Source organism: Salmo salar, chromosome 23, assembly GCF_965601325.2.
Source record: "Salmo salar chromosome 23, fSalSal1, whole genome shotgun sequence".
NCBI lineage: Eukaryota > Metazoa > Chordata > Actinopteri > Salmoniformes > Salmonidae > Salmo > Salmo salar.
Window position 1 is genome coordinate 33,741,757 of NC_138313.1, and position 71,456 is coordinate 33,813,212.

Consider the following 71,456-nt stretch of genomic DNA (forward strand, 5'->3'; position numbering starts at 1 on the left):
CTGACCTTTCCCTCTCACCCACTGAGTCTGGATCAATTTGGGGGGAGGGAGGGGGGGTATATTTCCTCCTCCTCAGCTCCCCGACTCACAGCCATCTTGTTCAGCACCACCACTGTAAGGACAGTTCCCAAGAGTGACGTCACGGTAGTGAGGACGGGATGGACCAATGCTTCTCGGCTGTCGGAACACTCTACGTCAACGTTACATGGCACCATTGGCGAAAATCTGATATCAACTTTGAAGGGGACAATTACATTACATTTTCTCAAGAGCAATTCCTGAGGGGGACACCAAAAGTAGTGCTGTAAAACATAGCCTACATTGTAATATGGTAAATGTATATTGAGGAACCAAAGAAATAAGGTGTTTGCCGTACTCCTAACTACCGGTACCCAAAACTATACAACTAATCACAACAGCAATACCATTGCCTTTAACAAATCTTAGTTCAGTCACCAGTTTAAGTTGAGAGTGGGGGTATCCATGGCATTTTCCAATTATGTTCCTATTTTACAAGTCAAAAAAATTGAGAACCTTTCATAATGTTGCCAAACAAAGACTCAACAAACTTACCTGAGACTCCCTGTCTCTGCCAGTCTGTCCCTGCATATCTGTCCCCAACTCTGCTGTCTGTGTGCCATCTGTTCCCTGCTCTGCCTAATGACATCATTGTGAAACATTTCCATTAGAATTTCATTTCTTTCTTATGAACATTTTATCAACTAGTCTTTGAGATATTAGGCTACTAGGGTTCTTACTATGCGTTTTGGTGTATTGAAAAATACTCTGATGTCCGTCTTTTATTTTTTTGCCATTTTTCTACCTGGCTGGCTGGCTGGCTACACACACAGTGTGTAGGTTATTTACAGTAGGAGATGGGCTTCTATCATCTATCATTCTATTTGGGCTTCGATCTAAAAGGTAGCTAGCAAATGTGAAACGGATTAAAATGACAAGAGTTGACAGCTGTATGAGTTCACCATTTACACAACATATGCTGCAACCTTTTGTAATTTTAATAGTTTGTTTCATATTGGCTGGCTTCCAACAATAGCTGAATTTGCAAAGCAAGCGAGCACCAATTCAGTTTCAGTGGTGTTTGCTATCATCTTTGCTACCCGGGTTAAATAAAGGTGAAATAAAATAAATAAATAAAAGTTCACTTGCGACAATTTAGCTTTTGCAACGAGACCATTAAATATATTTAAGACAATGGTAGAAGAGAGTGTAGTTCTGTTCAGTTTGGATTTCAGTTTATCGCTAACCTCATCACAGGGACTTTGAAGCACTAATTTACATCATCTGCATGCTGATTCCATCTTTGACGACGCCACATAAATGGAATAGGTACTAGCTAGCTTAATAGTTAATATTTGCGTGCTAGCTCTGCATATTCAGCTAGTGTGTGTGCGCGATTGACTGGATTAACCTCACGTCAGTTACGTGCATTGAGTGCCTTTCAGACAATAGACACGACCTCTGTTACCTAGCAAGCTAAGGAACTGGCAGTGGATCAAACCATTGTGAGGCAAAGGGTGGGGGGGTTGCAATCTTTTTAAACTTAAAAACGTGCTATTAAGTGTCTATAATCAGCACAATTGCTTTCATTGCGTATTATTAATATTATTTAAATTACATAGTTATGTTTCAGTGATATATTGGGGGGGGACAAATCATATTTTTCCCAGGATGGGGGGGGTCGTGTCCCCCCCGTCCCCCCCGGGATTTCCGCCCCTGCATGGCACCTGAAAATCTCAAATGTAGACTACATCTAATCTCAGTTAACTGGACTTAAAATAGGATTATAAAAGGTCTTCAAGTCCACTACATGCAAGTAGACTTACCCTAGTGCGTATTTTGTGTAAAAAAAGGAAGGAATACATTAAAGTAGAGAAGTAACCTATTGAATATCTTACATGCCATCTTTACCTTGACAGAATTATATTCTGTGCCTAGAATTAGCCTCTCCTTGTTCAAATCCAAGCTTTTAGAAACATATATTACAGGGCATACTTTGAGAAAATTGGAATGCATTTGTTTTGTCCTTAAAGGGGCAATCAGCTGTTGCTATATACTGTACATTTTTTCACTTCAAAATTAATCATATGCACCCATTTATTCTTGAAGAACAGTTTAGTTCAACTGTCTCACCTCATCAGAACCCAAAATATAAGCTTGTTTTACTCCAATATCTGTAAAGAAACACTATATAGCCTTAAAACATCATTAAAACGATACATTTTGATATCATGGCTGTTCAGTCCTTGCATCCATAGATAGCTCTGTCTATGAATTTGAGTGGTTACATTTCTCAAGCCCCATCACTCAGCTTTTAAACGAAACAGGGACAACACTTTGTTATCGTTTATACTGCCGATTGCTTCTTTAATGAAGTGTTTTCTATAGTAAAAACACATTGGGAAAGGCCTACAGTGAATCAAGAAGATCTAAACCAATTAAACCTGTCAATACTGAGAGTGGATTGAAAAGTCAATGCATGAACAGAAAATTATGAAATTAACTCAAATTTAAAGAAACTGTGTACAATCCAATCAAGCTAACTGACGTTTCTAAATGGAGCTATACCACCCTCTGGTGGGGATCTAGAAACTAAGATCAGACAAGTCTGTCCAAAATCAGTTTTTCCATTGTAAAGTGGAGCCAGCATGTGCGATCTGCGGCTATTGAGTCATCAGGTCATTTCAGACATCCTCCATGCGTCACTATAGGCTCTATGTGTGTCACACTCATCCTTAATGACATCCGAAAAATTACACACATTTACTTTTATTGCAAATTGATAAAACTACAAAAGGAGACAAACATCCAATTTGAATTAACGCAAATAAACCATGACAAAAAAAAAAATCCCTTCATCCAAAACTGCCCACCACAAAACTAATATCAATTACCATACAAAAAGTATTCTGAAAACATTGCTATAATCTTTTCCAGTTAATTTTGTCTCATTGGACACCAGTACACTTCTGCAACCTCCTCATTTCCAAGTGACTTCACTTGAAAAACTCTTAATTTACTCCAAATGCCATAAAAGGCATGTCAACTGTTTCTTCCATTTAACAAACCAAATTAACTACAGATGGAACCAGTTAAGGCAGTTGACATAATGACTGTTCACACCAAGCCTCAAAGGCTTATATTCGCCACCAAAACTGTACCAGACTGTACACACATGCAGATGTACCACAGAGAGTAATGGTATATGGACTGAATCTTGTGTTTTATCTGTTACATCAGATAGACATCCCACGACTACACTGCGATGGGCACTGATTGGACCAGTTGTTGCACCACCTGGGATCCACATCAAGTGGGAATGGGTGTGGAGGTCATCTCATAGTTTCTCACTGAAAATAAGGTGAGGGAGGAGACTGTTAGAACAGTGTGACCATCCAGAAACAACAAGGTAAGTCATTGTACTGTATGCATGCAGATCTAGCAAGTGTTTAAATTTGACACAATGTTATATATTAATGGTAATGCACAAGACTGTAGGTCATGCATGTTCCCTGACATAACTCAGTACATCAAGGTATTAGATCTTCTCACAGGTGTGTTACCTGTCAAGGTGAGAAAGGACATCGTGAAGCTGAGCCAGCAAGGCACGGTGCTCATGAGGATTGCTCTCCAGAGTACCACTCAGGCGACTCAGGTAAGAGTCCAGGGTACCAAGAGAGGGGGTCTCACCTGTGCCTGGAGAGAAAGTGTAGTGAAACTAACGATTCAATTTCTATATGGACAGGATTGGGGGTTGATGGAAGAAATACAAAAATACTGTAGTTTAAAATATTTGGAAAACATTAGAACCAAATCTGTATGTTTCAAAATGTCTTGCTAAGGACAAGTCATCAATGTTGATTTTGGCCTATTCATCAACAAACACTTTATGTTTTTACATTTACAAACTACTTTCAAGGTAAGGAAACGTCAACATAAGTAAAAGCAGCCAAATCATACAGGGAGACTGTGCTATCAGGGTCCGAGATGGATGAGAGGGCCCAGTGACATGGTTCTGACCTGGCAGGGCCACAGTGGACAGGCTGCTGACGAGGGTGTGTTTGATGGCCAGCAGGTGCCTGTGCAGAGCCTGCGTCCGGAGCTCATCCTGCCCCAGTTCAGCTTCCAGTCTCTCTTTAGCGCTGTACATGTCTGAAATGTGCTTCTGCAACACTGCATTCTGCTCCTCAAACTCCACATTTGCTTTGCGTAAACGGCGCAGCTCCGCTTCCCGGGCTGGGAGCAAAGAAACAACCATTAGTAAGGAAATAGGTACATTCTTCACTGAAACAGTATTTGTCCCAGAGACGCTCCTCTGTTTGTCTCATACCCTTGTTCTGGTCCAGGAATTCCTCTGTAAATATTGGAACATCAAATCTGTTGGACAGATGATCTGAACCCTAGAGGACATAATTCAAAACAAAATCTATTCGTTAACACATGGCACGAAATCAGAAGTCAGCCTACTCAAAATCTCTATTCAGAAACACAACACATTATGTAAGGCTAACTGTACCTTCAGAGCAGCTGATCCAGAACTGTTAGCATTGATAATAACAGATGGAGACTCTTCTGAAAAAGAACATTATTTAAATGCTCAAAGAAGAAAAATGAACAAAAGACATAAAAACTGAAAGGAACAGTTTTAACCACCCTGTCAAACTAACGAAATAGAAGGTAGACGTGTAACATATCTCATCTAATAAGTTAGATGCGTCACAACTCTGACCTCTCTTGACCTTCTTGTCCTGGATCTTGGCACTGGTGATCTGATAGGCCTCACTCTGTTGGTATTCTCTCAGCTCCCGGGCATACTGCAGCTTCTCTCGCTCTGCCTCATCCAGGAAACGCTGTCAGGTCAGCACACAAGCAAACTTCAGTCCACTCCAGACACACACAGAAGAGATCTCAATACACTGGTAGCTTGCATTCCCAGGCTTCTCCTCAACATGATGGCCTGTAGTTGTGAAGGCCTACCTGGGCTTATCAAACAGATCTGACTAGCCTATAAATATTCATATAAATATAACTACGCATCAAATGATGCATAATGCTACTGAATGCACTGCCACTAAATACAAAGCTGGGGCAAAAAAGTGTGTAATTGTTCCTACATTCTACAACTACATTTCTCTATCCGACCCATAAAGCCTGATGGTACCTGTTTGTCATGAGGTGCTAAGCGGCTCCACTCTGCGCCCAGCCTCTTGGTGATTTCTGGAAAGGGCAGGTCGGGGTGCTTGGCACGGATCTGCTCCCGCCGTTCATTCAGGAAACGCACATATCCTGTCACTGGTGCCTTGGGACCATTGGGCAACACCTTCTTTCTCTTCTTACCCTTGGGCCAACCTCTCTTCTTCACAGGCTGTATGGAAAGAGAACAGACATGAGATCCAGGATGAAATTATAAAATGCTAGCAATGTGAAAGTGTGTATCAAGAATCAGGAAACATAGCAAGACATCATCATAATGTTTATGGTCTTCTCCAATTTAAAGTTGCTGGTTGAAAACACAATCTACACAGGACCTTCTAATCAGCAGGTTTTGCATTGGTGGAGTTTTGGCTTGCCTAGTTACATCGCCATGCGGTATAAGTTAATACAGACCAATAAGTAAGAGAGTTCCAAACCGCTCGTTTTTAAGATTACATATCAGAAAAGTCTAAGTGGGATCCTTGGTATGTCCAACTCTGACATCACCCCATTGAAGTTGAAATGTAAAATGGTTAAGGTTTATGGTTGGCATGTCCCAAGGAGCCCGGATTGCACTAACCATTACATATCCCTCCCCACTCAGACCACTCCAGACAGTCCTAGCTAAATTTTTGCTTGGGAAATAGTTTTGGTGAAAAGCTATTTATGTTTCTTTTTGACCAATTTAATGGGAAATTATTACAGTAAGAGACATAAATTGTTACACAGAAAGTATTTGATATTAGGATAAAAATGGTTGCATTGGGCCTTTAAGCTAGATCAGTTCATAGAATGGTAACAACACATAGGAAACAATGAGAACCATACAGTGGGTAGTCTGTGTATACACAGAGTAGAGACAGTACTGTTATTCATGTCAGTATGGGACCATTTCCCCTTCTCTTGCCTCTTCTTGTACTGCATCAGAGGACTGCGTGCCTCTTGGTGGAGGTCCATCATTTTGCTCCTGCTTCACACCTCCCATGATATCGTTATCCCAGTGATTGATCTGCAAGTGGGATATATTACATATGATTCGAAAACAGGTCTAGGGAGGTATTAGTACTTTATACTCACTCATTGAGTTTGTCAGAGGAATATGGTTATATGAAGGACGGGACTATATCAGATCTGTAGTTTGTTATTCTAAATATAACCTAGCTCTTGATCACGACTCTCAGTTCCATTACATTACACATTAGAGTCATTGGACGAAGGCGTCTTCTGTATGGGGGAGTTTTGTTAAGAGCGCCGGTGCTCGGGTTGAACATTAACACGCATCACTTGAGTTACGTTTTTGGAAGCATAAAGACCTTATCTTTCATATCAGCGAGAAATAATTTTCAATAAACAAAAGGTTAAATTGATAAACATCTTTATAGGGTTAGGGTTCCCAGACGGCCATATTTCCATGCTAAAGCTCCTGTTTACGGAAAAAAAGACAGAAGACAGAGTGGACTACCTGCGCTAACTAGCTATCTGCGTCTTCGAACACCGGTGTAACGGAAGATAGATGCCACAAAAATGTTGTCACTGAAATTACAGCCGGCTGCTACTGTGTTAAAACCGGTTAAACAGTGTACAGTAAGTGGGTGTTTTGCATTTGTGAAATTATTTTGATTTGATATGAAAGTATGGGGATTTATGTTTCTAGAACCGTACCGCAATTTGAGATTCGATTCACGTTTAAAGTAATTGGCTGTTTTGGCTTCCACAGCCAATTTGCCTTTACACAGAATATAAATGTAAGCTAGCTAGCTACAAGAGTGGTGTTAACTCCTGTCGGATAAAAGGCATGCAAAAGCGAAAACTATCTTCTTTTTACAGCTATTGACGCATGGTGATCGGCTTCTGATAAAGTAGCTAGTCCTCGCTCTGACTACGGACGTCAAACGTTCAGCCTGTTGCACAGACCCTATGGACACTAGCCTAGAGCGCCAAGTTAAATTGTACTTAGGAGCATTTTTAAGCTCTCTCCACGGTTACAGTAGAAATAAAAATCTCAACAATTTCACTAAATCTATTTCTTAAAAGGTGCACTATGTAGGAATCGCTCAGTCATTTATGGTTGCTAAACTTCGAGTTCGCCTAATTTCAGTTTATGTGACAAAACAAGCAAGTATAGTGTAGAGAATCATTGTACCATTTAAACCGCCGTGAAATATATTTTCCATAACCAAAAATATTGTATTTTCAGCTGTTTGAAGCTGGTGTATAAAACCAAAAGTAAAAGACACAAAACCAAAAATTATGAACGGAATCATAGAGAGAGCACATAACAGATCTGCTGCTTCTTAGACTTGCTTTCAATGAGAATGAGCTCTATAACTCACATTTCTATGTGAATTTGGTCAGGTCGCTTTGTCGTTTCCTGGTTGCTGAAATTCTACACTGTTCGCTCAATTTCTATTTATGTGAGAAAACAATTACTGAATATTATAGGAAATCATTGTACAATTTAAATCGCTGTGAAATAAATATTCAATAACAAAAAAGCTGGTGGTCCAAAACAGTTGTTTGAAGCTGGTGGACCGAAAGTAACTTTTGGTTTTGGTCCACCAGTTTCAAACAGATGTAAAAAACGTTGTTTTTTTCGTTATTGAAAAGATATTTCACAGCGATTTAAAACTGAAATTGCGCGAACAGAGTAGAATTTGTGCAACCAGGAAGTGACAGCAGTTTCCACTAGATAAGACAGCCACAAAGTCAGAAAAGCTTTCGCATTTTGACTACAGATGCCACTCCTGTGGGAGAAAACAATAGGCAAATATCACAAAACTGTTGGGTAAGTAATGCAATGAAACACTATCATTCCATTAGCGCCAGATATTATGGTCATTTTCTGAAAGTACAATGCAAAAAATTAACAAAAATCCTATGTAGCACCTTTTAAAACATATCCATATATTTGGTTTAATACAAGTGTTTTTGTGGTATGCGCCAGTACGTAATGGGACTGAACGCAGCTGTAACGTTACTTTTTAGATCACAGTTCTAGAAGAAGAAAAAAAAATCGGGCGCTCCTCCTATAAACGTCTCCAGCCAGACATGAATTCGTGGATTTGAGGGTTTAGCTATCATTCAAATGAAAGCCAACCCCTGTCGCCATTTACATTTTAGTTATTTAGCAGACGCTCATATCCAGAGCGATTTATAGTAGGGAGTACATACATTTTCGTACTTTTGGAAACCGATGTGAGGGTGGTGATTAGTTGAAATGATCATAAGACAAGTGTTATTTTTCCGTATTAGCCATCTACCGAAATAATTTCCTCACAGATATAAATTGATAAATGGCGACGACAGGTTGTCATCTATTGAATGATATAAGCAGTATACCCACGTTCATTGAGGTCTGTCTGTTAAGAGCGCAAACGGTACATGTCACCAAGGTTATATCAATGTGAGCGATTTAATTTGCGCGCGCTATTGATTAGTAACAAACCTAATCAATTCCAGTTGAGTAACCACTTGGTAAATATTGGTGCGTGTACAGTTTATACGGTACTCATTTAGCGAAATACAAGTAACGTAAATCTGAACACAAGTGTGTAGTAGGGAGTAACTTATGTATTGGTTAACAATATCACAATTTATTTCAGCATATCGATTATGAATTTGTACACTTAAAACCGGTGTTTTGACAACTCAGCCATAAATAGAAAAATACATGACAACAACAGGAAGCGGCAACAGTATCATTTAATGTATGTTTTACGAATATTAATGATACTTTTAAAATTATTTAACATAATTTTACTTAAAATCAGGTCAAAACTACTGAACTACTGAACGAGCCTACTTAAACGATGATTTATTGATTTTGATTATACAAGTTTAATCGTGAAGATATGTTTGGCCAGGCTACTCTGATAACGTTGGCTACTGTAGAGCGAGCTAAATAAATAGCTAGCTAATTTTGGCTAGCAAACATCGATGGAACGGACAATGGGAAACGGTCAGTACACTCCCTGAACAGGAGGTAAACATGCGTCAGAGATGTGATGAAATATGCCAACAAGAACATTTATCTAACAATAATATTCATTTTAATACCTTTTTAATGTAATTATTTAGCAAACCTAGATAATACTTTATTACTCACCCCTTATCATGGGCTCTCAACCTAACGCCAGAGAGGGAAGATGAAGCGAGACATCCCACTCCCTAATTTTTTCTGTTCTAATGGAAGTCGATTAACGAAGTAGAACAGACCCAGCCGCTATTGCATTTATGTACTGTCTATGGGAGAGCCACCCCCTTAAGTAGACCGGAACTGACCATATTTTCCAATAGTAAACGGCCTGAATTAATCTTTATTTATCGACCATCTTTGATCTGACTTCAGGAAGAGCGTATTCTCATTGCCGATTGGCTGACACAATAACACCCACATGATTGGTTAGTTAATTCTGAGCTATATACACAGAGGCATGGGCTGCGTTCAGTACGTTTGTACGTTCTGTAACGTTAAATTGAACGGTTCTGTACTGAACAGCCAGTTGAAAACGGGGAGGTTGTGGTTTGGTGAACGCTGTCAGCATGGCCAATTCCTGACAGATAGAACAATGAAACAGATATTTCACCGGATGTCTAAATGTGAAGCATCCGCTTGGCTTATCCACTCGACTACCAAATATGGTAGTGAGAGGAAGCCCACAGCTGGCAGTGGGCGAAGATGGAACGAGATTGATTTTGGCAGACATTCCGCAAATTGTCATCAACATTTGATGTCAATTACAGTTCTGTTCCCAAAACTAGAATATGTTATGAACAGAGTGGACTACGTTTTGTGGACTTTACCTTTTGCAAACGTTTTTAAAAGTTGTGTTGTTTGAGTGCAAAGGAAAATTGAGTTATTGCACATGCGCACTTCATAAAGTAGGCGTTCCCTAATGGAAATATGCAGATGTATGCTAGAATGCGCCAATTGGATCTCACTAGCTCGCGCTTGGCTCTGCCCACCTCCTTGCTTGTTCTGCCCACTATGACTCAAATATTCCCATTGGAAGCGACAGGCTGTGGTCTATCTTGGTTAAGTTATACAAATATTTGGCTTCCCTTTAAAATAGGTCACTCATTGCTTTAAGCCACACCTCTATGGAGCGAGATACCTGCCAAAAGGTTGAATGTACGTGTCGTTAGGATCGTAATAATATCCATATGTAAAATGCTAGGATTGTAAGAAAAGCCATGTGTGAAACATGAAACGTAAAGGTGACGTTTCATCTGTGAACATACAAACACCATGTTACGATTACAGACTAAATCAAATCTTATTTGTCACATGCGCCAAATACAACCTTACCTTGAAATGCTTACTTACAAGCCCTTAACCAACAATGCAGTTCAAGAAAGAGTTAAAAAAAATATTTACTAAATAAAATAAAAAGTAAAACAATAAAATAACAATGCTATATACATGGGGTACCAGTACCGAGTCAATGTGCCGGGGGTACAGGTTAGTCGAGATAATTTGTGTATGTAGGTATGGGTCAAGTGACTATACACAGAAAATAGATAGCACGTAGCAGCAGTTAAACGGGTGCGGGGGTGTCAATGTAAATAGTCCGTGTGGCCATTTGATGAATTGTTCAGCAGTCTTATGGCTTGGGGGTAGAAGATGTTAAGGAGCCTTTTGGTCCTAGACTTGGAGCTCCGGTACCACTTCCTGCGCGGTAGCAGAGAGAACAGTCTATGACTTGGGCGACTGGAGTCTTTGACAATTTTTGGGGCCTTCCTCAAACATTTTACTCTTGAACAAATCTTGTGTTGCAATTCTGACATTTTGGCAGTGTTATCTCACCAAAACCAGAAAAACTTACACCAAACGGCCTGTGAGGAGTGCTATGAGAACAAGTATAACACAGTATTAAAAAAAAAAACGTAATGGAAACCGGAAAGAGGTATGCTGCACGTTTTTATGTTAGAGTTTACTTCACATTTAGGTAGCTAATGTAATGGATTTGTTTACTAGCGCAAGTCTAGATAGCACTAGCTGTATTATACCTACAACAGTGAAGTTTCAGTCTGCTAGATGTATCTATGTATCCACAGGTACACCTCCAAAACTCAAATGATGTCAATTAGCCTATCAGAAGCTTCTAAAGCCATGACATCATTTTCTGGAATTTTCCAAGCTGTTTAAAGGCACAGTCAACTTAGTGTATGTAAACTACTGACCCACTTGAATTGTGATACAGTGAATTATAAGTGAAATAATGTCTGTAAACAATTGTTGGGAAAAATTACTTGTGTCATGCACAAAGTAGATGTCCTAACCGACTTGCCAAACCATAGTTTGTTAACAAGAAATTTGTGGAGTGGTTGAAAAATGAGTTTTAATGACTGCAACCTAGGTGTATGTAAACTTCAGACTTCAACTGTACGTTCAACCTTTTGGCAGCTATCTGTTTCCATAGGAGCGTGCCAAATTTGGCTGCAGTATGGCGCGAGATTCCCAAAAGCTGTAGCGTCTTTCTCGCCCCCTCCAGTAGCGCTCACTTCACAAGCTCAGGGATGATTAGGATTCATGACGTGATGATTGTCTATCTATCATGGTCAGCAAAGGCATTGTCTGTAGAGTTTAAAATGTATTACGTAGTCATTTTCTCTCTGATAAATTATATAAAACATAGTATCGCATGCCATTGTGACAAAGCTTATACATATTCCACTCTAATAAGACTGCTTTCAAGAATAAGCACACAATCACATATACTACCATCTGACTTTTCTAAAATGGGGTCACAAATGAGAAAATTCATAGTTTGTCACATCCACCACAAATCCATGATTTGCCAGATCCAATGCAATAATTGAAGAGGTAGATTTGTATTTACTTTAAAATAAGCTGATAAGAACAAGCAATTTATGTCAAGCTTTTTCTCTCCATTTTGTAAATTCAAATTACTTCCTGAATTGACCCCAACTCATGTAGGTCTATTAAATTAACAACACGTATAGTCCTCCATACACAAACAGTAATGGTATAAACCAAATTGACCAATAACAGCAAAAGCACTGTTGCATACCTGATAAAGCAACAAGGTTCTGAATAGATCAAATTGAAGGTTGATTCACCAAGCTGAGTCAACCAAGGTTTGAGTCCAACCAAGGTGTGTGTAAATGGCCATTGTCCTATTTCTCTGGTTGAAGGGATATGACACCCCTCCCCTTTCACAGGTAGGCCTGTCAAATGAGCCATTTCTGTCAGAAATGCTATGCAGCAATTGGGAGGTTGGAAGGAGCACAAACTGTATAAAACTGGTGAAAAGTGTATTTAATCCTCATATTGTGCTTGATTAGGACTTTAAATAAGACAGAACTTCTAATAAGACAAAGCCAAGTAATAATCACTTGTATTTTCTCAGAAATTACAATTTGGAGAGATGGGCTATGATCCATGAATCAGTCCAAAACACAAGAGGTGAACCTTTGAATTGATTGCGACCAAGGTGGGTTTGATAAAATTGTTGGAAGGCTATGCATAATTGGGGTGATATAAACGTATAGCAACATAATTTTACTAGGATACTACCTCAAAAATATTTTATTTGTCAGGCCAAGTGATTGACCTGGTGCATTTTTTGTCACATGTCAAGGCTGGACTTGGGCTGATTTAAATGTGTAAAGGTGCACCCATTACAATCACCATTAGGTTAATCTAGGTCATTAACAGGTATGCTAGTCCATCATTGTTTACATTGTCTTTGTTTACATTGCTTCCAGTGTTAAACGCAAACCAACAAAAAAGTGTTAACGTTTGTCTTTACAAATGATATTCAACAAAACAGCAGTGCATTAATGTATTGTTTTGGAATTAATATAACATGCAGGACCTCCACTTCACTGATCCTCAACACTGGGGCCCCAAAAGGGTGCGTGCTCAGCCCACTCCTGTACTCCCTGTTCATCCATGACTGCGTAGCCACACACGCCTCCAACTCAATCAAGTTTGCAGATGACACAACCATAGTTGGCCTGATTAACAACAATGACAAGATAGCCTACAGGGAGGAGGTGAGGGCCCTGGTGGAGTGGTGCCAGGAAAATAACCTCTCCCTCAACGTCAACAAAATGAAGGAGTTGATAGTGGACTTCAGGAAAAAGCAGAGCACGCCCCTATCCACATTGACGGGACCACAGTGGAGAAGGTGGAAAGCTCCAAGTTCCTCAGCATACACATCACTAACGATCTGAAATTATCCACCCACACAGACAGTGGTGAAGTAGGCGCAACAGTGCCTCTTCAACCTCAGGAGGCTGAAGAAATTTGTTTTGGCCCCTAGGACTCTCACAAACTTTTACAGATGCACAATTGAGAGCATCCTGTCGGGCTGTATCACCGCCTGGTACGGCAACTGCACCGCCCAGAAATGTAGGGCTCTACAGAGGGTGGTGCAGTCTGCACAACGCATCACCGGGGGCAAACTATCTGCCCTCCAGGACACCTACAGCACCCGATGTCATAGGAAGGCCAAAAAGATCATCAAGGACATCAACCATCCGAGTCACGGCCTGTTCACCCCGCTATCATCCAGAAGGTGAGGTCAGTGCAGGTGCGTCAAAGCAGGGACCGAGAGACTGAAAAACAGCTTCTATGTCAAGGCCATCAGACTGTTAATTAGCCATCACTAGCCGGCTACCACCTGTTACTCAACCCTGCACCTTAGAGGCTGGTCACTTTAATCATTTTAATAATGTTTACATACTGCTTTACACATTTCATATGTATACAGTGTATTCTCATCCTAATATTTATTTCTTAATTCCATTATTTTACTTTTAGATGTGTGTATTGTTGTGATGTGTTAGATATTACTGCACTGTTGGAGCTAGGAACACAAGCATTTCGCTACACCAGCAATAACATCTGCTAAACACGTGTATGTGACCAATACAATTTGATTTGAAATGCATGTGTCTATAACACAGTCCCCCTCCAAAACGACACATATTTGGTTAGTAGAGACCCTGTTGAGTATGTTCCACCCCACTTCAGCTGAGACAGGTAGAAAAGTTTTCTACAAGCCAATAAGTATCCCATGGCAATGAATGGAGTGGGTGGAGTAAGGACTCACCAGTACTCTGTATTAAACCTGTTGCCCAGAAACATGGTATTTCTATAAATATAGCCTACACAATAGCTTTCAACATACCATTCGTTCTCTTGAGTACGTTCTTGTGAGGATGAGTGCGGAGAATGCATAAAACATTACTTTAGAGAAACACTCGCACTCCCCCTACTGTATTACCTAATGCTACACCTCCCCATTCACTGAACCTTCTTCCAGCCAGGACAATGGCAACAATAGACAAGAGACACACAAAGCAACCATTTTACTTCATAACTATCAGCTAGCTATATTAATCTTAATGTAGCTAACCAGAGTTTCAAATGATCTAAAACTAATATTATGCTAGATATGTCAATTTTTGGTGGGTAGCTAGCGAACAATTCTTTGTTGCTTTCTGGTTAGCTAACAGTAGTAGCTAGCGAGTTAGCCCTTATTGACTTATGGCTTGCGATCTACGGTACGTAGACAGATAAACATGCCAAAATTAACAGAGCATATATTAACGTATCAAGATAAAATATTGGTCAGGCAGCATATGAGATGTGAATAGGCAACATTTTGTATTTTCTCTCGCTTCAGCTCAAATAATGTCCGCTACTGATTAAGAACTTTTGCGTCATTTTTTACACGGTTGTGTCATATTTCTTTGCATACTTTCTGTTGAAGCTTGCATCGATGCATGCTTGTAAATATGTACAAACGGAGTACACATTCGAGAAGTGCCCTCTTGTGCTCCGTTTCGCATAGTCTAATCCTCCCGTGCACCAATTTGCGTGCCTCGAGCGGGAAGTATGCATTTTGAAAAACACCCAGTATCATTTCTTTTAGACAACGGGTTACGAGCATTACAAATGAAGATTTACCAAACCATCAATTTTTATACAATACGTGATGCTTCAGTCACTAACACTGATTGTCAAGTGACATTTTAGGCGTTCTCTGGCCGTTAGTTATATTCATATTGACTGCCATGTACAGCAAAACTACCCAAGCACTGGTTGATCGTTCCAGAAACTTGGTTTCTAGGGACGCTGTCCATGGTTCTGAAAACAGCATGTCTATGCATAGGAAAATAAAAACATTTAAATATAGGACGAGACACCACAACACTACATAAAGAGCCCTAAGACAACACATGGTAGAAGCACCACATGCAAACATGGTACAAATATTGGGCAGACAACAGCACAAAGGCAAGGTAGAGATAATACATCACGCGAAGCAACTGTCATTAAGAGTGTCCATGATTGAGATGTCAAGCTGCATGAGGCAAATGGGCACACCAGATACTGACTTTTCTGATCCATACGCTTACTTTTAAAAAAAAAAAGGCATCTGACCAACAGATGCATATTGGTATTCCCAGTCATGTGAAATCCATAAATTATGGACGAAAGAATTTATTTAAAGTTGACCGATTTCATTATATGAACTATAACGCAGTAATATATTTGTTGTATGTTGCTTTTATATTTTTGTTCAGTGTAGTATACCAAACATGGGAACATCTTCCTAATTGAGTTGTGCACCCCACACCCTCAGAACAGACTCAATGATCAGGGAATGACTACAAGACGTGGAAAGCGGTCCACAGGAATGCTGGCCCATGTGGACTAACACTTCCACAGTTGTGTCAAGTTGGCTGATGTCCTTTAGATTGTGGACCATTCCTGACACACACGGAACTTGTGGAAAAACCCAGCAGCGCTGCAATTGTTGATACAAACCAGTGCACCTGGAACTACCACACTCCATTCAAAGGCAGTTATATATTTTGTCTTATCCATACAATGTCTCAAGGTTTAAAAATCATTCTTTAACCAGTCTCCTCCCCATTTAATGGCAATTTATTTAACCAGGCAAGTCAGTTAAGAACAAATTCTTATTTACAATGGCCTACCCTGGCAAACTGTGCACAGCCCTATGGGACTCCCAATCATGGCCGGTTGTGATACAGCCTGGAATGGAACCAGGGTCTGTAGTGACGCCTCTAGCACTGAGATGCAGTGCCTTGCGCCACTCGGGAGCCCAAATTGAAGTGGATTACTAAGTGACATCAGTAAAGGATCAGTTTTCACCTGGTCAGTTATGGAAAGAGTGGGTGTTCTACATGTTTTGTATACTCAGTGTATGAAATGTACACATTGATCCACCTGTGTTACCGGTGATCGTAAGGGCAGTCCGCACACAAATTTCCATTCCCACCACCCTCTCCAAAGAATGTCAAACCACAGTTTATATTTTGCATTTTTATTTAATTTATGTTTACAATTCTTCCTAATTGTTTCTCTTAATAAGGTCTTTGCTTTCCTTGTGGAAAATGTTTGTGCCCATGGTGATCTGTACAGTTCTGGTCTCAGTGTTGGGGTGGGGGGGGAATGAGAGGGTAGCCTTTTACAATTTGTCCAGGTAGTTATCCAATGCAGGAATTCCCTCCTTGAGCCCCTTGCGTTTACGTGTGTCAGCCACAATCTGGGAGATCTTGGTGGATGTGTCCTGGGGATCTCCCTGGAGGATCTGCCAGTGGTCAAACACACACTGGGGGAAGGCCTGGCCACCGGTGTTGGAACGCAGGTCCGCTGTGAAACCTGGAGAAGGAACACAGGTATTAGCATATCAATTTGTTTTATACATTAGACATTTACTACAACTCAGGGAATTGTCTAGCCCTGATAAGTGCATATCAGATAAGGGAAAAGTGGACTGCATTTGGTGGGTCACTCACCGAAGGACTCGTTGACAGGCAGGTAAGCCTTGACGATGAACATGGGGGTCCCCATGACCTGGGACTCCTCGAACACGTGACCGCGCTTCCTGTTCAGCACACCGTAGATGCCTCCCACCACCTGCTCAGGACACTGCAGGCAGAGGGGGGAACAAGGTTAACGCCATTGAATTCGATGGTTAACCTGTTATGGCTAGGGGGCAGTATTTTCACGGCTGGATAAAAAACGTACCCGATTTAATCTGGTTACTACTCCTGCCCAGTAACTAGAATATGCATATAATTATTGGCTTTGGATAGAAAACACCCTAAAGTTTCTAAAACTGTTTGAATGGTGTCTGAGTATAACAGAACTCATATGGCAGGCCAAAATCTGAGAAGGTTTCATTCAGGAAGTGGCCTGTCTGACAAGGTGTCGTTCTTCTTGTCTCTGTTTATTGAAGAGTGAGGTTCTTAGCTGTCCCGTGACACTTCCTACGGCTGCCATAGGTTCTCAGAAGGCGGCAAAAAGCGGAATCGTGGCTTTGCAGGCCCTGGCTGAAACAAAGTAGCGCGTTTGGGTAGTGGCTGGTTACAGTACTGTGAGACTCAGGCTCATGCCCGCGTCGACCGAAAGCTTTGTTTTCATTCCTCTGTTTAGCTAAATGGACATTCCCGGTCGGAATATTATCGCTTTTTTACGAGAAAAATGGCATAAAAATTGATTTTAAAAGGCGGTTGACATGCTTCGAAGTACGGTAATGGAATATATAGATTTCTTTTGTCACGAATTGCGCCATGCGCACGACCCTTCTTTACCATTCGGATAGTTTCTGGGACGCACGAACAAAACGGCGCTATTCGGATATAACGATGGATTATTTTGGACCAAACCAACATTTGTTATTGAAGTAGCAGTCCTGGGAGTGCATTCTGACGAAGACAAAAGGTAATCAAACTTTTATAATAGTAAATCTGATTTTGGTGAAGGCTAAACCTGCCGGGTGTCTAAATAGCTAGCCCGTGATGGCTGGGCTATGTACTTAAAATATTGCAAAATGTGCTTTCACCAAAAAGCTATTTTAAAATCGGACATATCGAGTGCATAGAGGAGTTCTGTATCTATAATTCTTAAAATAATTGTTATGCTTTTTGTGAACGTTTATCGTGAGTAATTTAGTAAATTGTTAGCAAATTCCTCCGGAAGTTTGCGGGGGGTATGCTAGTTCTGAACGTCACATGCTAATGTAAAAAGCTGTTTTTTGATATAAATATGAACTTGATTGAACAAAACATGCATGTATTGTATAACATAATGTCCTAGGTGTGTCATCTGATGAAGATCATCAAAGGTTAGTGCTGCATTTAGCTGTCTTCTGGGTTTTTGTGACATATGCTAGCTTGAAAAATGGGTGTCTGATTATTTCTGGCTTGGTACTCTGCTGACATAATCTAATGTTTTGCTTTCGCTGTAAAGCCTTTTTGAAATCGGACAGTGTGGTTAGATAAAGGAGAGTCTTGTCTTTAAAATGCTGTGAAATAGTCATATGTTTGAAAAATGGAAGTTTTTGTATTTTTGAGGAATTTGTAATTCGCGCCACGCCCATCATTGGATATTGGAGCAGGTGTTCCGCTAGCGGAACGTCTAGATGTAAGAGGTTAACGCCAACCTGTATAAGAAAGCTATGCTGTTCAAGGTTGTAGCATTTTTCTAGTCAGGTATCGTATTTTATGGATTTAGCCATCACTTGTTCAGTGTGGTACATGATTTCACATCATAGACATAGTCCTTAGTGAAACCAAACATTTAAGGACATTTTAAATGTCAATTGTAGGCATACCTGAATCTCCACCAGGTAGACAGGCTCCATGAGTCTTGGCTGGGCTGTAAGCTGGCATGCGTACAGCACTCTGCGGGCTGTGGGAATGATCTGACCACCACCACGGTGGATAGCATCCGTGTGGAGGGTCACATCGTGGACGTCAAAGCGGACAGCACGCATATTCTCCTCGCACAGGGCACCCTGGACACAAAATAGTAATGTTTAAGGTATTAAATCAAGCACTTCGGTTTGCTTGACAAATCTACATTCTCAGAAAACTACCCTTGGCGTATTCCCCAACACAGAATTGTGCCTCTTTGAAAGATGGTATGCTTGTTTTAAAGTGACCAACAGAGTAGGAAAAATGACATCCATGAGTCTTGCTTACCTCCTTGACAGCCCACTGGAAGCCAGCCACCACGCTGTCCTTGATCTCGTTCAGGTACTGGACTCCCTTGGTCACGTCCATCAGCAGGTTGGGGCCGGTACCGTCGGGGCCGAAGCACCAGATCTTACGGGCCTCAGACACATCCCACTCGTACTTGTCGGCCAGGAAACGGGCACGGACCTTGAGTTCCTGTCTGGCGCTGACATCACCCTTCTCGATGTCCTCAGCCAGGCCGTCGGGGAAGGGACGGGCTTTCATGTACAGACGGTTGTGTTTGTTGGGGGACTTGGACAGGCACATCTGGTCAGACTCCTCAGACACAGTCTCCCTGTAGGAAACCACCGGGTCAGATTTCTGTTTGGGAGAGTGGAGGAGGTGTTTAATTATTAAATACATCAGTAGGACACTGCTTGTAACGTAACACCATTGTAAACTCTGCAAAAAAAGAAAGGTCCTCTCACTGTCAACAGCGTTTATTTTCAGCAAACGTGTAAATATTTGTATGAACCTAATATTCAACAACCGAGACAAACCAAACAAGTTCCACAGACATGTGACTAACAAATGGAATAATCAAGTCAAAATCAAAAGTCAGTCAGTATCTGGTGTGGCCACCAGCTGCATTAACCTGTTGGGGCTAGGGGGCAGTATTTTCACGGCTGGATAAAAAAACGTACCCGATTTAATCTGGTTACTAATCCTACCCAGTAACTAGAATATGCATATACTTATTATATATGGATAGAAAACACCCTAAAGTTTCTAAAACTGTTTGAATGGTGTCTGAGTATAACAGAACTCATTTGGCAGGCAAAACCCTGAGAGATTCTGACAGGAAGTGGATACCTGATGTGTTGTATTACCTTTAAACCCATGCCATTGAAAAACACAGGGGCTCATTAATGTTTTGGCACTTCCTATTGCTTCCACTAGATGTCACCAGCCTTTAAAGTGTTTTGAGTCTTCTACTGTGAGATCTGACCGAACAAGAGCCTTGGAACGGTGATGGCCCATTAGACTCTGGCGCGCGAGTTCATGTTGGGTACCCTCGTTCCAATACGTTTTAAAACAGAATGCATTCGTCCGCCTTGAATATTATTCATGTTCTGGTTAAAAAAGGCACTAATGATTTATGCTATACAACGTTTGACATGTTTGAACGAACGTAAATATATTTTTTCCCCTCGTTCATGAAGTGAAGTCCGGCGGGCTGAGATCATGTGCTAACAACACGGAGCTTTTTGGACATAAATGAGCTTTTTTGAACAAAACTACATTCGTTATGGACCTGGGATTCCTGGAAGTGACATCTGATGAAGAGAATCAAAGGTAATGGATTATTTACATACTATTTTCGATTTTAGATCTCTCCAACATGGCGCCTAGTCTATCGCAAAGCGTATTTTTCTGGGCGCAGTGCTCAGATTGCAAAGTGTGATTTTCCCAGTAAGGTTATTTTTAAACCTGTAAATCTATAATTCTTTAAATGACAATATAATATTTTACCAATGTTTTCTAATTTTAATTATTTAATTTGTGGTGCTGACTTGACTGCCGGTTATTGGAGGGAAACGATTTCCTGAACATCAACGCCATAGTAAAACGCTGTTTTTGGATATAAATATGAACTTGATAGAACTAAAAACGCATGTATTGTCTAACATAATGTCCTAGGAGTGTCATCTGATGGAGATTGTCAAAGGTTAGTGCATAATTTTAGCTGATTTTATGGTTTTGGTGACGCCTGTCTTTGAATTGACAAAACATTACACACAACTATTGTCAATGTACTGTCCTAACATAATCTAACTTTATGCTTTCGCCGTAAAACCTTTTTGAAATCGGACAACGTGGTTAGATTAAGGAGATGTTTATCTTTCAAAGGGTGTAAGATAGTTGTATGTTTGAAAAATTTGAATTTTGACATTTGGATTCAAATTTGCCGCTCTTGAAATGCACCTGCTGTTGATAGGGTGCACCACGGGTGGCACGCTAGCGTCCCACATAGCCCCAAGAGGTTAAGTACTGCACCAGATTTGCTGTGAGATGTTACCCCACTCCTCCACCAAGGCACCTGTAAGTTCCCGGACATTTCTGGGGGGAATGGCCCTAGCCCTCACCCTCCGTTCCAACAGGTCCCAGACGTGCTCAATGGGATTGAGATCCGGGCTCTTCGCTGGCCTTGGCAGAAAACTGACATTTCTGCCTTGCAGGAAATCACACACAGAACAAGCAATATGGCTGGTGGCATTGTCATGCTGGAGGGTCATGTCAGGATGAGCCTGCAGGAAGGGTACCACATGAGAGGATGTCTTCCCTGTAACGCACAGCGTTGAGATTGCCTGCAATGACAACAAGCTCAGTCCGATGATACTGTGACACACCGCCCCAGACCATGACGGACCCTCCACCTCGATCCCGCTCCAGAGTACAGGCCTCGGTGTAACGCTCATTCCTTCGACGATAAACGCGAACCCATCATCACGCCTGGTGAGACAAAACTGCGACTCATCAGTGAAGAGCACTTTTTGCCAGTCCTGTCTGGTCCAGCGACGGTGGGTTTGTGCCCATAGGCGACGTTGTTGCCGGTGATGTCTGGTGAGGACCTGCCTTACAACAGGCCTACAAGCCCTCAGTCCAGCCTCTCTCAGCCTATTGCAGACAGTCTGAGCACTGATGGAGGGATTGTGCGTTCCTGGTGTAACTCAGTTGTTGCCATCTTGTACATGTCCCGCAGGTGTGATGTTCGGATGTACCGATCCTGTGCAAGTGTTACATGTGGTCTGCCACTGCGAGGACGATCAGCTGTCCGTCCTGTCTCCCTGTAGCGCTGTCTTAGGCTCTCACAGTACAGACATGGCAATTTATTGCCCTGGCCACTTCTGCAGTCCTCATGCCTCCTTGCAGCATGCCTAAGGCACGTTCACGCAGATGTGCAGGGACCCTGGGCATCTTTCTTTTGGTGTTTTTTAGAGTCCGTAGAAAGGCCTCTTTAGTGTCCTAAGTCTTCATAACTGTGACCTTAATTGCCTACCGTCTAAGCTGGTAGTGTCTTAACGACCGTTCCACAGTTGAATGTTAATTATTTTTGGTTCATTGAACAAGCATGGGAAAGTGTTTAAACCCTTTACAATGAAGATCTGAAGTTATTTGGATTTTTACGAATTATCTTTTAAAGACAGGGTCCTGAAAAAGGGACATTTCTTTTTTTGCTAAGTTTAGAAGTGATCATGTGAAAGCCCTACATGTAACAAGGCATGGAGGACTAGTGTACCTTCAGTGGAATGCAGGCATGGTCCTCCTCCAGATCCTTGAGGCAGATCTCCAGATGCAGCTCACCGGCTCCAGCGATAATGTGCTCTCCAGACTCCTCGATGATACACTGCACCATGGGGTCAGACTTGGCTAGACGCTTCAGGCCCTCCACCAGCTTAGGCAGGTCAGCAGGGTTCTTAGCCTCCACAGCCACTCTCACCACAGGACTGACACTGAACTTCATCACCCTCATGTTGTGGGCCTGCTCGAAGGTAGTGATGGTCCCGGTCTTCACCAGGTACTGGTCCACTCCAACCAGACCAACAATGTTGCCGCATGGCACGTCCTCGATGGGCTCAATGTAACGTCCCATCATCAGAATGGTCCTAATGAGGAACAGGAGTCAGTCAACTGTTCAATTATGGGCAAGAGCTTATACAGCATTTAAATGTGCTACTCCCATGCATGCGCTTTGTGCTTACTGCATGTTCACAGATTTACATGTTTTTCATGGATTGCGAGAGACAAATTACAAAGTATGGCCATTTGAAGTGTAGCTTTCCAGAGTACCAACCTCTGAATTGGTTTGAGGTAGAGGTCCTCTTTCTTTCCAGGGGTGAAGTTTGGTCCCATAATGCGCACCTTTTGGCCGGAAGACACGCAACCGGAGAAGACACGGCCAAAGGCGTAGAAGCGTCCCTTGTCGGTGGTGGGCACCATCTTGGAGATGTACATCATCAAGGGAGCCTTGGGGTCACAGTTCTTGATACCTTAGAGGAGACAGTTGGGTTAACAGACCAGTATATGGTACTATCCATGTTTCCAGATGAGTGCAGATGAAGGAAAGGAGAGGTTGTAGTCTTACCCATGGCAGCTTCATCGTCACCAGGTCCTTCATAGAGCAGTTCACAACGGTACTTCTGGGCCGTGACAGGGGAGGGCAGGTGGATGGTGATCATCTGGAGCAGGGCCTCTCCGGCTGGCAGCCAGCGACGCATCACAGCCTTCAGCAGTGGCTTGCCCTCCTTCTCCTTGTCCTCATTGTCCAGCTTGATGTCCAGCTTCTCTATCAACTTGGCCGTCTCCTCCTTCTTGAAGTTCATGATGGCGTCAAACACCTATAGCAGAAACAGCAGTTAAACGTAAAATGGGTGGACCATACAATAAAATACAGATGGCTCATATGGGGAGAGGTAACTATAGAATTGCCTTTGCCATGCGTCAGACTGCAGTTTATCATCACTGGACAATCAGGTCAAAGTGAAGAATGTATTAAGTCATCATTTATAGGCATAAAGCTCTAAAAGGCAAAACACGAAATGCACTTTCCTGGTCAGACCTACACGGCTGGTATCTATCCCCTTTCACCTGGCCTAATGCTAAACATGGTTAAAGTCATGTCTCCACTCACCTTGAAGATGGGGTCTAGGACGAGCTGAGAGAAGGTACGGGGGAGCTTCTTTCCATCAGGTCCGTTGGCAGACTTGCTGAACTTGCCAGTGGCTGGGTCGAAAAACCTGAAGGGGGAAAAATATCACCATTTAACTACAGTGCAAACTGACAAGGCTTGACATGTACCAGGCAATCTGGCAGGAGCTAGTTCAGGAAAATGTGGCAGATGATTACAAGGTTGAAAGTGACTGGTCCCTCACCTTTCACCCCACAGCTTCTTCATCATGTCCTCCACCTTCTTGCAGCGCTCTGCAGGTCCTAGTTGTGCATCACCCTTGGCAGCAAACTTCATCACGTACATTTCAGCAAACTGCTTCAAGGTGAAGGCCCATCCGTGGAGTCCCGACCCAAAGCCAACAGTTCCAATGACTGGGTCAATCTGTAAGAGAATAGTTGTTACTACTAGGGCAGGGTTGATACAAAGCCAAGAAACTAGAATTCTATTTCCAGAGAAACACTTTCAATATTCATGTAAATAGCAGTTTTGTCATTAGGTGCAAAACAGAACTGGAACAATGCCACAATTTCACAGGTGAATTGTCAACAATTTCTGACAAGGCATTGTACAGCCAACATAAGTTGCTTACCATGATAGCGCCCATAGGACCACTCTCATCTTCTCCGTAAGTGGCAATGATGACGTTGACATTCTCCACGATGCGCTGGAAGGTCTGGAACAAATCCTCTGGCTCCAGCTGCAGCTCCAGCAGGGCACGGTCCATCTTGTTCATCATCAGCACGGGCTTGATACGCTCAGCAATGGCCTGCCTGAGCACGGTCTCCGTCTGCACACACACACCTGGGCAGGGACGGACAAAGGCAGATGGTGAGCTAGGAAAATGTTGAGAACAAATGGATTGGTTTGTTGACTGACTCCTACTCCTTTTTATAATATACCTCGTAATCATGGAACCTAGCATCAATATGACATCCTGTATGACAGATGTCTGAAAATAAAGAAATACTTGTTCACAAAAAGTATAGAACATGCCATCATTTTTTACAGAAATGAAAGCATGATCGTGTCTGACATAACTAGGGTGCAAGTCGTCCTTACCTGACACGCAGTCCACAACAACCAGGGCTCCATCAGTGACACGGAGAGCGGCTGTGACCTCAGAGGAGAAGTCAACGTGGCCTGGAGAGTCAATCAGGTTGATGAGAAACCCAACGCCATCTTTGCACTGCTTGATGAAGGCCATATCGTTCTCCGAGAGTTCGTAGTACATGGAGATGGCACTGCAGTGGAAGAAAGTGTTAGTCCACTCAGAGGCCAGCCAAAACCTCTCCTTACTTCTGCCCAGTCAGAAGAAATGTTAATGTGCCATCGGCCAGGGGACACTCACGTAGACTTGATGGTAATGCAGCGCTCCTGCTCGTCCTTTCGTGTGTCGGTGAAACGGGTCTCTCCGGCGCGGGATCCCGCGATGATACCAGCCTTCGACACCAGCGAGTCTGTCAGGGTGGACTTACCATGGTCGACGTGCGCAATCACAGACATGTTACGGATGTTGGACTTCTTGTCCATGATGGCACGGATTTGGTCTACGGTAAAGTTCACCTACGGGGGGGGGGGGGGGGGTGTATTATTAATGTAGAGCTGGGATGATACCGAAAATTAGACGCCATCCATATCGATCACTTACCACAGGCATTTTGCTAACGTCGCACATTGCGACAAGTAGCCTATACTAGGGAAATGTGAAGTTTGAAATTAAACAAGTTTGCTAATACAATTGATGGCTACAACCTAGGGCCAGGCAATATAAAATTAATTCAAATGTATGTTTTACACGATGGTCCAAATGCCTGTATCACAAGAGTCAAAGGTTTATTTCTCTCTCCGTTTTTATGAGTTTGTCTTTTTGGTCTCGTCCCCTTTGCTCCTTCCCCAAACAGCAACAAAGACGAAAGGGCAACTTTTCCCTTTAACAAGCAGTTTCAACACGCTATTTACATTTGAAGTTTGATGCAACATAAAAATGTGTCATATGGACACCAACATTATTTTACTGTAATAGAGAAATTAACCTTTGTAACAATACCCCTTTAATGTCTCAACCCAACATTTTTTGAAGAGAGCAAACCCTATTAAGACAGGAGTATCAATGGACAGGAATGTGGAAAATGTATGCTCAGTTTCTGCTGCGTGCGGCAGGCCTACCGCAATGGGCCTGGTAGTAGAGTAGTGCGCACTGTGTTGTAATGGGTACTGTGTTGTGAAGAGTTATGAAATTGTAATGTCATGTAATTGAATATAACTGCCTTAACCCACTAAGGCCGATGTCCACGCCCCAGCGGAATCTAATTAGCATAATGAAGAATGCCTATAAAAAGCCGTCCATTTAAGCAAGAGTTCTCTTCATTGGATGCATCTCAAGTCACCGACACTTCCGCATCTAAGGTGAAAGAGCTAGAGCGGTGTTTGTTACACCATGAGACATCCCGAAAATTGATCTTCAAACAAAATCGTCTGTAGCGTCCGAACAGTTTGGCCCACAAAACTATTATAGTTTGGCCTACAAAAAAAATAGTATGACCCCTCTATTACGACCCCCACAAGCGTATTGGGAAACGTCTGAAGTTGATACAGCCAATCTGCCAACTTCTGTCGGTAGTGTCCGAACCGGTCGGACTACACACTAAACATGATCCTTCTGTGTAAAGGGTGAGAAGCTCACAAACACGGTTGTTTTGCAACAGGACACCCACAGGTCTGAAGACTCATCTGAAGGTTCCCCGGTACCAGCTGTTTAAAAAAAAAAAATTGAAGTATATATGGAGACTGTTTACTGACAAAAAGGGGTTAAATATCTCTCAGATATAGGATAGACACCCCAGAACAAATGTCCTTTAGAATTTCTTTTTGGGGGGGGGGGGCTGTTTTTTTCTCAATTCGTTTGATACTTCAAGGAGTCTTAAAATTCAAAATCAAATAGCAAAATGATCCTTGGTATGACGTAAATCAATTCCATATAGCCTAGTAGAAGGACAGGCGGGTGTATTCATAACAGTTCAACTGTTATACCTTGTTAGCAAGCAAATAGATCCAAGTTGGCTAGACTTTAAATATAAAGATTAGGCGTTACTCACTAGCAAGGTGGGCTTGAGCTTGAGTGTTTATGAGACCGGTGTTAATTTTCTATATTGCCTGCTACCAGAAGTTGGTCATTAGTACCGTAATTTCCGGACTATTAAGCGCACCTGAATAAGCCGCACCCACTGAATTTAAAAAATATATATTATTTTGAACTTAAATAAGCCGCACATGTCTATAAGCCGCAGGTGCCTACCGGTACATCGAAACAAATTAACTTTACACAGGCTTTAACGAAACACGGCTTCTAACAAAAAAAATAAAAATCAGCAGTAAGCTTTAGTTGTCTTTTTGCACTGAGTCAATTCCTCATGCTGCTGTTTCCAACGTCTTATCATCGACTCATTAAGACCAAGCTCCCGTGCAGCAGCTCTATTTCCTTTTCCAACAGCCAGGTCAATCGCCTTCAACTTGAAAGCTGCATTATATGCATTTCTCCGTGTCTTTGCCATGATGAGGGTGACAAAATGACTACTGTAATCAGAATGATGTGAAGTTTGAGAGCGCTCGATTTAATCTAAACAGTAAACAAAAAAGTTGTTTGACCTTAACCCATTCAGCAATTTCATTGGTCTAATGAAAGCTTCATGCCACCAAAAAACTGAGCATGTCACAGAATGTGTAAAAAAAAAACAATATTGAAATTAGCCGCGTCATTGTTTAAGCTGCGAGGTTCAAAGCCTGGGAAAAAGGTTGCGGCTTATAGTCCGGAATTTAGGGTAATGGATGTGCATCGTTCTGGTTAAATTTGTACCAAAAAGGACATTTTCATAAACTTGAAAGCCAGATTAGAGAGTGCAAGAAAAGCAGGTTAAACCATTTAAAAAAAAATTATCAAATCATTAGTGAGTTATGGTTAGCCTTCTATTTAGCCTAGGTATCATTTTTAGTCCTGAATTCATTACATTTTCCCAGACTTTTTGTAATGCAGTGTATTGCAACAAAGCGTATTTATAGAATGGTAAAAAAAACAGATCTACAGTGCAAGTATTCAGACCCCTTGACTTTTTACACATTAAGTTATAGCCTTATCAATTTTAGAATATTCCCCCCCCCCCCCCAATCTACACACACATTTATAAAAACAGAAATACCTTATTTACATAAGTATTCAGACCAGGTGCATCCTGTTTCCATTGATCATCCATTAGCAGTTTCTACAACTTGATTGGAGTCCACCTGGTGTAAATTCAGTTGATTGGACATGATTTGGAAAGGCACACACCTGTCTATATGATGTCCCACAGTTGACAGTGCATGTCAAGGCAAAAACTTTCCGTAGAGCTCAGACAGAATTGTGTCCGGGAACAGATCTGGGGAAGGGTACCCCCCCCAAAAAACTCTGCAGCATTTAAGGTCCAAGAACAATGACCATCATTCTTCCTAAAGCTGGCCACACGGCCAAACTGAGCAATCGTGGGAGAACCCAATGGTCTCCAGAGTTACTCTGGAGATCGTAGAACCTTCCAGAAGAACAACCATTTCTGCAGCACTCCACCAAACAGGCCTTTATTGTAGAGTGGCCAGACATAAGCCACTCAGTAAAAGGCACATGACAGCCCGCTTGGAGTTTGCCAAAAGGCACCTCAAGGACTCTCAGACCACGAGAAACACGATTCTGTGGTCTAATGAAACCAAGATTTAACTCTTTGGCCTGAATGCCAACAGCCACATCTGGAGGAAACCTGCCACCATTCCTACAGGGAAGCATGGTGGTGGCACCATCTTGCTGTGGGGATGTTCTTCAGCAGGAGGGACTGGGAGACTAGTCAGGATTGAGGGAAAGATGAACAGAGCAAAGTACAGAGATCCTTTATGAAAACCTAGACTGGAGCGAAGGTTCACCTTCCAACAGGACAACGACCCTAAGCACACAGCAAAGACAATGCAGGAGTGGCTTCGGGACAAGTCTCTGAATGTTCTTGAGTGGCTCAGCCAGAGCCCAGACTTGAACTTGATCGAACATCTCTGGAGACCTGAAAATAGCTGTGCAGCGACGCACCCAATCCAACCTGCGTGAAAGGATCTGCAGAGAAGAATGGGAGAAACTCCCCAAATACAACTGCCAAGCTTACAGCGTCATACCCAAGAAGACTTGAGGCCGTAATCACTGTCAAAGGTGATTCAAAGTACCAAGTACTTTGTTCTGAGTTTGAATACTTATGTGATAATTTATCAAATTGTTTTAAACTTGTTTTTGCTTTGTCATTATGGGGCATTGTGTGTAGATTGAGGGGACATTTTTTATATATTCAATTTTAGAATAGGACTAACAAAATGTGTAAAAAGCCAAGGGGTTTGAATACTTTTCAAATGCACTGTAAATTTGGAGAAAAAAAAAATTAGGCCACGTCAACCAGCCCTACTACAACCACAAAATGAGTCGTTTAAAGGATAACAAATAAAATAAAACTGGCGCACATGTTAAACTTCTCATTCGATAGAATTGAGGCCGTTTATTGCGATATGGATTTTTGTCCATAACGCCCACTAGTATAGAAGCAGTCTCCCCGTGTCCTCCCACATTAATATTTAGTATAACCAGCTTTGGCAGCCTCAGCCTTATTACTTATTTACATGGCCACACCGACGCCATCGTCCAGCTCTCCTAGCTTCGGGAATTGACAGTATTTAAGTGACAATGCCCAAAAAGCCAGTGTTGGAGGATAAACCAGCAAACCATGCCAATATATCAACCAAACAATGGCTTCAAGGGCATTAGCACTTTATTACAACGGGTTACCAACATTCGAATAATGATTGCCTTGTTTTCATAAATCTTATTTTGATTCATTTATTCATCCCCATTTCATCCTTCTACAAGATAGTCCCAACAAATCTAGGGTTGCTACCCAAGCTGGCTTTTAATTTAACTAGGTAAGTCCGTTAAGAACAAATTCTTATTTACAATGACAGCCTACACCGGCCAACGTGAGGCCAATTGTGCGCCGCCCTATGAGACTCCCAATCATGGCAGGTTGTGATACAGCCTGGATTCAAACCAGGGTGTCTGTAGTGACGGCTCTAGTACTGAGATGCAGTGCCTTAGACCACTGCGCCACTCGGGAGTTTAAGCGGTGTTCTTTTTTTCTTTTTCCAATGGACATTTTCTTTGTATATTTCCATAAAAATGATGCCAGCTGATTCATGATTGACTGGCTGGGAAACGCTGCCTGCCTGCCTCGTCCCGACACGTTCATTACTATGGGACACCTGGAGATCAAATTTGAATATTGAAACAATGTTGCAAATGTTGGAGACAGACAGGAAGGTTTATACAAATTTTTGCAGTTGAAAACTAAATGTTAGTCCAAAAGAAATGTGAGAATGTCTAGATGCTATTTATAGTGGAGATCAAGTTTATAAATTGCCTGGCCGGGCTGATATGGAACAGTAAATAGGCCTTTTTAAAGTCATTGATTTAGCAGGTGGTAACTTGTGGAATAGACACCGGCTGCAATGTGGTTTTAACCAATCAGCATTCAGGATTAGACCCACCCATTGTATAAACTCATTATGTAGGGAGGTCTAACAAAAGGTATGAGAATGGCTGATTCTGCATTGCTATAAACCGTGGAATGCAGTACCATTAGAACAGATATGACGCACTGAAAGCTGATGCATTGGGGACCTGGCACGCAGACAGTCAGGAGCATGCTCGCCGGTTAGCTGACAGAACTTTATTAGCCAACTTCATGCTTTAATCGTTCAATGCTAGGCAACCAAAAACAGTAAAACTGCAGTAAATGGTGCATATAGGTTGGCAAGGAGCACCAGGTGGAAAATGTGTCTAGCCATCAAAAGTTAACTCTCAAGTTTGCTACTAAGTTAATTAAGCAATTATGGGTGGTGTGGTATATGGCCAATATAACACAGCTATGGGCTGTTCTTATGCATGACGAAACGCAGAGTGCCTGGACACAGCCCATAGCCGCGTTATATTGGCCATATCACAAACCCCAGAGGTAACCAACATAATTAGACCAGTAAAAATAAATGTTTAGTCATACCCGTGGTATACGTTCTGATGTAAAGTACCTAAGTAAAAATGCTTTAAAGTACTACTTAACTAGTTTTTTGGGGTCTCTGTACTTTACTATTTATATTTTGGACTACTTTTACTTCACTACATTCCTAATGAAAATTGTACTTTTTACTCCATATATTTTACCTGACACCGAAAAGTACTAGTCACATTTTGAATGCTTAGCATTACAGGAAAAAGGTAAAACTCATACACATATCAAGATAATGTCCCTGGTCATCCCCTACTACCTCAGATCTGGTGGACTCACTAAACAGAAATGCTGCCTTTGTAAATTATGTCTGAGTGTTGTGTGCCCCTGGTGGTCAAATAAAAATTGTGCCTTCTGGTTTGCTAAATATAAGCAATTTGATGTATAGTATTTACTTTCCCTCAAGTATCACAATTTAGTATTTCTTCCACCACTGTACTTAAGTACATTTAAAATCTGATACCTTTAGACTTTTACTTTAGTCATTTTATAAGGTATCTTTACTTTTACACAAGTATGACAATTGAGTACCCCCCCCCCGTCCCCCATCTCTGATATACCACGGCTGTCAGCCAATCAGCATTCAGGGCTCGACGACCCAGTTTATACCTAACGTTAGAAATCTACTTAACCGGTGAACGATCAGACAAAAGTAGGCCTCGATGCAATTGCCAGAAATATAAACGTCAGCTTATTATACCTGGCTGCCATTTAATACAACCAAGTAGCGGGTTAGCGAGTTATATAGACTAAAACACCAGCTGTTTCTGAATAGTAAACCGAAAAGATTTCAACTCGAGAACATAGCCATTAAGGGTAGAGTGTCATTGTAAATAAGAATTTGTTCTTAAACCGACGTGCGTAGTTAAAAAGGTTATACAAAAATAATAAAAGACAATTATTGCCAAGAGAACGCTTTGACAGCGCAGCCTGTATAGGCCACGTATACAGACAGCTAGCTTTTATGACATGCCGGCATCCTGCACACGCCAGTATTTGAACATAGCGGTAGTTTATTAACCTTGGCCAGTTAACTAGCAAACTAGCAAACCTCGGACAAACAATTTGTAAACATAACACAGACAGGATTAGTTCTAACGTTTGCGTCACTGGATATGGGACCAATACTAGAAGTGCAAGACATGATAATCGACCGCTATGGGAACAAGCCACTGACCGGCACTTCAACACTTAGTTTCATGCTAGTACCTCATTTTAAGGACATTACAGTTAAAGGTGGCCTCTGGCATGGGGCATTATCAAACAGGGTGAAAACTGGCATAGTTGGGGACATTTGGGTGTCTGCATTACTGTGCAGAAACAGGTCTGTTCACACAAATTGGGTGCCATTTTGTTCAAAGTCCTAGTAACCACATATCATCTATCTTCTTAGTGTCAGACATTTTACACTTTAAAGTTATAACTGAAGTAGCAGAAAACATGATCACACTATACTACTATTCCCCAAACGAAAATACTTATCCAACTCACCATTTTGACGGATGGTTATGGATTCCCTTCGTGGAAAAAGAGTCACGAAATGTTATACTGCCCACCTCACGAGGGCATAGGCAGGGAAGAGAGTAATTACGTCAACAGGCACGCATTTATACTGCTCACGTGCTGCGTAAGGACGCAAAATCTTGACACGCAGTCTACTGAGACAGAGAGGTGCGCATTTTGTGACAGAAAAAACAAACACTTTCTCTGATGACCATGTGTAGCATTCTACACTGGTGGGCAATGGCCTACAAGAATTGACGAATAATTATACTTCTACGAAATTAGGTTGAATTAACGTCAAACAGTCATCGCTAGAGGGTTCCTTACGCGCCACACCCAGGTACAACAATAGACGTTTCACTGCACACATCTTCCCTCGCCCAACCAGCCGTTTATGACGTAAAACGAATAACAGTGCCATCTGACGGATGGTTGGGCTACGACCTGACCTGATCGTGTTGTCAGAACTTCAGAAATTGTTGAATTACAGTACTTTAGCAATATATAATTTAGCAGTTCGACAGTAGGTGTAGTGGAATCGCAAGTATGTTTATCCATGTAAATTATACCCAAAGAAAATTCACTTCTATTTTAGGCTACATGGGTCAGCTCACCCAAAGTAAAAGTAGGACTGTGCTTTTCCATTCCTCAAAAATCATTTAAAATAAAACGTATTCCTGATTTATTTCAACCCATTTGTTTGGTCCTCAATCACAAACAAAAATATTTAGATTGGATTTTAAATCAAATCGTGCATATATTTCCCATTCATTTTGCATTGAGGCCAGCTTGCTAGGGTAGCTCTAATGCAGATAAAAGGGAAGCGATAGATTAGAGTACACAATTTGAAATTGATGAAATATCCCATGTAAAGTGAAAGCTATGGAAAAAGCTATGGAAAAATGTCTTCGCTTTAATTCAAAATGTCTTGTTATTATTGCACTCCCACTGCCAGTTGTCACGTTACTTGGTCAAGTCATCCAGCAGGTGGTGCCTCTGTGCTGAGTTCAGACCTCATTCTGCATCACTAGCGAGTTCCAACTACATTCTAACTCTCAACCTGAAGTGCCATAAAACAGTGTGTGAAAGCTGTGGAAAAATGGCTTTGCTTTATTTCAAACAATGTCTTGTTATTATTGCACTCCCACAGTGAAGGTCTGATAGTTGCCACGTCACTTGTTCAAGTCATCCAGCAGGTGGTGCCTCTGTGCTGAGTTCAGACCTCATTCTGCATCACTAGCGAGTTCCAACTACTTTCTAACTCTCAATCTGAAGTGCCATAAAACACTGGTGTTACCTAAGGTATTATCTAAAGATAGTACAGTAAAACATAGACTTATACAACAGAATGTCCTGTTCCACACCCAAAAGGTCAACATTGTTAGAGCTGTTTTAAGGAGCATGACATACAATACCAGTCAAAAGTTTGGACACACCTACTCATTCAAGCGTTTTTCTTTATTTTTTAAATATTTTCTATATTGTAGAATAATAGTGAAGACATCAACACTATGAAATAACACATGGAATCAAATAGTAAGCAAAAAAGTGTTAAACAAATTAAAATATATTTTATATTTGAGATTCTCATGAAGCTAGTTGAGAGAATGCCAAGAGAGTGCAAAGCTGTCATCAAGGCCAAGGGTGGCTACTTTGAAGAATCTCAAATATAAAATATATTTAAAATTGTTTAACACTTTTTTAGTTATTACATGATTCCATATGTGTTATTTGATAGTTTCACTATTATTATACAATGTAGAAAAAAAATATATATATTTAAAACAGCCTAAATCCAGACAAATTTTTCAATACTTTTAGATTTACTTTCACTGAGATGGAGACATCTGGTCAATATGATGAGGCGTGCATCAAGCTGATATTCAAAACATTGTATGTGATTGAAATCCCACATTGTGTATTGGACGGTCGGTCACAAGACGCAGGCCTCCTAACTGTCCCTAGATTTCTAAGCAAACAGCTGGAGGTTGGGATTTCTCCTATAGAGCTCCATTTTTATGGAATGGTCTGCCTACCCATGTGAGAGACGCAGACTCGGTCTCAACTTCTAAGTCTTTACTGAAGACTCATCTCTTCAGTAGGTCTTATGATTGAGTGTAGTCTGGCCCAGGAGTGTGAAGGTGAACGGAAAGGCACTGGAGCAACGAACCGCCCTTGCTGTCTGTGCCTGGCCGGTTCCCCTCTCTCCACTGGGATTCTCTGCCTCTAACCCTATTACAGGGGCTGAGTCACTGGCTTACTGGTGCTCTTCCATGCCGTCCCTAGGAGGGGTGCGTCACTTGAGCGGGTTGAGTCACTGACGTGATCTTCCTGTCTGGGTTGGTGCCCACCCTTGGGTTGTGCCGTGGCGGAGATCTTTGTGGGCTATACTCAGCCTTGTCTCAGGATGGTAAGTTGGTGGTTGAAGATATCCCTCTAGTGGTGTGGGGGCTGTGCTTTGGCAAAGTGGGTGGGGTTATATCTTGCCTGTTTGGCCCTGTCCGGGTGTATCGTCGGACTTTCTTTCTTTCTCTCTCTCAGAGGACCTGAGGCCTAGGACCATGCCTCAGGACTACCTGGCCTGATGACTCCTTGCTGTCCCCAGTCCACCTGGCCGTGCTGCTGCTCCAGTTTCAACTGTTCTGCCTGCGGCTATGGAACCCTGACCTGTTCACCGGACGTGCTACCTGTCCCAGACCTGCTATTTTCAACTCTCTAGAGACAGCAGGAGCGGTAGAGACACTCTGAATGATCGTCTATGAAAAGCCAACTGACATTTACTCATGAGGTGCTGACCTGTTGCACCCTCAACAACCACTGTGATTATTATTATTTGACCCTGCTGGTCATGTATGAACATTTGAACATCTTGGCCATGTTTTGTTATAATCTCCACCCAGCATAGCCAGAAGAGGACTGGCCACCCCTCATAGCCTGGTTCCTCTCTAGGTTTCTTCCTAGGTTCTGGCCTTTCTAGGGAGTTTTTCCTAGCCACTGTGCTTCTACACCTGCATTTCCTGCTGTTTGGTGTTTTAGGCTGGGTTTCTGTACAGCACTTTGAGATATCAGCTGATGTAAGAAGGGCTTTATAAATACATTTGATTTGATTTGACTTCTGCTGATTGGGCGAGAAGTTGAACGCAGACTGATTCTGATTGTGCATAGACCAAGACTGTTCAAAACCATTCAGAGTGACCAAGAGAATAACCAGTAATCTGCTCTGACTCAGTCTGCAAAGTGCTCTCTTTTTTTCAAGTATCATTCGGACCAAATAGATGCTCAACGTTCATTTTCTTGATCTCCATTTATGCTCCATTAACATTGTCATTTAGTCCTTTACATCCAGCCAATTTAACATCCACTTGCTTTTGACTCACACTCACAGTTGCTTTTGACTCACACTCACAGTTGCTTTTGACTCACACTCACAGTTGCTTTTGACTCAGTTACTTGTCTTATTTTTTTATAAAATAATTTTTGCAAAGACTGTATTGTAGCAATTGGATGTATGCTTTAAACAAACAACACGTGAACGTTTGCTTGTAGCTTGTAGGAGCAATGTCCGGTTACGTCAGGTTATATTCATAAGGGTAATCCCAAAGCCACAGAGTCTGAGAGTAGTGATAGCTATATTGCTTTTTTAGATGTTGTAACAATGTACAAGTGGAACTTGCAGGCTAAGAACAGGGTTTTAACCTTTGGAACCATTCCCCATCAGATAGAGGAGCAATAATGATTATGTAATGCTGCCACAATATGAAGACCATCATGGTTATTGGCAGTGATCTAATTGCAAATTGAATTCACAGCTCGCAGGACAGTGACAGATGAAAGGAAAGAGTGACAGATATTGTAAGTGATACAGTGAGTAAGGAGATCGGGAGAGATAAAGGGTCAGGCTTTTTGGACGTAATAGAAAATGAAGACGTTGACAACTCACATGAGACGGAAGAGAAATGGTGTCTGATAGGAGAACAATTTAATGTAATCTGTCTTATGAGAAATATGAATAAATGGTGCATAGCTTCTCTACTCTATGTGCTTTATTAGCATATAGATGTTGGAGAAATAGCTCTGTCACTATCGAGATGTTCAGCCTAATAGCCTTGCCAAAAGAATCTGCCATCAACTTTTTAATGCCATTCATAAGGCCTTCTGATATATAACAGAAACAGAAACAGACAAATCAGTTTTGGAATTTGACAAAGTGATATTTTAATAGATTGTCTTGCACATTAAAACACTGAGAGTGGCAGTTCATCCCTTTTTCTATTTTCCATGCAGAGCCACCATTGCAGTCTGGGGTCTTTGCATCTGTCATCATTGCAACTAAATAGGAACACGTTTGAATGTATTTTAGAAAAGAGGACACATCAAAATATCCCCATGGGTTGTTTGTTATTGATTTATGCCTGTGCTGCAGTCCTAGGCCTTAGTCATAAGCCCAACTGAATCCCAGTAATAACAACAGGTGGAGCCTTCCAAATGCAGAAACAACAACTTCCTGGAGATCTACATAATTATTTCTTTTTAATTTTGAGAGAGTTTTTTTCTGGTCAGACATGAATGAATTGACCGATTTTAAATCAGTTATTTGTATGAACAAATAAAGATTAGGTTATAAAAGCAGTATTTCATTTTCATGGGGATTGTTTCAAATGGATACATCTTATCATATAGTGCATTGATTACTTTTATGAGTTCAGAACTGTTTGCTAATGAAGGATGTTCAATCAAGCTCTCATTGACAGGCCATAAAGAGCATGTACACTGTATGAATTAACTAACATCACACAGAAACTGTCAAAGGGTACCCTCATTCCCTGTCAGTCTACTATCAAACACAACAAGAGGATAGGAAAGTATAAACTCTGATCTATTCATCCATTCATCCAGGAAGAAGGTTCTTTCTTTTCTAGACAGACAGACTTTCCTTAGTTGTCAGTCTTTCCCTGGCAATCAAATCTTTACAAACTGGCCAATGGGATGACAGCCCTGGAGTTGATTACTGGGTGTGCTATGTTGGAGTTTAAACTTTGGACCTCAGAACAAGAGCAAGGAGATACAGTAGAGACATGGTCATCTGGAACAGAGCTCCTTCACAACAAAGGAAACAGAACATTTAACTGGATTTTTCTTATTTTGGGGAGTTCTGTCCTGTGCCACCCTAGTGCTGAAATTATGGACCACTATTCAGACCAGGTAACAGGGCCCATGTCTTAGTTTCTGTGTTTTAGTGTCTCCTGGTTTATTTGTTTAGTAATTTATGTTATTAGGGCAGCCAAGGTTATATGTATCGTCAAACAAGTTCAGAGGAGGTAACATAATGTATCTACGTGCCAGTGAATGGGGGTGTGTGCTTTGTGTAGTCTATAAAGGAATATGGGTGCTTTGTGTAGCCTACAAAGGAATATGGGTGCTTTGTGTAGCCTACAAAGGAATATGGGTGCTTTGTGTACAGTAGCCTACAAAGGAATGTGGGTGCTTTGTCTACAGTAGCCTACAAAGGAATGTGGGTGCGTTGTGTAGCCTACAAAGGAATGTGGGTGCGTTGTGTAGCCTACAAAGGAATGTGGGTGCTTTGTGTAGCCTACAAAGGAATATGGGTGCTTTGTGTAGCCTACAAAGGAATATGGGTGCTTTGTGTAGCCTACAAAGGAATATGGGTGCTTTGTGTACAGTAGCCTACAAAGGAATGTGGGTGCTTTGTCTACAGTAGCCTACAAAGGAATGTGGGTGCGTTGTGTAGCCTACAAAGGAATGTGGGTGCGTTGTGTAGCCTACAAAGGAATGTGGGTGCGTCGTGTAGCCTACAAAGGAATGTGGGTGCGTTGTGTAGCCTACAAAGGAATGTGGGTGCGTCATGTAGCCTACAAAGGAATGTGGGTGCGTCGTGTAGCCTACAAAGGAATAGTCTTACAATTTTCTCATTTCAAATGAATCAGAACTAGATCAACTTCATTTAACTCACGCATTGAAAGGCATAGTCAAATTGATACATTTTTTTAGATAGGAGTGCCATGAGATAATGGTAATAAAAAGCATTAGTCCTGGATATGATTGCTTTTACAGCCATCTTGTAAGGCTCTTTGTATGTTATCTCTCAGTTGTAAATGTAGAGCAACATGTCATTAAGTGGCCTGTTCTGTTCCAGGGTTGCGACGGGATTGAGCTGCTTGATTTGCTGTTTGATCAAAACAATGGCATCCTCCGTCACGAGGAGATGGGACACCATGACAACCATGCCTGGCCAATCCACGAGCCAAACGTGAGTGGAGTGAAATCTCTCACTCTGTGATTTTATCCTGTAGTGTTTTTAAAATGTCCCCTTACCTGTGTCTACTACGTGATTCACATGTCTAGCCTGCCATTCTCAACCACTCTCTCCAGTTTGACTGTACAGTAATTATCACATTTGGTGTGTCATTTGGCAGGTGCTGCGTCCAGCAGAGCAACAGAGCGAGGACTTCCTGAACGCCCTCCTGAGTGGCAGTGACTCAGTGTCGGGGTCCCCCCTGTGGTCTCCCTCTCCTAGTGACAGTGGCATCAGTGAGGACCCGCACTCAGATCAGATGGACAGCCCCCAGCGCCCTGAGAGCCCTCCCATGGAGCCCCACTTCATCCCCTCTCAGCCACAAACCAAGGCCACCCTGGATGCCAACTTCTCCATTGATATCAGTAAGACAAAGCTGGCACAAATTACTAAGCACAAAAACTATAACAAAAACTTGGTTTAAAGTTTCATGGTAAAAATAAGCAACAGAGGCAGTTACATTATTACGTCATGCGGAATATGTGATTAAGTATTGTAATTTGTTAATGTCAAACATTGGAACAGAAGTTCATCCTTTGAAAGCAACACGGTCTGTGTTCGTAGGCTCTATGTATTCATTAGGCAAAGGTCTACATTGTCTCAGTATCAACACAAACACAGACAAATGATGGCCCTTCTGTCTGGTCCCATCACGTCTCTCTGTGTGGTTACAGATGGCTGGGACTCAGGCTTCTACCCAGGCAGGACTGGGGGGACAGAGTGTTCCTCTGATGTACACACAACCCAGCTGTCTTCTGGCTTTCCCCTCACTGTCAAGGACCTACTGCTCTCTGGCACATCTGATCCGGTGAGTGATGATGAAGGGTGTGTTTGTGTTTGTGTGCGCTTAGGGGGAGTGTGTCTGTAATAGTTTGTATATAGGTGAGTGAGTGTGTTGGAGTGGAGAGGAATGGGTTAGAGGGGTAACGTCATTCTATAAAAATCAGGCAATGTAATTGGCATGAGCAAAGCATGAAATGAGAGGGATGGAGGGCTATGTTGTCTGCCGTGTAACTCTGCACTCCCTCCATTCACTCTGAAAAACCCATTGCAGCTGGCCACTGGTTGTGATGCTGTACGTATGACTTACTGTATTAACATTCTCGTCTCACTTCCAGCCCCCACAGCATTCCCAACAGTCCTTCCAAGAGTTGATTCTTAATGAGGATGAGAAAAAACTGCTGGCCAAGGAGGGGGTGACTCTGCCTAGCCAACTACCTCTCACAAAGGTCAAACTTTTTTGCACACTTTGCAAATTCACAGAACAACTTATGGCTCTTGAGGATTTCCAAAGTGTGTAAACACATTTTAAATATGTACTTCCTTTGTCTGTTTCTATTAGTATGAGGAGAGGATTCTGAAGAAAATTCGCAGAAAGATCCGGAATAAGCAGTCAGCTCAGGAGAGCAGGAAGAAGAAAAAGGAATATATTGATGGTCTGGAGAGCAGGTACTGGCAATAGGCACTAAATAAATGGATAAGGCAGGGACTCACAGAACTCAATTCAAAGTAGACATGATCAATTCCGACTAGAACTGCCTAAAATCGATAAAGTACTTCTACCAACTAACAAGATATTTGGAACATGTCACAGGGTGCTGAGCACAAAAAGTTAAAATCAAAGGTCCAATGCAGCCATTTTTATCTCAATATCAAATCATTTCTAGATAACAATTAAGTGCCTTTCTGTGATTGTTTTCAAGTAAAATGGTAAAAAATAAAGACAAATAACTTCTTAGCAAAGAGCAATTTCTGAGTGGGAAGGGGAAAACTAAAAACAAGCTGCTATTGACAGAAAGGTTTGGAAGTCACGTTCTTATTCTTCAGGCTAGGGTCTATTTTTCTCCACTTCCTGTCTGACTGACGTGCCCAAAGTAAACTGCCTGTTGCTCAGGCCCTGAAGCCAGGATATGCATATACTTGGTACCATTGGAAAGAAGACACTCTGAAGTTTGTAGAAATGTTAAAATAGTGTAGGAGACTATAACACAATAGATATGGTAGGAGAAAATCCAAAGAAAAACCAACCAGATTTCTTTTGTTGTTGAGAGAGCTCATGCTCCTACAATGGAAAGTATAGGGGCATATCCAAATCCAGCTCCCAGATTGCAATTCCTATGGCTTCCACTAGATGTCAACAGTCTTTGTTCAAGGTTTCAGGCTTGTTTCTTCCAAAACGACCAAGAATAATGAGTTTTAGTACTGGGATGCAGACTTGGAAATTTGTGTATGCGCGCGCGACGAAGAGGACGCACACCTGCTAATATCGCTTTCCTATTGAACATACTTCTTTTCCTATGAAATATTACAGTTTAATTACATTTTAGGGTATCTGGGATTTAGAAACGTGTTTTGACTTGTTTTAACAAAGTTTAGCAGTATCTTTTTGGATTCCTTTCTCTGCATGTTGAATGAGTGGATTACTCAAATTGATGGCACCAACTAAACAGACTTTTTGGGATATAAAGAAGGATTTTATCTAACAAAACGACACTACATGTTGTAGCTGGGACCCTTTGGGTGACAAATCAGAGGAAGATTTTCAAAAAGTAAGTGAATATTTAATCGCTATTTGTGAATTTATGAAACCTGTGCTGGTGGTAAATATTTTGATGTGGGGCGCCGTCCTCAAACAATTGTATGGCATGCTTTCGCTGTAAAGCCTATTGTAAATCGGACAGTGGAGTTAGATTAACAAGAATATAAGCCTTTAACCGATATAAGACACTTATATATACCTAAATGTTTAATATCCATAATTGTTATGATTATTTATTTGAATTGCGTGCCCTCCAATTTCACCAGAAGTTAGCGGGACACCTAGCCCTAAGAAGTTTTAACTAATTTACCACCTTAGAGGTCAAAACTCCATCCCACCTAAACAGTCAGAAATTTCAGCCGACCTTTTCAAACAGTTCTTACACTAAAACAGTATTATCATCATTTTCACAATTTCACAGTATTATTACAACCTCATTGTGTGGAAATATATATAAAACACAGGAAAGTCACATTTTTGACTGCACTTGGCCTTTTATTAAATCTTTTTTTATTTATTTCACCTTTATTTAACCAGGGAGGCCAGTTGAGAACATGTTCTCATTTACAACTGAGATCTGGCCAAGATAAAGCAAAGTAGTGTGACAAAAAACAACACAGAGTTACACATAGGATAAACAAAAGTACAGTCAATAACACAATAGAAAAATCTATATACAGTGTGTGCAAATGGAGTAAGGAGGTAAGGCAATAAATAGGCCATAGTAGCGAAATAATTACAATTTAGCAAATGAACACTGAAGTGATAGATGTGCAGATGAATATGTGGATGAGGTAGGTAGTTGGGTGGGCTATTTACAGATGGGCTATGTACAGCTGCAGCGATCGGTAAGCTGCTCAGATAGCTGATGCCTAAAGTTAGTGATGGAGATATAAGTCTCCAACTTCAGCGATTTTTGCTATTCGTTCCAGTCATTGGCAGCAGAGAACTGGAAGGAAAGGTGGCCAAAGTGGGTGTTGGCTTTGGGGATGACCAGTGAGATATACCTGCTGGAGCGTGTGCTATGGGTGGGTGTTGTTATGGTGACCAGTGAGCTGAGATAAGGCGGAGCTTTACCTAGCAAAGACTTATAGATGACCTGGAGCCAGTGGGTCTGGCGACGAATATGTAGCAAGGGCCAGCTGACAAGAGCATAAAGGTCGCAGTGGTGGGTGGTATATGGGGCTTTGGTGACAAAACGGATGGCACTGTGATAGACTGCATCCAGTTTACTGTGTAGAGTGTTGGAGGCTATTTTGTATATGACATCGCCGAAGTCGAGGATCAGTATGATAGTCAGTTTTAATATAATAATTTTAGAAAGAGAGGGTCCAGATTGTCTAGCCCAGCTGATTTGTATGGGTCCAGGTTTTACAGCTCTTTCAGAACATCTGCTAACTGGATTTGGGTGAAGGAGAAGCTGGGGAGGCTTGGGCAAATAGCTGTGGGGGATGAGGAGCTGTTGGCCGGGGTTGGGGTAGCCAGGAGGAAAGCATGGCCAGCCGTAGAGAGATGCTTATTGAAATTCTCGATTATCGTGGATTTATCGGTGGTGACAGTGTTTCCTAGCCTCAGTGCAGTGGGCAGCTGGGAGGAGGTGCTCTTATTCTCCATGGACTTTACAGTGTCCCAGAACCTTTTGGAGTTAGAGCTACAGGATGCAAATTTCTGTTTGAAAATTCTACCCTTTCCTTTCCTAACTAACTATGTGTATTGGTTCCTGACTTCCCTGAAAAGTTGCATATTGTGGGGATTATTCGATGCTAGTGCAGTACGCCACAGGATGTTTTTGTGCTGGTCGAGGGCAGTCAGGTCTGGAGTGAACCAAGGGCTATATCTGTTCTTAGTTCTACATTTTTTGAAAGGGGCATGCTTATTTAAGATGGTGAGGAAATTATTTTTAAAGAACAACCAGGCATCCTCAACTGACGGGATGAGGTCAATATCCTTCCAGGATATTATCTTCAACTGACGGGATGAGGTCAATATCCTTCCAGGATACCCGGGCCAGGTCGATTAGAAAGGCCTGCTTGCAGAAGTGTTTTAGGGAGCGTTTGACAGTGATGAGGGCTGGTCGTTTGACCGCGGACCCATAACGGATGCAGGCAATGAGGCAGTGATCGCTGAGATCCTGATTGAAAATGGCAGTGGTGTATTTGGAGGGCAAGTTGGTCAGGATAATATCCATGAGGGTGCCCATGTTTACAGATTTAGGGTTGTACCTGGTGGGTTCCTTGATAATTTGTGTGAGATTGAGGGCATCTAGCTTAGATTGTAGGGCGGGCGGGGTGTTAAGCATATCCCAGTTTAGGTCACCTAACAGAACGAACTCTGAAGATAGATGGGGGGCAATCAATTCACATATGGTGTCCAGGGCACAGCTGGGAGTTGAGGGGGGTCTATAACAGGCGGCAACAGTGAGAGACATATTTCTGGAGAGATTAATTAAAAAAATTAGAAGCTCGAACTGTTTGGGCATAGACCTGGAAAGTATGACAGAACTTTTCAGGCTATCTCTGCAGTAGATTGCAACTCCTCCGCCTTTGGCAGTTCTATTTTGACGGAAAATGTTGAAGTTGGGGATGGAAATCTCTGAATTTTTGGTGGCCTTCCTAAGCCAGGATTCTGACACGACAAGGACATCAGGGTTTGCGGAGTGTGCTAAAGCAGTGAGTAAAACAAACTTAGGGAGGAGGCTTCTGATGTTAACATGCATGAAACCAAGGCTTTTACGGTTACAGAAGTCAACAAATGAGAGCGCCTGGGGACACACAGGGCCTGGGTTAACCTCTACATCACCCGAGGAACAGAGGAGGAGTAGGATGAGGGTACGGCTAAAGGCTATCAAAACTGGTCGTCTAGTGCGTTGGGGACAGAGAATAAAAGGAACAGATTTCTGGGCGTGGTAGAATAGATTCAGGGCATAATGTACAGACAGGGGTATGGTAGGGTGCGGGTACAGTGGAGGTAAACCTAGGCATTGAGTGACGATAAGAGAGGTTGCATCTCTGGAGGCACTAGTTATGCTTGGTGAGGTCACCCCATGTGTGGGAGGTGGGACAAAAGAGCTATCTGAGGCATGTTGATTGTTGCTAGGGGCTCCGCAGTAAAATAAAACAATGATAATTACCCTAAACAACAGTGTACAAGGCATATTGACATTAGAGAGAGACATAAAGCGAGGCATAAAGCAATCACAGTTGTTGATTGGGAGAGCTAGCTAAGACAACGGGTAAGACAGCAACAGCTAATCAGCTAAGACAACAACAACAGGTAAAATGGAGATGAATGGGCAGAGAGGGTCAGTTAACTACACACAGGGCCTGAGTTCGAGGCTGGGGCAGACAGATAAACAAAACAAACAAAATGGAGTACCGTGATTAATGAACAGTCCAGCAGGCATCAGCTATGTAGCCAGGTGATCATAGGGTCCAGTGAACAGCAATAGATGAAACAGCGAAGTCGTTACTACGCTAGCAAGCAGGAGACACGGCGTTCATAAAGTTAGCAGGTCGGGGCTAGCAGAAGCGTCTTCATCGACGTCCGACAAAGGCCGGTTGAGGGCACATCGGATGGAATTACATTGGCAGACCAATCGTGATGGATCTGCGGGGCTCCGTGTCGACAAAGGGTCCTGGCCAATTGACAAAAGAGGTAATGTAGCTGGAGTAATATCGTTTGCTAGCCGGGAGATGCGCCTGTCTCAAGGCTAACTGGTGCTAGCTTCGGGACAAGGGCGTTAGCCACTATAGCCACTCGGTAGCAGCTAGCTAGTTGCAATGATCCGATGCAAAGGTCCAGAGCTTACGGCAGGAATCCGCCGATTAATCTAGTCGTGTTAGTGAAGAGGCAGGCATCAGCTGTGTAGCCGAGGGATCATAGGGTCCACTGAGCTGGCCGGGAGATGGGCCTGGTTCAAAGGCTAGCTTTGGGGCTGGGCCACTCGGTAGCAGCTAGCTAGCTGCGAGGATCTGGAATAATGGTCCAGTAATCTGGAGTAATGGTGGAGAAAAGCAGTCTTGATATGCTCAGGGTTGATATCGCGCTGTGCATATTGGCGTTGTGCAGACTGGCGGGTATTATCAAGGGTAAAAGCGGCTGGTGTCTGAGCTAGAGGTAAAAGACGCTAGCAGTGGCTAACAATGACTAAATAGCTAGTAGCTAATTATCTGGTTAGCACCTGATGGCTAGCTTTTGATGGAGGTTCTAGCTATAAGGTCTAAAAATTGCAGATCCGTATCACATTGGGTAAGACTGGTTGCCGGAAGGTATATTTAATTTAAAAATGGAAAAAGAAACAGTGTGTGAAAGCTCAGACACACTGGTAGGATTGTCAAACGTTTGCGTACCGACAATACTTAGCACCTCTGAACAGAGTGTCGGCAGTCAATCTTTATTGTGTTCACACAGCAAAGACCTTGGAAGTCGTCAGCCACTCAGCCATGTAAAATACTTCAAACCAGAAGGTGTCAATAGCGTTGTTTGGCAATGCATATCCGTGCGTATTGCCTGTGGTCTAGACTCCAAGCTATCTGCGCGAATGTTTCTATTTTGTAGAAAGCCCTTGTTGATACTAACCAGATGGCCACAGCTAGATAACTACCTAGCAAAACGATGAAGAAACAATTAAATTCACTCTCCATAATCCCATACTGCCAGTAACAGCCCATAGCCAAATGTTTCGCTAGCTAACTAATGTTAGCATATTCGCTAGCTAGCACAAAATAGAGCAAAATAGAGCTTACGGCAGGACACTGCTGTCATGACGTTGGCCTGTGGGTAAGGTTTATGACCCCCCCATAAATACCTGTCTCCCTTCCCCTCTCTCTCTGACCCTACTGAAGGACTTTTGAATAGCCTTGTTAAACATAGAGAGTCTGGGAACATCAAACAAGTGGGGGAAAGGAACCATATTTCGGTAATTGAACCAGTTGGAAATATGCATTGGAACTTAATGAGTATGGATGTCAGTTCGGTTGTCATCTGAGACATCATGACTGATGACAGGACGACATAAACTGTACCTGGGAAAGTCTACACATTCTAGTTATCAGATTCACATGGAATTGTTGTGCAATTTAAATGTTTGATATTGAAACTGTTTGTTAGAAGATTAAATGTAATTTTAGCTTCCAAATGAGAGAATTGGGTTTTCATAAGGAAAGTGCCCTGCTTAATCAGTGGCCCGCCCCTGTGAAGAGACATGGGTTATAAATGATGAAACACACCCTTCTCCCTCTCCACTATATAAGACTTTGACGAAAAGGTAACCACCGGTTCTGGGTACGTGAGGTCTGCAGCCTCTGCGTTAAAAGGACACACATGTCAAGTACAGAACTAAGCCAGCCTCGGCGTGAGCTTTGGTTGCGAATGGTATGAACTTGGAACTCTTATTCACTACAGAAGTGATACTTCCTAGCCATTGAGTTAGCAGCGGCCGCTGTAAACGTGGGCTAGGAAAGGACGGACGACGGATTCAGTCTAACACACAATGAAGATACTACAATGTATCCAATTTACCACCAGAGACATTCTTCCGAGGACAGGAAGATCTCTGTTGGCCAACCCGGCCAGCATCTACGACCAACCTACCGAAGCGCAGCTCAGAGTAAATATTTATTGCATTTTCCTTTTCCAAATGGGCGGTAATTTAGAATGTATAAGATTCTGTATTTACGATAGCACAGCTTCTCCCTTTGTTTCTCAGTCTTCCCGCTCTTTCATTCAAGCCCAACCCCCACTCTTTGTGTAACAAACCGTCATACAGGTTCCGTCCACCAGGGACGTTTTCTGTATGACATCATTTGTATTCTGTGTATATGTAATTCTATGTGATTAGTTTAGGTATTGTAACGTTCGTCGCCTGGTGACGAGGAAGCGGACCAAAACGCAGCTGGGAGCGAACACATGTTTATTCAACACACTGGAATTAAACATGTACTCAAAAATCAAGAAAAATGCAGATACGTTACGTGCTCAAACAAAGAGACAACACCCCACAAACAGCGTGGGGAAAACAGCAACTTAAATGTGATCCCAATCAGAGACAATTAGCGACAGCTGTCTCTGATTGGGAATCGACAGAACCCAACATAGAAATAACCCACCTAGAGCCTACACAAGGCTAAAACGTAAACCAAACACAAACCAATGAAAAATACCTAACATGACACACCCTGACCCAATATACCCGAGTTCACCTGGTCAGGGCGTGACAGAACCCCCCCCCCCCCAACGGTGCGTACTCCCGGCGCACCAAACTTAAGTCTATTAGGGGGGGGGGGGACTCGGGTGGGCGCCTCACCCTCGGTGGAGGCTCTGGCCCCGGGCGTGTTCTCTCCCCCGCCTTCACCTTAACCCTACCCCTCTGGCCCGGACTGGACCACTGTGGAGCGGCATGCTCAGGCTCCGGAGCGGAGCCGTCGACCGGAACAGGATTGGGGACACGCACCACTAACCTGGTGCGGGGAGCAGGGACGGGCCGGACAGGACTGGGGACACGCACCACTGACTTGGTGCGGGGAGCAGGGACGGGCCGGACAGGACTGGGGACACGCACCACTGACTTGGTGCGGGGAGCAGGGACGGGCCGGACAGGACTGGGGACACGCACCACTGACCTGGTGCGGGGAGCAGGAACGGGCCGGGCCGGACTGGGGACACGCACCACCAACCTGGTGCGGGGAACAGGGACGGGCCGGACAGGACTGGGGACACGCACCACTAACCTGGTGCGGGGAGCAGGGACGGGCCGGACAGGACTGGGGACACGCACCACTAACCTGGTGCGGGGAGCAGGAACGGGCCGGACAGGACTGGGGACACGCACCACTAACCTGGTGCGGGGAGCAGGGACAGGCCGGACAGGACTGGGGACACGCACCACTGACTTGGTGCGGGGAGTAGGGACGGGCCGGACAGGACTGGGGGCACGCACCACTAACCTGGTGCGGGGAGCAGGAACGGGCCGGACAGGACTGGGGACACGCACCACTGACTTGGTGCGGGGAGTAGGGACGGGCCGGACAGGACTGGGGGCACGCACCACTAACCTGGTGCGGGGAGCAGGGATGGGCCGGACAGGACTGTGAACACGTACTGGTGACCTGACGCGTGGAGCCGGTTTAGCCACTCGTCCTGGCTGGATGCCCATCCTAGCACGGCATGTGCTGGGCATGTCCACCGGACGCACCGGGCTGTGCGGACGCATTGGCGACACAGCGCGCAACTCCGCATACCATGGCTTGGTGCGGGGAGCAGGGACGGGCCGGGCAGGACTGTGGACACGCACCACTAGCCTGGTGCGGGGAGCAGGGACGGGCCGGACAGGACTGGGGACACGCACCACCAACCTGGTGCGGGGAGCAGGGACGGGCCAGACAGGACTGTGAACACGTACTGGTGACCTGAAGCGTGGAGCCGGTTTAGCCACTCGTCCTGGCTGGATGCCCATCCTAGCACGGCATGTGCTGGGCATGTCCACCGGACGCACCGGGCTGTGCGGGCGCACTGGCGACACAGCGCGCAACTCCGCATACCATGGCTCCTCCTCCAGATCTTCCCTCTGCAGGTCCTCAATCAACTGCCTCATCATCTTCGTCTCTTCCTCCGCCGTCATCCCCCACGAGAGCAGTGGTCTGGGCTCTTCCTCTGCCCTTCCGGACCACCCCATTAGCCCCCCCCAAAAAAAATTATTGGGGGTGTTTTCCGGGCCTCCTTGACCGCCGCCTGCGACTCCGTCTACTGGCTGGCTTTACCTCCTCGACCTGGGAATCCTTCCGCCAGGGTCCTTTCCCCGACATGATCTCCTCCCAGGTCCAGAACTCCTTCCCCTCGCGTGCCCATCTCTCGCGCTCTTTTTCCTCCCGCTGCTTGGTCCTGGTTCGGTGGGGTGTTCTGTAACGTTCGTCGCCTGGTGACGAGGAAGCGGACCAAAACGCAGCTGGGAGCGAACACATGTTTATTCAACACACTGGAATTAAACATGTACACAAAAATCAAGAAAAATGCAGATACGTTACGTGCTCAAACAAAGAGACAACACCCCACAAACAGCGTGGGGAAAACAGCAACTTAAATGTGATCCCAATCAGAGACAATTAGCGACAGCTGTCTCTGATTGGGAATCGACAGAACCCAACATAGAAATAACCCACCTAGAGCCTACACAAGGCTAAAACGTAAACCAAACACAAACCAATGAAAAATACCTAACATCACACACCCTGACCCAATATACCCGAGTTCACCTGGTCAGGGCGTGACAGGTATTTGGTAAATAAATAATTAAACCCAATTTTGTATTGTTGATTCAACTTGTTAGCCAGTGTTTGTGAAGATAACCAACAATTTACGACGTTTGGAATGAGATTGACGTGAGGTAAAGAATAGTCATTAAATCAGAAGACTCAGAGATCAGATATTATGATATCTGAAAGTTATATTAGGAAAATTATAACTTTGTAATCTGAATATTTTCCTTGGTGCCCCGACCTCCTAGTTAATTACAGTTACACGATTAATCAGTTTAATCGCGTAATAATAATTACAGAGAGTTATTTGATAAACATGTCTTCCGTTTTAATGATGCCAAAGACACGACACTGCAAAAACTCAGCAGCTAACACTGGCAGCTGTTTCATGGAAACTAGCGAATCCATTGTGATTTAATTATAACGACAATACTAGCTACAGTGGTTAGCTAGCTTGGAGGAAGTATTTAGTGCTGTGTGCATTGCGTCTGTGCACTTAGCTAGCTCCCATCCCATAGCCTACATTGTATATGAAGTGTGACTGGCTCATCCGTGGATGTACTGAGAAAATGACACATTTTTTTCATTTTTTTGTTGTTGTACGTGCTCTCTGATTGGATCAAAGTCACGTTGTTGGCCACTGACGAGCATTGCGATTCTACAAGTAGAATCGGTAGGTTTGTCGCTACCGGGTCGGCCCCCAGCACGTACCGCTTTAGTTCTAGCAAGAGATAGAACGGCCTCCCACTGTGATATGTACTTATCGGCAGTCTATCGGCAGTGAGATTCTTGATGTGTATCTGCTTAAGTTGCGTGGCACAGAGAAACTTCACAGGGCCCACGTTAGTCAGAAATGTGTAATTCAGTATACTTGACTGTCACATTATGATCTAATTCTACAAAAGGGTTTTTCAGTGTGGTGGTTAGAGTGATAGCTAGCTAGTATGTTTCTTGGACTGATCAAGCAGCAGCAGCTTGTCAGTCTCATCTGGGAAATTCCCTTTTTGTTTGTCTTCCAGGATGGCTGCCTGCAACACACACAACCAGGAGCTACAGAGGAAAGTGTTCCAGCTGGAGAAATGCAATACGTGAGGGACCTCCACACTAATCTACTCTCTCTGCTCTGTTTCTGCCTTCGTACACCCGGTCGCAACGTTTGCTAATTGAGCCTTTGCGTCTCCCAGGTCTCTGATGGAGCAGCTGCACAGGCTGCAGACTCTGGTCATGGGCGGCTCCAAAAAGACCGCCCAGACTGGGACTTGTGTCCTGGTAAGGAGAAGTGTCACTTTAAGAAACAGTTTTACTAGATCAGGCCATACACCATGTGAAATTAGAGAGACAGACAGGTGGAGTGAGAGAAAGATGTATGCCAGACATACAGATGTAAATACAGACACAGATAGATACACTCCAGAGATGCAAACCATTGATTCCCTTGTCTACAACATAATTGGACAGAACACAAATCACACCACATCAGTGCAAGCAGTAATTAGACTTGTAAATCCACTATGAATATGAATGAGTTTGTATCTCTTCTAAGGCCTTTCGGAAAAGGCAAACATTTTAATTATATGGATTGTGTGTTCAAGCCTTGTGACTTTGATGCCCATGTACTGTGATGAACTGAAAAGTTCTAAACAACAGTTACTGAAAAAGTGAATCTTCCAATCTGGAGCTCCATTGGGGAGTGGAAGCTCTCCCAAATGGCTAAACCTTATTGACTTTGGCAAAGAGCAAATTATGTGATTTTTACCCTTTCCTTTTCCCACAGGTACTGCTCCTGTCCTTCTCCCTCATCCTCTTCCCCAGCCTGAACCCTTTCACCAAGGTCAGCCAAGGAGGGGACTTCAGTCCAGTGAGGGGTGAGTCAGCCTCCTGCACTGTCTGGCCAAACCTTGCCCCGCCACCCCATACCTCCTGCCTCAAATCACAGCTGGAGAGCTGAATAGACTAGAGCTCCTCTCACTCCTACTGACAGATGCTGCTACGGCGCCACTGTTAAAACAACTCTGCAGAGCAAGGCGGCCCACCAATTCACATCAAAGAGCTGAGCTGGCAACCCTCAGCACAGAAACCATGTATTATTGAGCACTCTTCTCATCAGCCTGTCTGACTGTAAAATTCCTCTCAACAGTTGGATAAAATATGAAATGGACTTCAAAGATATCTAATGGTCTCATCAATGTTTTAAGATTGTGAATTACTTAAATGTAATTTGTCATCTTAACCGACTGCTCGTTAGCTCTATGAATATAATCAATTCCTAGTTGTCTTTAGGTAATTGTACAACCGAAGACCAAGATACAAGATTGTTGAGGGTGACGTACAGTTAACGACTTAAAGTTGGACTGGGGATGTATGTGTGACATACTGTAGTTCAACATTTAATGACTGGAATCCATACTCACCTGTAACCTGTGCCCCTCTCGCCCCTGCAGTCCAGTCACGGTCCCTGCACAACCTCCAGTCCTCCAGAGTGCTGCATGTGATTGATCAGCCGTACCAAACTGCAGATGACAAGGCCAAGCCTTCAGACCACCATGTCCTGGGAGACCAGGGTGTGGATGAGATTATGTCTCTGCTGGGTAAACTGGGCACCGGTCACGGCAGCCAAGGACTGCCCAATTTTGACACTATGTCTCAAAATAATAGCATGGACGAGCAAGTCCATTTCCAGGGAGACCCCATTACTGGCCATATAGCTACAGTGACTTGGAATCCACACCGCAGAGCCACACTACGCCCACATGCTGATGACATGTGATTTGGAGAGAGTATTCCCAGCAGGATTCCTCTGTTCTGCTCCCATCTCCAGAAACTTCATATGATGAAACAAAGTAGCACATGCCTAAGGCTCTTGTTTAAACTATGAGTTAGGGAATAATAAATACATTATTTTGTCTGTTATATTATATACAGTTTGTGTATATATATATACATAACAAACAAGAAAAAAAAGAATATATATATATATATATATATATATATATATATATATATATATATATATACCCTACATGTATATGCTTTTTTTCTTCTTTGTTATTCTGTTTTGTATTGTTTTAATGTGACGCCGCCACATTATGTCTGGGCTCACTTGAACCTGGTAAGTTCTGGGTCCCGTTTGTGTATGTACGGTCCATCTTGTCCATTTCCCTCCCCTTCTGTAGTCTCGCACCATCACTTCCTGTCCCGTTTGGAGATGGCGCTCCCGGCCACCGGAGAGCATCTTGTCTTGTTTGTTCAGCACTTCATTACGCCTGTTTGGCTTCATGATGTCCAGCTGTGTGCGGAGAGGCCTCCCGAACATCAGTGCAGCTGGGCTTTCATTTGTCATGGCATGTGGGATGTTTCGGTAGGATGGCCTGGAACCTGGCCAGTTTTGTTTGCAAAGTCCCTTCGTCTCGTTTTGCTGCACGGAGTCCTTGCTTTAGGGTTTGCACAAAGCGTTCTGCCAGCCCATTGGTGGCAGGGTGGTACGGAGCTGAGGTTGAGTGTTTGATTCCATTTACTGACATTAATCTTGTAAACTCGTCACTTACAAAAGCTTGCGCGTTGTCACTTACCAGCTGCAGCGGCAATCCGAAGCGTGCAAATGTTGTTTTGAGACACTCTATCGTCTGAGCTGAGGTGGAGTCAGTGCAAAACACCTCTGGCCATTTGGAATGGGTATCAACTATAACCAGAATCATGTGCTTTTTCAAAGGGACCAGCATAGTCCACATGAATTCTCTGCCATGGCTCTGTGGGCCATTCCCATGGGTGGACTGGGACAGGAGCAGGCATGTGAAGGGTTTCCAAACATCCGCTACAGTTCTTCGCCATGTTTTCAATCTGTTGGTCCAGACCGGGTCACCGGTCTAGCTCCTTGCGAGCAGCTTCATTTGGACAATTCCAACATGACCTTCATGTAGTTGCTGCAAAACCTGATGTTGGCATTTCTGGGGTATCATGACTCTCATTCCCCACATCAAATATCCTTGGTACGTTGTAATTTCGTTTCTCCGCTGGAAATATGGAGTCAGCTCCTTTCTGCCTGTAGCTGGCCATACTGACATGGTGTATGTGTACACTTTTGACAAGGTCACATCTTTCCTTGTCTCCTGTTTGATAACTGTACTTGTGACCGGTAGTGCCTCGAGCTGAGCGGTATGGAAAATGTCCACTGCATCCACCCTCCTTTGTCTTTCTCTTGTACACGGCAGTCTGGATAATCCATCTGCATTTGTGTGGAGGGACGACGGCTTAAACTCAATGTCATACATATGACTGGCAAGGAACAAGGCTGTAACCTGGCTGCTGTCATTGCCGGAATGCCTTTCTTTGGGCTGAAAATGGAAAGCAACGGCTGGTGATCCGTAACCAGTGTGAAACGCTTGCCATATAGGTATGCGTGGAATTTCTTGACGCCCCACACTAGCGCCAGTGCTTCTTTGTCGATTTGTGAGTCGTTTTTCTCTGCATCATTCAACGTTCATGACGCAAATGTAACTGGCCTCTCTGACCCATCTTTCAGTGTGTGTGAAAGGACGGCCCCTAAGGCATAAGGGGGCGCATTTACAAGCCAACTTCACTGGCAGTTCAGGGTCGTAATGCATAAGGACCCGTTCAGATGTGATGAGCCGTTTTGCCTCAAGAAACACATTTTCACACTGTTCTGTCCACCGCCGTGTCCTGTTCTTTTCCAGGAGCTGATTTAGAGGCTGGAGTACTGCTGAAAGGTTTGGGAGGAATCTTCTGTAGTAATTGATCAGTCCCGTAAAAGATATCACTTCTGTGATATTTTGTGGTCGTGGTGCCTCTACCACTGCATCGATTTTGTCCTGTGTTTTATGCAATCCATTGCGGTCAATTTCATGTCCACAGAAGACAATCTTGTCTTTGAAGAACTCACACTTCTGTAAGTTTGTCTTTTCAGGACCTCTTCCAGGTTAGCCAGGTGCTCTTTGTCGGTGTGTCCTGTTATGATCATGTCACCCAGGATACACTGGGTTCCTGGGATTCCTTGCAAAATCTGGTCAGTAGTTCGTTGCCAAATGGCTGGGGCTGATGCAATGCCAAAAACCAGGCGGTTATACCTGTATAGACCTTTGTGTGTGTTTATTGTCAGGTACTGTTTGGAGCTCTCTTCAACCGGTAGCGGCAGGTAAGCCTGTTTCAGATCGATTTTACTGAAGTGTTTCCCACCAGCTAGTGCAGCAAAGATGTCATCCAGATGTGGCAGGGGGTATTGGTCCACATGCAACATTGAATTCACAGTTTCCTTGAAGTTCCCACACATTCTAACAGACCCGTCTTTCTTTATAATAGGAACTATGGGTGTGGCCCATTCGCTTCTGTCCACTTTCGTCAGGATCCTGCAAGCGATCGATTTCCGCTTCCACCTTTGGTCTCAGGGAGTATGGAACAGATCTGGCTTTGCAGATTTTTGGGGTTGCGTCATCTCTTAGTACAAATTTTGCTGTGAAGCCTTTTACTGTTCCCATCTGATCACTGAAAACTGTGTTGTATTTCTTCCGCAAGTGTTCCAGTGTTTGGTCTGTGCCTTTCTCTTTGGACTGGAACGTGTGGAGCATTTTCAAGTCACACCAGTTCAGCTTTATTTTTTAAAGCCATTCCCTGCCAAATAATGGGGGCCAGTTCCAGGCACCACATACAGCTGTAACTGCTGTGTTTGCTCCCCATAACTCAATCTGACCTGCAACGCCCCCATTGGGCTCAATCTCTCTCCTGAGTAGGTCTTCAGCAACACATTTGTGTTCTTCAGCTTGATAGCCTTGAAGTGCTCATTGTAGACAGTAGTGGAAATTATAAACTGCAGATCCTGTGTCCAGCTCCATTTTAAGGGGTTTGCCTTCGATTTCTGGTGTCACCCATATTATGCTACTGCTGGGAGAAGTCATTGTGTTTAACTCCATTGTACCAATTAATCGTTCATCTGAATCACTGCCACTGTTCTCTGCTAGTGCATTCACAGACCCTTTCATTTTCTCAGTTTTCCTGTTGTGACTGAATTTTGCTCTGCATGCTCTTTAAATGTGCCCCCTTCTACTGCATTTGTGACAAATTTCGTCTTTGAAATGGCAGTCCTCTGCTCTGTGACCATCTCTATCACACCTGTTGCTTTTTTTCGGCCACACACTGTCGGCTGCGTGAAAACTTGTGCAGGGAAGTTTGTGATAGGTTAGTATTTCTTTTACTTTGCAACTCAAATGCATCTTTAGTTGCGATTTCCATAGCCATAGCAATTTCAACAGCCTTTGCAAAGGTGAGATCTGATTCTGTGAGCAAACGTTTTTGAATGTGTTCATGTTTCTGTCCACAAACAAATCTATCCCTTAATGTGTCATTTAGGTTCTCTCCAAACTGGCAATGTTCAGACAGTTTATTCAACTCTGCTACATATGTACTAACACCCTCCCCCTCATTCTGATCTCTCTTGTGGAAACAAAAATGTTCCGCAATGAAGAGTGGTTTAGGTGATAGGTGATTTTGCAATATCTCCACAATCTCTGTGAATGTTTTTATTGGAGGGCTTCAGAGGGGCAGTCAGATCTCTTAGCAAACTGTACGTTTTTGGGCCAATTAAACTCAACAACGCTGGTACTCTCTTGTTATCAGCAATGTTGTTTGCAATGAAGTACTGTTCCAGTCGTTCAATGTAAGTTGCCCAATTTTCATCAAACACATCTATTTTTCCTATGCTAGCCATTCTCTTTAGCTCCGGCTCCACGGGTCTTTGTTCTGCCGCCTCGTTCTCGGCAGCTCTCCCCTCGTCATCACTGCTTGCTAGCTGTTGTGCTACAAGGTCAAAATCTTCCTCTCTTCCTACCAGCTCCATCTGCATTCGTGATGCACACTGCAAGTAATTATCCTCGTTGCCATTGTAGTGTCTTAGCTCTTGTCACTTATTTATATAATAAGAAAGACTCTGAATACAAGAAATTGAACTGGAGCTTCACATTTACTAAAAACGAGTTAACATAGAACGTACCAGAATAACATAGAACAACACTGCGCACGATCAAGGGTGCTCCATTCTTAAAGGGGTTCAGTAATTAACAGAACATAACATGTAGGAACTGGGTTCTACAGTTTGAACCCCTGCTGTGTCTGCCACCCCCCCCCCCCCCCCCCCCCATCTAGATGTGTGAAGGTTAGTGTCTTTTCTGTACGGAAGCTAATTATCCATCATTTATGACATTCCTGGGAGTGTGTAAACTTACATTTTTTTATTACCATATCATTTTTGTATGTTCTCTATAGTTATGTACTTGAAAATGTATCAATTGACCAATTCGGCAGACTTGATACAACATTTTGAACAGTAATGCAATGGTTCATTGGATCAGTATAAAACGTTGCACATACACTGCTGCCATCTAGTGACCAAAATCTAAATTGTGCCTAGACTCCTAAGTGATATAATGGCCTTTCTCTTGCATTTCAAAGATGATGAATTATCTATATTATCTTTTACCAGATCTAATGTGTTATATTCTCCTACATTAATTTCAAATTTCCACAAACTTTAAAGAGTTTCTTTTCAAATGGATGTTTTCTGATTTAATCTGAATTTCTGTATATTGTAAAATTTCTTTTTCAAGATGAATTGAGCTTCTCTTGCCCCTCTGACTGTTTTAACATTGACAGTGTAGGTTTGTGCATTTTGAGAGAGACAATAATTATTCTTTTTCATAACTGATGGTGTGTAAAACTGAGCTTTACAAATAATTCAGAGAATAATTTTGCATGTCCTGTATACTATGATACTATAACTTTATTAACAATCTTGCTAAACATGACTAAAACGGTCTCAAATAAACGAAACATTTTAAAGTGTAGTCTCGTTTTTTTTTTAAGTAGCTCATTCCATTAATATTTCAAAAGTGGTTCAAGAGAAAAGGAACAAGATTTCTCAAAAGTTCTGTAGTGCATGAAAAGCTGACAATTTAAATATCACAATGGCATATTTACAATGTCTGAAATGACAGGGATTTACAGAGAGAGACAGTGAGCCAAAGTGAACTAGGTCAAAGGTATTCCACTGACAAAATACAAAAATCAGTGCTCTTGCTCAATGCTCAGACCAATCAGACCATGACATGCCCTCAGCCAGAGTTTGTTTCCTTGTCTGTGAGTGTGACATTCCTAGTCCACCCCACTGGTTAAAAACTGGATGAATCATTGTTGTTTCCAAGTAATTTCAACCCAAAAATGCAGTGTGATGACATTGAATCAACTCGAAAAACTGATTGGATTTGAAAAACGTCATCAACGGTAACGGAATTTCATATTTTTTTCACCCAACTTTTAACCTAAATCCAATGACCTGGTGACATTTTTTTGTTGATTTCACGTTGAATTCACATTAGTTGACAACTCAACCAAATGTAAATCCCCGTCTCATTGGATTGTCAATAGAACCCCAGAACCCAAAAAGTACCCCATCAGCTAGTGAATAAAAGTGTTCTCTCTCCAGTGCTTCTTGGTCCCCAATTGGATCATTTAATATCAAATTCTGAAACAGCCTGGTTAGCCTGACAATATCTGGTACACACAACATCAAGGGGTTTGGGGATGGGAACAGGCTGGAGAGGTGGAGATGTGCTCTTCAGTTTCAAGTGAATAGTGTCTTGTTGACACATAGGTAGTAAGTCAGTGGAAATGACAAAGTCACTACAACAACCTTCCTAACAGTGGTGTTTAGGTAGCCTAGTGGTTAGAGTGTTGGGCCAGTAGAAAAAAGGTTTCTGGATCAAAATCCCTGAGCTAACAAGGTAAAAATCTGTTCTTCTCCCCCTGAGCAAGGCAGTTAATCCATTGTTCCCTGGGTGCTGAAGATGTGGATTAAGGCAGCCCTTTGCACCTCTCTCATTCAGAGGGGTTGGGTTAAATGCAGAAGACACATTTCAGTTGCACAACTGACTAGGTATCCCCCTTTCCCTTATTTGACCAAGTTGACATGAATGACTTGTGTGTGTGTGTGTGTGTGTGTGTGTGTGTGTGTGTGTGTGTGTGGTGTGTGTGTGTGTGTGTGTGCATGTCTGCAGACGCACACCCCAACCTGGTGGGGAAGGTGGCTTGTTTGTGTCAATCGTTATTTGCCGTGGTGCCTCTCATCTCTCAGCCTTTAATCATGGGGAGAGTAGCTCAGTGACCAGCATTTTTAATCAGATTCTCTGTGACCCACTTTGATTGTCCATCTTCCACCGGCATAGAGTTCTCCTACCACGGGTCATATCCCACTAAGTCAGACCCTGAGAGAGGGACAAAAAAAAGGACACTGTCAAAGAGATGTCCTTGTTTTCACTTGTTTAAAGGGGCAATCCAGGATTGAAGCATACATTTTTGGACTTTTAAATTAACAATACCATTGATTATTGAAGAATTTAATTTATAAATGCCTCAGGAAATTATTTCAACTCTCTTAACCCATCAGGACCCAAAATATAAGCTTGTTTTACATCATTCAAACACTGTGTAGATTCTCATGGATGGTCGGTCCATGCATCAATAGCTCCTTGCATCTATAGCTCTGTCTATGAATTGGTGAGTGGTTACATTACTCCAGCCCCATCCCTCAGGTGTTTACCAAAACAAGTGGAAAATCCCAGATTGCCCCCTTAATCCTGCAAATTGCTTTTCTGTTTTGAAGTCCATTGCTGAACCAGATAAACTCAGTGCTTGTATTAAACTCCATGAAAAGCTATTGAGTGGTTTAAACTTTCTCTTTGCTTATTTATTTTTGAATGAGAGTCACATGGGCAAATGAAACCAAACCAAACATGATTAATACCTCCTTTCACTTTGGTGGAGTGGAGTAAATGTTCATTGCCTCCATCAGGAAAGGGATAACAAAAAATTGTTCCATTTGTGATTTCATGCCAAGTTGTGGTTCTGTTCATTTCTGTTTGAGGTGTATGGTATGATTCAACAAATATTACAGATGCAAAAATGTATATAAGATAGCTAGCTAATCACTGAATGGACGGTCCGAGATATACAATAAAGAGATTAAAGTCTGCAGGTTTATCGAACTTCACAGGTGCGCTCATCTTGGTGTTTGATAGGATTAACCTGTGCTGTGGCTTTAGTGTCTGTGTGATGTTACAGCTTGACTATCCTCTGTCTACTGACATAATGCTTTACAAAATGTCAATGTCTGGCCATCTGTGCTATACTATAGGCTGTGCAAATGCCAAACACTAGCTACTGGCTCTCTCTTCCCGGAAGTTCCTACCTTGGGATTTGACATGAAACATGTCCTAATTAGCTTTCGACAGGAAAATAACATCCATTTTAGTTTCATTCATTTGATTTGATACATTTGACAATAGCATACTGACTCTGCAAGGCTCACTAGAAGCTGGGCTAGACAATCTGGACCCTTTCTTTCTAAAATTATCTGCCGAAATTGTTGCAACCCCTATTACTAGCCTGTTTAACCTCTCTTTCGTGTTGTCTGAGATTCCAAAAGATTGGAAAACAGCTGCTGTCATCCCCCTCTTCAAAGGAGGGGACACTCTTGACCCAAACTGCTACAGACCTATATCTATCCTACCCTGCTTTTCTAAGGTCTTCGAAAGCCAAGTCAACAAACAGATTACCGACCATTTCGAATCCCACTGCACCTTCTCCGCTATGCAATCTGGTTTCAGAGCTGGTCATGGGTGCACCTCAGCCACGCTCAAGGTCCTAAACGATATCGTAACTGCCATCGATAAGAAACAATACTGTGCTGCCGTATTCATTGACCTGGCTAAGGCTTTCGACTCTGTCAATCACCACATCCTCATCTGCAGACTCAATAGCCTTGGTTTCTCAAATGATTGCCTCGCCTGGTTCACCAACTACTTCTCTGATAGAGTTCAATGTGTCAAATCAGATGGCCTGTTGTCCGGGCCTCTGGTAGTCTCTATGGGGGTGCCACAGGGTTCAATTCTTGGGCCAACTCTTTTCTCTGTATACATCAATGATGTCGCTCTTGCTGCTGGTGAGTCTCTGATCCACCTCTACGCAGACGACACCATTCTGTATACTTCTGGCCCTTCTTTGGACACTGTGTTAACAACCCTCCAGACGAGCTTCAATGCCATACAACTCTCCTTCCGTGGCCTCCAACTGCTCTTAAATACTAGTAAAACTAAATGCATGCTCTTCAACCCATCGCTGCCCGTACCTGCCCGCCCGTCCAGCATCACTACTCTGGACGGTTCTTACTTAGAATATGTGGATAACTACAAATGCCTAGGTGTCTGGTTAGACTGTAAACTCTCCTTCCAGACTCGCATCAAACATCTCCAATCCAAAGTTAAATCTAGAATTGGCTTCCTATTTCGCAACAAAGCATCCTTCACTCATGCTGCCAAACATACCCTCGTAAAACTGACCATCCTACCGATACTCGACTTCGGCGATGTCATTTACAAAATAGCCTCCAATACCCTACTCAATAAACTGGATGCAGTCTATCACAGTGCCATCCGTTTTGTCACCAAAGCCCCATATACTACCCACCACTGCGACCTGTACGCTCTCGTTGGCTGGCCTTCGCTTCATACTCGTCGCCAGGCCCACTGGCTCCAGGTCATCTACAAGACTCTGCTAGGTAAAGTCCCCCCTTACCTCAGCTCACTGGTCACCATAGCAGCACCCACCTGTAGCACGCGCTCCAGCAGGTATATCTCTCTGGTCACCCCCAAAGCCAATTCCTCCTTTGGCCGTCTCTCCTTCCAGTTCTCTGCTGCCAATGACCGGAACGAACTACAAAAATCTCTGAAACTGGAAACACTTATCTCCCTCACTAGCTTTAAGTACCAGCTGTCAAAGCAGCTCACAGATCACTGCACCTGTACATAGCCCATCTATAACTTAGCCCAAACAACTACCTCTTCCCCTACTGTATTTATTTATTTATTTATTTTGCTCCTTTGCACCCCATTATTTCTATTTCTACTTTGCACTTTCTTCCACTACAAATCAACCATTACAGTGTTTTACTTGCTATATTGTATTTACTTTGCCACCATGGCCTTTTTTGCCTTTACTTACCTTATTTCACCTCATTTGCTCACATTGTATATAGACTTATTTTTCTACCCTGTTATTGACTGTATGTTTGTTTTACTCCATGTGTAACTCTGTGTTGTTGTATGTGTCGAACTGCTTTGCTTTATCTTGGCCAGGTCGCAATTGTAAATGAGAACTTGTTCTCAACTTGCCTACCTGGTTAAATAAAGGTAAAATAAAAAAATAAAAAAATAAACTAGAAGGCACACTCAGAAAACAGTACTTCAGAAAAGTTCTAAATGACTATTACTGTGCCATAATATTCAGATCCAAGAACAGCACTTTAGAGCAAAGCCAACCCCACTGTGAATCACTATGACCTGTGTCTAACCCAGGCAGCAGCACACAAGATAAACACCATGCTGGTTTTACTGACAGTCTCTAGGACACACACCACTTTCGGTCACACACCACTCTAGGTCACACACCACTCTAGGTCCACACCACTAGAGGCCACACACCAATCTAGGTCACACACCACTCTAGGTCACACACCAATCTAGGTCACACACCACTCTAGGTCACACACCACTTTAGGTCACACACCACTCTAGGTCACACACCAGTGTAGGTCACACCACACAATGGCATTTCTCCAGTACTGTGAAAAGCAACATTCTAGAAAGGAAGCGATCAGCTCCATTATTAATCGTAATGTGAAAGCAAACAAGATGACGTTCCTCATGCAGATGGATTTGGAGGAGCTCCATCCAGATCCATCCAGATCATAGCAGTCTAATATGAAAGCCACTATTGACGTCACAATGAACCGGAAGAGGGAACATTATCTGTTGTACACTGTACTGTACTGTTTACTGGGCACCAGTGGGTTAATGACTCAGGGGAAAATCTCAACGAAGGACATTGTTAATGACTAAATGACTATCGCCCCGTAGACCCACTTCAATTAGCTTACCGCCCCAATAGGTCCACAGATGATGCCATATCCATCACACTGCACACTGCCCAATCCCATCTGGACAAGAGGAATACCTATGTAAGAATGCTGTTCATTGATTATAGCTCAGCATTCAACACCATACCCTCCAAGTTCATCATTAAGTTTGAGGCCCTAGGCCTAAACCCCGCCCCGTGCAATTGGGTCCTGGACTTCCTGATGGGCCGCCCCCAGGGGTGAAGGTAGGAAACAACATCTCCACTTCGCTGATCCCCACAAGGGTGCGTGCTCAGCCCCCTCCTGTACTCCCTGTTCACTCATGACTGCGTGGCCATACACGCCTCCAACTCAATCATCAAGTTTGTAGACGACACAACAAGGCTTGATTACCAACAACGATGAGATAGTCTACAGGGAGGAGGTGAGGGGTGTCAGGAAAATAACCTCTTCCTCAACGTCAACAAAATGAAGGAGCTGATCGTGGACTTCAGGAAAAAGCAGAGGGAGCACATCCCTATCCACATTATCGGGACCACAGTGGAGAAGGTGGAAAGCTTCAAGTTCCTCAGCGTACACATCACTAACGATCTAAAATGATCCACCCACACAGACAGGAGGCTGAAGAAATTTGTTTTGGCCCCTAAAACTCTCACAAACTTTTACAGATGCACAATTGAGAGCATCCTGTTGGGCTGTATCACTGCCTGGTACGGCAACTGCACCACCCACAACCGTAAGGCTCTCCAGAGGGTGGGGCGGTCTGCACAACGCATCACTGGGGGCAAACTACCTGCCCTCCAGGACACCTACAACACCCGATGTCATAGAAAGGCCAAAAAGATAATCAAGGACAACAACCACCCGAGCCACTGCCTGTTCACCCCACTATCATCCAGAAGGCGAGGTCAGTACAGGTGCATCAAAGCTGGGAATGAGAGACTGAAAAACAGCTACTATCTCAAGGTTATCAGACTGTTAAATAGCCATCACTAGCACAGAGAGGCTGCTGCCTACATACACAGACTTGAAATCATTGGCCACTTTAATAAATGGAACACTAGTCACTTTAACAATGTCACTTTAACAATGTTTGCATATCTTGCATTACTCATCTCATATGTATATACTGTATTCTATACTATCTACTGTATCTTAGTCTATGCCGCTCTGACATTGCTCATCCATATATTTATATATTCTTAATTCCATTCCTTAACTTAGATGTGTGTGTATTAGGTATTTGTTGTGACATTGTTAGATATTACTTGTTGGATATTGCTTCACTGCCGGAACTAGAAGCATTTCGTTACACCCGCAATAAAATCTGCTAAACACGTGTATGTGACCAATAAAATTTGATTTGATTTGAGAGACATTTTTGGAAGACAATGTACTGTACGTTTTTACTAACTTTACTCAGTAAACATTTGCATTGATATACTCTATTGTGCTTGCTACCTTCAGCCATAACACAATGTTCTTCCTAGTCATCCTCCCAGGGAAACGGCAGGTATTCTCATCAATGCAACAGCTACTTTACTCAAGGATTTCACATCGAAACACACACATCAAATGTACCAAGTTCTTCTTTTCAGAAATGGTGTTACTGGAGCATTTGTAATGCATGACATCAGATATGATGGCTGGTGTGTCAGAAGAACATGTGAGAAAAGTCTGAAAGAAGGCTCCTATTCCATTACTGTGTGACTTGGGGATATAACAGGGTTATTTTAGTATGTGTTGTAGATTGTGTGTATGATCTTGGTCTAGAAGCAGAAAAGATCTGGTTACATTATTCAAGTGGGTAGTGTAGAAACATCTGCCAGACTAGGGTTCCCCAAACCCGGTCCTGAGGCCCCCCTGGGTACACGTTTTGGTATTTGTCCTAGCACTACACAGCTGATTCAAATAACCAACTCATCATCAAGCTTGGATTATTTGAATCAGCTGTGTAGTGCTAGGACAAAAACCAAAACATGCACCCAGGGGGGGCCAGGACCGAGTTTGGGGAACCCATTCCAGACTACTTTTATTATGGAAGATTTGAATATGTTTGATTGCTCTGTATCCCCCCATTGGAATACTAATTATTTACAATTAATATATTAGTTTCTCATAGACAAGCTCTCTTCTGACCCTGTTGCTTCGGCCTCAATCATGCTGTGCCGGAAAGATGGTCCTAATTTTACTTTGGCTGCCTTTAACAGTCTACATTCTCTTAAGGTTTCTTCCTATAGCCAGGAGTTTGTTTAAACTGTTCCAAACACATTGGTTACTTCACTGAATAGATTATTGATAACATATTGGATATTTAACAGTCTTTTGGTTGTATATTTATCAGCTTTTAGTTGAAAGAAATCGCCGCATTCTCACCTATTTATTCTCCGAATGCATCCACAGTTTCACTCATGATGACCACTTTCATCTCTACCTTATGAAACAACCTGGTCTCAGAGCATTGCATATTATTCTATACATAAATCTGAGACACTCCATTTAGTATGATACAGTATGTTACGTTTCTTATGGTATGTATTCATTTCTGGATGTCCATCATCCATTTCGTATATGTTACGAATTTGTTAAACGTACAATATGCTACAAATTAGCAAAATGTACAATATGTTAAGAATTTGCGAAATTAATGATTTGTTATGAATTGCAATTTGTTGTGGCTAACATTAGCTAAGTGGCTAACGTTAGCTAGGCTAGGGGTTAGGTGTTAGGGTTAAGGTTAGTTAGGAGTTAGGTTAAAGAGTTAGCATTAGGGTTAGATAACTTGTTAAGTGATTGCAAAGTAGCAAGTAGTTGAAAAGTTGCTAATTAGCACAAATGCTAAAGTTGTCCGTGATGAAATTCGAACATGCAACCTTTGGGTTGCCAGACGTTCGCATTATACGCCCACCCACCCTGACCAACCACCCTCCTTTCGTTGTTGCCTTAAGTAACCTTCTGTCTTATGTAACCATGTCAAACGTAACATATCATACTCATTTGAGAAACTGGATTTACAAGTATTCTCTTACATCTAGTCTATGAGACCTGTCTAAAAGCACTGGGGAGAATCTGCCAAGGTGCCCCAGGAAAACATTTCAGATGAAATAATATGACAGCTTTATCCTTCTAAACACCTGCTATTAATCCCTAGTCCCATGACTGTCTGATTTCTAAGTGTAACGAAAGTGGTCTCATGTTCCATGAGACATGAAAACTTGTGTTAGCTCTCCAAGCTAATGTAATGCCTAGGCTTTAGGTCAGCAGGCTAATACAGTCTTGTAGCACACAGACGACCTGGGTTAAAACCCAGTCAATCACATTCGTGCCTAGACTCGGTCAATTGATGCCTATCAGCTGCAAGGGTCGTTGTGGAGAGGGGGTTAAAGAATAGGTCATTCTGTAAAAGCATGCTCTTATGATGATTAACCTTGCCTGAGAGGAGAGTTAAAGAATTAAGTCAGTTGGAAACAATATTGGTATTTTTGTTGTTGCTGCTCTTTGTAAAACAACTATAAAGAGCTGGTAAATTATTATTTTTTAATTGGTTATATCTGTTAATTTTCCAATTGTCCAATTTGATCCCCAAGGTAATAACTTGAGCAGTAGGCTAATAGTGTGCCAACTCTTTTCTCTCCCCATATTCTCTGTTCCAACACGTTTCAAGCGCTGAGAAAAAGAGAAGTAGAAGTTAAAATACCTTGAGTTCAGGTGAATAAATGTGTTGTTTTTTTGTATTGTTTAATCCCAAGTTAATTCAATAACGCCATGGAGCTCACTCCATGACACATTTAAGCACACCAAAGAAATTGAAGACACACAGCAAACAAGATTTAAATTCAATGTCGGAACGGATTGAGATGTATTTATGATGAATGGGATATGTGCACAGACATTGTAGGACGACCATGGCATCATCTGGGTTGTTTCTAACAGAGACATGCGAGAAGCTGTGGTGATGATTACGAGCCTGAACCTTGCGCGCGCCTGCAGAATCTATAAAAGAATGAGAGGTGCGTCCGCCGAGCTCAGTGAAGTAAATGAGAGACGATACTCGTTGCAAGGACGGACCTATACAGTGGAGAACAACTTGGATTTAGCAAAAAGACAGCTCCACAGAGAAAATTAATAGGACAGGTATGTTCTAAGTAACATGTAGGCTGCTTTTTTTCCCCTCATCATGAATGTGGCATCTCCTACCAATTTCTACTCCTGAGCATAAGAGGTCTCCAACATGCCATGCTGAGTGATTTGTGAATGAATGAGTTAGCCATGCAACCAAATGACAGTGCGCAGATCCTGGTACCAGAGGTGTGTGAGCAGGTACTGGAGGATAATGCAGGACTGGGTTACGGTGGCTCTACTGGCAACCTGTCGCTGCGCTGCTGGCTACACTTCTTAAGCAAGGAATCTATACTGGAGCTACAGGGAGATGGTTCCAGCATCACAGTGCGTGTGATGATAGCTCTGGTGTACTCTGTCGTGTGTGCACTGGGGCTAGTGGGGAACTCTCTGGCACTCTACCTGCTTCACTCACGCCACAGTCAGAAGCAGTCCTCAATCAACTGCTTTGTAATGGGCTTGGCTCTCACCGACCTGCAGTTTGTTCTCACGCTCCCCTTTTGGGCTATTGACACGGCTCTGGACTTCCGCTGGCCCTTCGGCAAAGTAATGTGTAAGATCATCAGCTCCATGACCATCATGAACATGTACGCCAGCGTCTTCTTCCTGACTGCCATGAGTGTGGCGCGATACTACGCAGTGACCTCGGCCCTCAAGATGCACAGCAGGCGGACGGCGGCAGCCAGCGCCAAGTGGATCAGCCTGGGCATCTGGGTAGTGTCGCTGCTAGCCACCCTGCCCCACGCCATCTACTCCACTAGTGCCCAGCTATACGACGAGGAACTGTGTTTGGTGCGATTCCCTGAGTCAGGCAGCTGGGACCCTCAGCTGCTCCTGGGGCTGTACCAGCTACAGAAAGTACTGCTGGGCTTCGTTATTCCCTTGGTGGTCATCACTGTGTGCTATCTGCTGCTGCTGCGCTTCGTGCTGAGCCAACGCATCAGTGGAGCGGCCAGCTCAGAGGGCTCGGAAGGCCGCCACAAACGCCGGTCCAAAGTAACCAAGTCGGTGGCCATCGTGGTGCTGTCCTTTTTCTTGTGCTGGCTGCCCAATCAGGCGCTGACGCTGTGGGGCGCGCTGATTAAGTTTGACCTGGTGCACTTCAGCAACGCATATTACAACGTCCAGAACTACACCTTCCCGCTGACTGTGTGTCTGGCTCACACCAACAGCTGCCTCAACCCTGTGCTCTACTGCATAATCCGCCATGAGTACCGCGCGGGCCTCAAAGAGCTGCTGCATGCCACACCCTCCTTCAGGAGCCTGGCCAACCTGCTACCCCGCAAGGCCAAGGTGGCAGAGGCTCCCCCTGTCATGATGCTGGTCCAGATGGATGTCTAAAGGCGGGCGGCTCAGCGTCTCTAGTAGACAATGGGCAACAACAAGGAACGCACTCAGCTCTCCAAAATACCAGTTTCATGGAATTTGTTTGTTGTAGTTGTTGGAGCAGCATCACAAGGCAAGCCCATTGGAATGTGTGCGGTGGAAATTAAATAATAATTACATAATATACTGTTTAATTGGTCATACTATGCTGTTTTACTTGGAGAATTGTCTGTATTTTAGTATTTTGCTGATAAAGCTTTGTCTTGTGTGACTTAGTCATGGGTCAGGGCCTACACCCAGCCATTTGGGTGTAACTGTAGTATGTGACATCCTGTTTTAACAATCTACAGTAACTTAGATGTGTGGAAACATGCAGGAAGGAACGGTCAATGGTGGCAACGTCAGCTATCTTAATCTGCACAGACAAGCTAAATCAGCTTTTACACACCATGTTCCGTCCCTGTTTCCACCGGTCTGCTAAACTGCCAGGTCGACAAAATAGGTTGTTATTTTTCTATAAGAGGAGAGAGACAACTGTTTTCATTGTTATTACTTGCTTAATTTTTGCAAATCTTATAAATAGTTGTTTTAAAGAATACATTCTAACCCTTTGGTTAGAAATACCACGACATGTGCCCCAGTTTTTCTCCCCCTACTCAGATTCTCTTTGCCAGATGTGTTTTTCCTCTCTCCTCCGCTGCTTCTCTGCTAGCTAGAGATACATTTAGCAAGCTAACGTTAGATAGCTATCACGATGGTAGCTCGGCTACATAAGGTTACATAACATTCAGATATGCCGCGGGGCAGCCGTTGAACTTTGTTTCCCGAACTCACATCTTCTTTGTCACTAGAAGCCAACGCCTCGAACATACACTATATAAACAGAAGTATGTGGACACCCCGTCAAATTAATGGATTTGGCTATTTCAGCCACACCCGTTGCTGACAGGTGTATAAAATCGAGCACACAGCCATGTGATCTCCATAGACAAACATTGGCAGTAGAATGGCCTTACTGAAGAGCTCAGTGACTTTCAATGTGGCACCATCATAGGATGCCACCTTTCCAACAAGTCAGCTCGTCAAATGTATGCCCTGCTAGAGCTGCCCCGGTCAACTGTAAGTGCTGTTATTGTGAAGGGTAAAACTCTAGGAGCAACAACAGCTCAGCCGGAAAGTGGTAGGCCACGCAAGTTCACAGAACAGAACCATTGAGTGCTGAAGTGCGTAGCGCATAAAAATCATCTGTCCTCGGTTGCAACACTCCCTACCGATTTCCAAACTATTTCTGGAAGCAACGTCAGCACAAGAACTGTTTGTCGGGAGCTTCATGAAATGGGTTTCCATGGCCGAGCAGCCTCACACAAGCCTAAGATCACCATGCTGAACGCCAAGCATCAACTGGAGTGGTGTAAAACTCGCCACCATTGGACTCTGGAGCAATAGAAACGCATTCTCTGGATTGATGAATCATGCTTCACCATCTGGCAGTCTGACGGACCAATCTGGGTTTGGCGGTTGCCAGGAGAATGCTACCTGCCCAATGCATATTGCCTACCGTAAAGTTTGGTGGAGGAGGAATAATGGTCTGGGGCTGTTTTTCATGGTTTGTGCTAGGCCCCTTAGTTTCAGTGAAGGGAAATCTTAACGCTAAAGCATACAATGACATTCTAGATAATTGTGTGTTTCAAACATTTTGAGTAAGGCCCTTTACTGTTTCAGCATGAAAATGCCCCTGTTCACAAAGTGAGGTCCATACAGAAATGGTTTGTTGAGATCGTTGTGGAAGAACTTGACAGGCCTGCACAGAGCCCTAACATCAACCCCATCAAACACCTTTGGGATGAATTGGAATGCAGACGGCGAGCCAGGCCTAATCACCCAACATCAGTGCCGACCTCATTAATGCTCGTGACTGAATGGAAGCAAGTCCCCACAGCAATGTTCCAACATCTAGTGGAAAGCCTTCCAGATGAGTGGAGGCTGTTATAGCAGCAAAGGGGGGACCAACTCCATATTAATGTCCATGATTTTGGAATGAGTTGTTCGTCAAGCAGGTCCACATACTTTTGGTCATGTAGTGTATATGGTTGGATTTGTTGGAATTCTCTCTCCAGATCTTCCTATAGGGAAGCAAATCTCCCTCGGGATGTGGTTAGACACAAAGCTGCTCTCGCTGTCAGAGACGTCTGTGTAGCCCATTGTTCAAACGGTGATGTGTGTGTGTTGTTGACCGAGCTAGTTTAAGCCAGCATACGTACATGCCCACTTTTGCAACATAATGCCTGCCCTTCGAAAAGGAGACTGGAGGCTGCCTTCTCATAATTTATCATAAATATGTAACACGTAGCACTCATGTGAGGGGTCTTAACAGGTTCAAGCCGTACTGCTTCACCCTCCGCTTTGTACCTGCGAGATAAATACAGACCGTCAATCCCCCCATGATCTCCATTAAGGAGGGAATAAATTATCCATTTGTTTTCACTCATTTGAATCAGTGAACTTACTCTCATAGAAAATACTTTTAGCAGCTTATTCTATTCATGAGATGTTGAATTGATGAGAGACTGTCCGCAGGATGCAGGAGTTCATTCAGACAGCACACTAACATGATGTCTGTGTAGGGTGTTATTGTCATGCAATTCAATACCTTGTTATTATTCAAATTATTCATGTCCTCCTGTGCTATAACTGTCCTTAGTAGGTAGATCCTTTAATTCATCAAATAAAACATGAACTCAATTATGGCCTCATTTTATATTGTTTTGATTCAATTTATGTGGTGAACTGTTATTACCAGAGCCTTATACACATGTATGTATATATATGGCACTGTTTATTACTCATAAGATAACCATTGATGAAGGGAAAAAGAGGATGTCTTCATGAAATTACCTCTTTGCTTTGGGGTCAGGTCAGGTTTTGAATAGAAGGTCATAGAGCCAAGTCTTCAAGCTTTGTGGACAAATGTCTCGCTTCAGGAAGCTTGTTGTGTGTGCAAGCAACCGATTAGTAGTGGGAGTATTGTTTTACTCCAATGGACATAGAAACATTTAGTGTGGTGGGAACATACTGTATATGTGATTGAGGTAAGGAATGTACCAGAGGAACATACCAGAAAGCATTTCTCCCAAGTGTTAACTACAGCCGTATGCAAGGTCAGGGTCTCTTTGTTTGTGCACTAGAATGTAAGAAAACAATTATATTTTAAGGAATGGAGAAATTGCAATGTATTGCAACAAAAATACAACCTTGCTTTCGCCGTCTACCTATTAATCACTCATTCTCTGTCACACACACACACACACACACGCAGACACGCACCCACACTGAGCCGCTGCTTGCTTTAAGAGATACAAAGTGAATGTCTTATTGGATATCATCCTCCTACCCATTCATACATCTGTA

The 71,456-nt window shown here is 43.1% G+C and overlaps 4 protein-coding genes and 1 non-coding gene across 9 annotated transcripts in view; 2 read left to right on the forward strand and 3 right to left on the reverse strand.

Moving 5' to 3' along the window:
• Window positions 1-2,771: 2,771 nt before the first annotated feature.
• On the reverse strand, window positions 2,772-9,547 carry LOC106584440 (SWI/SNF-related matrix-associated actin-dependent regulator of chromatin subfamily E member 1-related). Of its 4 annotated transcripts, none has more exons than XM_014169783.3 (9): window positions 9,317-9,547; window positions 6,119-6,220; window positions 5,180-5,383; window positions 4,748-4,868; window positions 4,535-4,587; window positions 4,349-4,418; window positions 4,039-4,254; window positions 3,582-3,714; window positions 2,772-3,368 (listed from the first exon to the last, which is right to left on the reverse strand). In XM_014169783.3, exons 2-9 carry the CDS (start codon window positions 6,194-6,196, stop codon window positions 3,356-3,358), a joined length of 888 nt encoding a protein of 295 aa, XP_014025258.1. In that variant the 5' UTR covers window positions 6,197-6,220; window positions 9,317-9,547; the 3' UTR covers window positions 2,772-3,355. The 4 variants fall into 4 exon arrangements, with proteins under 4 accessions (XP_014025258.1, XP_014025257.1, XP_014025256.1 ...); XM_014169782.3 differs by having other exon boundaries at window positions 4,535-4,590; XM_014169781.3 differs by having other exon boundaries at window positions 6,040-6,220.
• A 6,978-nt stretch (window positions 9,548-16,525) lies between these two features.
• On the reverse strand, window positions 16,526-32,585 carry ef2 (Elongation factor 2). 2 transcript variants are annotated; one of them, NM_001139994.1, is made up of 13 exons: window positions 32,518-32,585; window positions 25,260-25,474; window positions 24,971-25,152; window positions 24,501-24,712; window positions 24,114-24,292; window positions 23,873-23,978; window positions 23,327-23,579; window positions 23,036-23,231; window positions 22,481-22,847; window positions 19,207-19,560; window positions 18,837-19,019; window positions 17,017-17,149; window positions 16,526-16,879 (listed from the first exon to the last, which is right to left on the reverse strand). In NM_001139994.1, exons 1-13 carry the CDS (start codon window positions 32,518-32,520, stop codon window positions 16,686-16,688), a joined length of 2,577 nt encoding a protein of 858 aa, NP_001133466.1. In that variant the 5' UTR covers window positions 32,521-32,585; the 3' UTR covers window positions 16,526-16,685. The 2 variants fall into 2 exon arrangements, with proteins under 2 accessions (NP_001133466.1, XP_014024748.1); XM_014169273.2 differs by lacking the exons at window positions 25,260-25,474; window positions 32,518-32,585 and adding an exon at window positions 24,811-24,860.
• On the reverse strand, window positions 23,681-23,749 carry LOC123729982 (small nucleolar RNA SNORD37). The gene has a single exon (XR_006761676.1). It is a non-coding gene; the product is annotated as a small nucleolar RNA SNORD37 (small nucleolar RNA).
• Window positions 32,586-37,459: 4,874 nt separating the features above from the next.
• On the forward strand, window positions 37,460-57,475 carry LOC106584441 (cyclic AMP-responsive element-binding protein 3-like protein 3-B). Its single transcript, XM_014169784.3, has 10 exons — window positions 37,460-37,731; window positions 38,684-38,797; window positions 38,964-39,207; window positions 39,517-39,650; window positions 39,961-40,071; window positions 40,185-40,291; window positions 50,653-50,721; window positions 50,818-50,902; window positions 51,408-51,498; window positions 52,075-57,475. Exons 1-10 carry the CDS (start codon window positions 37,516-37,518, stop codon window positions 52,398-52,400), a joined length of 1,497 nt encoding a protein of 498 aa, XP_014025259.2. The 5' UTR covers window positions 37,460-37,515; the 3' UTR covers window positions 52,401-57,475.
• Window positions 57,476-66,651: 9,176 nt separating this feature from the next.
• LOC106584262 (relaxin-3 receptor 1-like) overlaps window positions 66,652-71,456 on the forward strand; it is a 5,012-nt gene continuing 207 nt past the window's right edge. The window contains exon 1 of the mRNA XM_014169311.3: window positions 66,652-71,456. This exon is cut by the window's right edge and continues 207 nt beyond it. Coding sequence (XP_014024786.1) covers window positions 66,858-68,063 — 1,206 coding nt within the window. The 5' untranslated portion in view covers window positions 66,652-66,857 and the 3' untranslated portion in view covers window positions 68,064-71,456.

Bases quoted from the DNA above. Each gene is read 5' to 3' on its own strand.
- LOC106584440 (XM_014169779.3), bottom strand. From the start codon at position 6,171: ATGATGGACCTCCACCAAGAGGCACGCAGTCCTCTGATGCAGTACAAG. The intron at 4,591-4,747 runs GTCAGAGTTGTG...GTTCTTTTTCAG, and splicing joins GGACAAGAAGGTCAAGAGAG to AAGAGTCTCCATCTGTTATT. The intron at 4,255-4,348 runs GTATGAGACAAA...CTTTGCTCCCAG, and splicing joins ATTCCTGGACCAGAACAAGG to CCCGGGAAGCGGAGCTGCGC.
- ef2 (NM_001139994.1), bottom strand. The intron at 24,713-24,970 runs GTAAGGACGACT...GTCCCTGCCCAG, and splicing joins TGTTGTGGACTGCGTGTCAG to GTGTGTGTGTGCAGACGGAG. The intron at 23,580-23,872 runs GTGAGTGGAGAC...TTTCTGCTATAG, and splicing joins TCCTAGACCCCATCTTCAAG to GTGTTTGACGCCATCATGAA.
- LOC106584441 (XM_014169784.3), top strand. From the start codon at position 37,516: ATGACAGCCCTGGAGTTGATTACTGGGTGTGCTATGTTGGAGTTTAAA. The intron at 39,208-39,516 runs GTAAGACAAAGC...GTGTGGTTACAG, and splicing joins CAACTTCTCCATTGATATCA to ATGGCTGGGACTCAGGCTTC. The intron at 40,292-50,652 runs GTACTGGCAATA...TTTGTCTTCCAG, and splicing joins ATTGATGGTCTGGAGAGCAG to GATGGCTGCCTGCAACACAC.